Below are 72,089 nucleotides of genomic sequence, written 5' to 3' on the forward strand. Positions count from 1 at the left end.
ACGATATAAGATCTTGTGACATTTATCATAAATGACACTATAAACTATAATTACAATTACATATAAAGGCCAAATAAACTGTCACTAAATCGCTTTATAGTAAAATTTAAAATAATGACCAATAATTATTATACTAAAGATATAAATCAATAGCATTTTCTAATGCCACTAAGTCTAATATCGTAAAAAATTAAATTTTTTATAGAGATATAATCACTAATAATTGCATAAAAATTTCATAATCATCTATAATCAAATAGTTTGTATCAATGATACTTTAAAAACTTGTTAGATTTCTCTATTTTACATCATTGCTCAACACACATTATGCTTGCTTGCTTACATACTTCTTTTGTTCCAATTTACTTGTAATATTGGAAATACTTATACTATTAACTTATCTCCTTTAATTTATAATCAGTTTTTAATCTATAAGTTAAAACATAGTTAAGTGTAATCTTTTTTTATTCGTCTCGATGTAAAGATTATTAATATCAAATTTTTATAATTTTTTATCATACATAATTATAGATATTAAGAATTAAATTAGTGTATTAAAACGCTTAAAATAGCAAATTTTACAAGTATTTTGAAACGGAAAAAGTAGTATTCTATGCCTTTATTCTCTCAGCGCTATCCCAATGTCGACAAAATTTTATTTGAGGGGAAATTTTTTTTAGTGGGCTCCACCACTAATTAAAAAAAATACTCATTTTTCTATTTTTGACCCACAATTTATGAATTTTATAGATTAAAAAAAAATAAAAATATACCAACATTCATAAAAAAAATTCTCATTAAATAGACACCTATTTTTCTAGTTTTTGATACACTTTAAAAATTCTCTTTTCTCTCTAATTTCATAAAATTAGTATTCAAGTAGTTTAATGTTTATATTATTAGTTTAATTTTTTATTTCTAATTTTTTTTGTTGTATTGGTAATTTCTCTTAATAATATTTTATGAATTATTTTTTTGTCTTATTAATATTTTTAAATAAAGAGAGAAAATGAAATGGAATAAAATATAAAATAAGAGAGAGCAGTGAGGAAACTTTTTTTTTCCTCATAAATGGGATAAAGTTCAATAGCAAAAATTTCCACATAAAATAATGATGTGGATGAAAGGAAAAGTATAGAGAGAAATTGGTAAAGAAATTTTTTTTTTTTACATCATTGAGAATGCTCTCATCTTTCTTTTTGTCACTAGCAATTGCTTGGTTTCACACCAATTTGATTTTCAAATTAATGAAGTAAATGTACTATGTTTGTTTCAAATAGACTGTTTTTAAGTATAAATGAGATAAAAAAAAATTAATATATGAAAAAGTAGTTAAAAAGTACTTCTATTTAATAGAAAAGTGGAATAAATGTGTAAAAATAAGTTTAATATATGAATAAGAATCAAAGAAATTACAATGTAATTCATGTCTAAAAATAAAATTAAGAAAAACTTCAATGAGATGCAATAAAAAGGAAAATAAGACTAATACATTTGGCACGAAGGAGTAATTAATAAATTAATAAGCTTTGTTATTTCTCCGGCCTACATTCCCAATATGTTATTTTGTTGAATGATATAGTTAATAGAGAAAAAAATGTTTAGATTAATTTAGTGAAAACATGTGAAAACCATATTCAATATAAAAATGGTAAAATAAAATTGGGAAAAATATACGAGGACAATACGCATTAACAAATATTAAAATTAGAATGACAAAAATTAATTATGCCTAAAAATTTAATATAAATTATTATCATACCCAATGTATCCCGCTCATTAAAAACTATGGTCAGGGTCTGAGGAGGGAAGGACGGCGGCAACTCATATTCATAAAGGAGAGCACGGCCAAAATAGTCCCCCAACTCGAAAAAGATTAAGAGAATTTTTTGCAACGAGAAAGATAAATAGAATGCATATAGATAAAATAAATAAGTAAAAATAATAATAATAATAATAATAATAATAATAATAATAATAATAATAATAATATAATAATAATAATAATAATAATAATAATAATAAAAACGAGAAAAAGCAAAAGAACAAAAACGCCAACAAATAAACAAAGAAAAAAATCAGTAATCTAAAACATAGAGAAAGGCGCCTTTAAAATTTCTAATATAAATAAATTATTTTTCCGATCTATTAATGGCACAAGACCGGGCTAGGCTAGCAATGTGGAGAACAATAATAACTTTACACGTAGTTGCACATGATAAGCTTTTATGCTCTCTATCTCTCTCCCACCTTAAAACTGTAATGATTACCTTTGAATGGCATCTCAAGAATGGAAACTCCAATGATTCTACCAAAGATTATTCTTTTAGTAAAATTGATTGCATTCTCCTATTATTCAAATCTTCATTATCCTATACTTAAACTACAACTATATATCTCATCTTTTGTTTTTTGTTTTTTTTTTTTTGTTTTTTTTTTTTTTTTTTTTTTTTTTGTTTTTGTGTGCTAGTGGTTAACAACTTAATTTCCAAGGAATTTTGATTCATAATTTAATTATGACCTTAATTAGTGGTTAGTATAAATAAGTATATATACATTGGATACTTATGTTGATAATTACACTTACTTTTTTTGGTAAATCATATAGTCGAAAACAGCGAGAATCGAACTCAGGTTTGATACATACTTCAACTTAATTACACTTACATTGATTTGGCTCAAAAATGGATGTTTAATTTGCTTGACAAATAAGCCTTTTAAAATGATTCAACATGTTAATTACTTGAGGAATAGATTTGATGGTAAAAAATAAATTAAATAATTCAAGTATTATGTTTCATAAAGTCTTAGGTGTTGTCCACATTACCATAAAAAAACATATTAAATAAAAAACAATTTTAATTCAATAAAAAATCAGTAATTACAAAGATTAAAAATAAAAGCATACAATTACTAGACAATGACCAAATTTTAGTATTGAGAGAGCTTAGCTATATCTACTCACCAGGTAATTTACCCGTTTAAAATTATATAAAAATTGATGATTAGTTTAATATATAATTAAATATATTTTTGATATGTAGTTGGTGAATTAATGATAAATGTATCTAATACTCCAGTATAATCTTTATATCCTCAGTATTAGATAAGTAGTTTATTTGATTCGATACTAATAATTCTTGCATTGATAAGAATAAATCAAGATTTTATTTGATTATGTTTTAACTTATATATCAAGAAAAAAAGACAAACTAAAATAGATTATTGAGACAAATAAAATAAAATTTCTCTTATTTATATTTTAACTTATACATTAAAATGAAAATATAAATTAAAATGGATTGATGACAAGTGCCGAAAAACAACAATAAAAATTATAATGTTAGGGAAAGAGGGAGAATCATATGAAAATAAATTTTAAGAAGCTACTACTCTTAGAATTAAGAAGCAGAAGGACACAAGGAATTAACCTTTTTAAGTAACATATCTTGGAACTTTGAAAGAAGGAAATATTAACCACTATGTTCTGTTTACCATATTTGAAATACTTGATTTGAAACTAATTCATACATCCCGTATTTTTCCTACTGTCTCATTTATTTTATGGACTATTTTTAATATACTTATTTAATCCTTAATATATTTAATTATGTATTATTAAAAATTATATAAAGTTGATATTAATAAATTTAATTACGTTAATACAAATCAAATAAGATTTCGGATTATAAATTAAAAATAAAATACAATTTAAGAGTGATTGATAAATAGTGTTCCAAAAGTAAATGAGACACCTAAGGTGAATAGGAGGAAGTATTATACTTGTCACATTTGGCTTTTTTACGAATTACAATATGTTATTTTAATAATATATATATTAAACTATGCACATAAAAAAATTATAAAAAGTTAATATTATGAAAATATACGATTAGACAATTTATGCAAAATCCCACTTGATTATATTTTTTCTAACATATTAGCCACAAAATATAAAATAATGTTGAATGATAAATGATGCTAATAATCATAATGTAGCAAGTCTTTTAAAACATAAAAAATATGTCTATCTCTTTTCTTTAATTTGTTTCACTTCCCCGACTTTTTCTTCACTTTCATTTTCAAAGAAATACGTATTATTTGTAGCAAAGCATCTTCCATTCTAAAATACTCAGTCATATTTTAAATATTAGTACTATTTATTATTCAAACTTGTTTTATATATTATGATTATTAAAAGTCAAATGTAACAAGTATAATGAAACAGAGAAATTAAATAAATAAATACATAGTCATCCAAAATCATGAGGGTAATAATGATGTGGGGGGTTTTACTATATTTTTTTATTTAGAATACTACCTGCATTCTAAAATACTTATAATTGAATGTGACATATTTTACGAAAAAGTATCTATATCAGTGGTAAGTATAATATAATGAATGAAGTAGTATTGAAAGTTACAAGTAGAGGCAGCTAGAGGACAGATTAGGGAAAACAGGACAAAATAATTTTCATACACTACCCTCCAAAAACCAAACCACATTTCAAAATGAAAATCTAAAAATTTATATCCTCAAAAACAAATCCAAATCAACTTTAATTATTTAATTACAACAACCAAAAAGCAAGTTTCATCATCATGTTCATGTATATATCTATGTCCAACTAAAGCTTCTCCCACTTGCTCTTTTATCTTCTCCCTTCCCTCCATCTTTCCTTTTCCAACTCACAAACAAACTCAAATCCACTCAAATTCAATACTTGTATAAATCCAACCTTTCTCCTTCCTTACTTTCTTCTTCTCATTCTTAAAAACACAAAGAAACAAAACTTGATCATCATCTTACTTTTACTTTTCCACTTTCCTTACTTGATCTCCAAAAAAAATCTCAAAAAACCCTTCTTATTCCTTCTTTTTAACACTAAATTTAAGGGCAAAAAGGAGTTAAAAAAAATGATCCAAGAATTATTAGGAGGTAGTGTTCCTAATGGGCTTTTAAGTGAAAGAAAAAATTCTATTCCTTTCACTTCTTCAACTCCAATTCTTACTACTAGTATTACAACCTCTCCATCAACAGCTAACTTGACGAATGCATCACATTCGTCAAATAGTAATAATAATAATAATAATAATAATAATAATAATAATAATAATAATAATAATAATAATTCAGAGGTTAACCCTAGCCAACAAAATTTAAGGTGTCCAAGATGTGACTCTACAAACACCAAATTTTGTTATTACAACAACTACAACCTTACTCAACCTCGCCACTTTTGTAAGACTTGTCGGAGGTATTGGACCAAAGGTGGGACCCTCCGTAACGTTCCCATCGGTGGCGGCTGCCGGAAAAACAAGACTATAACGGCAAACAACTCTTCTTCTTCCTCGGGATTTGTAAAACCATCTCCAAATGCCATGGCTAAAGCTAAAGCTACTTTATCTTCTGAGTTGGCGCTTCTTAATGGAAACCCGGGTAATTTCCTCGGATCCGGGTTATTAGATCCGGAGCTCCATTCAAACTACCCAAACCCAATCTTTTGGTCTTCACTTCCTCAAAACTCTCACATCTTGTCTTTACTCAGAGGATCAAATTCAACCCAATTTCATAACCCTAACCCTAACCCTGACCCTAATCCCATATTTGGTATAAAAACTGAAAGTGGACTCGGGTTAGATTCATATGGTAATGGAGCTCCATCTAACTTACACGGGTCATTTTCACGGGCCAACCAACACCATATAAACGGGTTATTCTCATCTGGAGTACAAGATTTTATTCAAAATAATGGGAATAATAATAATAATAATAATAACAGTAATATATTAGAACTGTATCAAAGGTTAAAATCATCATCAAATTACAGTTATTGTAGTAACGATAATCCGGGTAATACAGTTATTTTAGGTAATATGGTTGGATCATCATCAGCATTATCTTCTCCAATGCATTCAACAATTCTGGATTCAGCACCAATTGGAGGAGGAGATAATAATCATATTGGAGGATATGGATTAATGAATTCTCCTGCTTTAATTTCTGGTTGGTCTGATTTTCCAACAGTACCTATTAATATTAATGGTGCATATCCTTGATTAGTTTTAAAGTTTTAATTTTAAATTGTATACATTATATGTAGTATAATATAATATGTTAGTTTAATCTTTTATTTGCTTTTATGTTGTTTTTGGGGGGTGTTTTTGTCATTTTACTGTTAATTTTTCTTTTAAGATCTACTTTTTTTCATTGGTTCTTTTTATTGTAGTTAGTTTGGGGTTTGCGGTATATGAATCAATTAAATATGGATAATTACTTAATTGTTCTCTTAATCCTTGTAACGTGTTGATCTTCTTTTATGCTTTTGAGTGATTAAGCTTTGTCTTGTATGTTATTTAATGGTGGTTTGGGCTACGATGTCAAACCATCTTGCCTTGAAATATGCTTAATTAAGTATTATTGCATCAGATGAAGCATGTACTATTTTTTATTTATGTTTTTAGGTTTTGATTATCGTTTCACTTCGATCGTCTTTATTTTGCTCAGTCTACCTTGTACTAAAAAAAATATATTTGAGATCCATCTAGTGAAATTCAAACTTTGAATGTATACAATTTTATTTTTGTTATAACAAATTTAAAACTTTAATGGTAGTAAATATTTGATGATAATTCATGAATCAATTTATGAACTTTGATCCTTAGGGTTTTCCTAAGCATATGCATCACCAATAGTTTATTTGAACAATTGAACCTATTAAAGTGATTTTCGTTTCTTTAGTTTTTGTTGTTTGACGATAATATATATTTGCATATGCACGAGCTACAATGATGTTAAGTTGATTGAATTAATTTGCCCTAATTTGTTACTTTTGCTCGAAATAAAATAACGTTAGGAATCTATTGCCAAATTAAGTTTCAATTAACTTAATTACTATTAAGAAAATAATGCAAATTTTCTATTGAATCAAATTTGAGGGAGAAATAAATAACATAAATAAAATGACTATTTATACCAAACTGCAATAATAAATCGCAACCCACACATTCCAATTTCACCTGAAAATTTTTCTCTCTAAACAATAATTCTCTCAAAGAACTCCTTTTCTTTTCTAAAGATTCTTACTTTGGGATACAATTGAAATGACAATTAAAACACAATTTATAGGAATATTTACCACCTAAGTTTAGCCTATAAAAACTTACCACTACCTTTTAATAGCAAAGTATAATTTTAGTTTCACCATTAACTTTGCATAATTTGTTTTTCACCAAAAATTAAATTGGTAATGTGATTTTCATCCAAAAATTACTTTAGTAACCAATTTTTATCTTTTAATGTATTGTAATTATTAGGGCTAAAAATAATACTTCAATTTTTATACATCTAAGCATAATGCAACTTAAGTTATTATAATAATTAAACTACTGTATTAATTAATTATCTTTTTCTTCTTTTTAGATTTTCATAAAATTTAAATATATAAGAGATTTTAAGTCTTATGGTACAAACTCGAAAAAAAAAGAGATAGAATTAAACTACATGTTGCGCAGTAGATTAAGAAGAGTCGATGAATAATTCAAGATGTACTGTAATTTAAGATTGTGATGTCATGTATAGACTTTGAAAAAGCAATTTAGGGTTCTGTTAGAACATGTGTGAATTGCATTGATTTTCTCCTTAGATTCTCCGAGGCATTGTAACTAATGCAAATAAACTGTCTCCCATTTACAAAGTTAAATAAGGTAGAGTAATATTTAAAAGTCAACTAAAATGTGTCATCTAATTTGATCTTTTATGTCTTCATAGCTCATATATTTGAAAAGAATGATAGATCAATAGTTCTTGCATCTAAATATTGTCCGTGAGCTAGCTCTTGAATCATGTTTGGTACAGTTACTCTAGTTCTTGAGTTGGTAGTTGATTATACAAGCATTTAGTTAAATCAGTTGAAATCAGAAAGGAAAGGAAAGCAAATGAATTTTAATACCCAAGTTGAGACCGAAAATGAACAAAATTAAATACTGCCCGTCTTGTATGAGATCGTCTCATGGTGAAACGACCTTAAAAATAAGAAGTCCCTAAGCTAGCTAAAAGTTTCTATAATTAGGCCATTTAACCTAAGTATAAGGCTTGTCTCAGTACAACGAAACTGTTTCATACAAAAAACTGTGAATCAAATAAGCTTTAAAATGATTGATAATACTATCAATGTTAACAAGATGAATATTCTATGTTCTATGAAGTTTATCTATAGAATACTCCACTGTTAAGATTGCTAGATGTGAAGTAGTCTTAGAATGGGTGATCTTCTGAAAAGAAATTCAATATAAGGTATGCCCAAAAATGAAGACATAGGGAATCGAAAATGGCTTGGTTTGTTGGGTCAGTCTACTATCACATGGGCAGGGCTGAACAAATTAAAGTTTGGTCTTAACCACAAACCAAATCGTACCAAACTGTAGTTTTAGTATTTAATTTTAAAAAAAGTAGCATGATGTAGTTTTTTTTTTATAGTAACATATCTTGAATTATATTGATTTATCAACTAATTACGAATTATTATAATTGGTGATTATAGGGACAAATTGCATAAATAAATACTCCTATAATTTTGAAAATAGTCAAAACGAAAAAATCGTATAACAGACCGGACCGTTGAAGAATGGTCTTGTTTGATTCGATCTTAAGGTTTAAACAGTCTGGTCTGGTCTAAGTTTTACTGTCAAACCAGATCAAGTCAGATCATGTGCACCCCTATTCATGGGTAGTGTCTTCAACTCGGATGTAGTCGCGGAGTTACATATGGTATTTGAGCAAAACTGCGATTGTAAAGCCAAATAGAGATTCACCTATAGGGTGCAAAGGGGCAATGTGATGCTAAATGGGTGAATGTAATTGGTGTACATAGAGTAATCGTAGGATGAGTGACTTCTCAAAATTTTGTCTCGTACACATGATTAAAGACTACGTATAAAATGCACCGGAAAAAACTTGTATTGTTTACGGGATCAGTTCCCAACCGTCATAGCTAGTGCTGCAACCTGAATATAGTTTATTTGAACTTGTATGCTTTTATTGAAACTTAAGGTCTTTTAAAAAATAGACCTTAACTATATTCAATTTTATACCAGAACTTATTCAAACAAGTTAGTATGTGATAAAGATTCATTTAATAATATAAGACTTTATATGGACTTATTGATATTTAACTAAAGTTACATGTTATTTTACATAATATATCCATACGTGAAAAATTAACCCATGCGGATATATAGTAGTTATACTTTGGAAGGAAGTTGAATAGAGTACGAAAGTTTTTTGTAAGTAGAGGTGTTCATTTGAATTGTAGAATTGATACCACGTAAAGTGTTTTGGATCGGTTTAAAGTCTGGTCTTGTGTCTGTTGCTTTTTACATAAGACAAATTTTGTATTAGGACCGTCTCGTTGTAAATTGTCTTAATATGGGTTGACCCAAATATCTTTTTTTTTTTATAAAAAAAATACTGAAAAAACAATTTTACATTTACTTAATTAATTTTTTTTAAAAATAAATTGATTGTTTGTATGGACCCGTCTCAATGGTGAGACAGGCTCATGCAAGACTTGCTATTTATATAATTATAAATCAAATCGAATTCATTTTGTTACAACCACCATTATTAGCCATGAAAACAAACCTTCAACATGTATCAATGAATATAGAAAGAAGAAACAAGAAAGTTAGAGAGAGAAGCAAATGTTCTTTATTTTGGATTCTTGCTATATTGTACTACTATACAAGTGACCTCACCTTTATTATATAGTAAGGAGTAAAACAAAAGCAACAGTAGTAAAAGTTTGTTACAAAGTTGTTATTTTATCGTTACACAAAATGTTATATTAAAATGCTAAGAGGAAATAATAAAACTGGACTGAATAATATTGACATCCCCCTCAAGCTTGGGGTGGATGCATACTAAGCTTTGATAATAATGTTTGGAATTGTGTGGAAGGAATTATCTTGGTAAACACATCAGCTAACTAGTTGGAAGTCGGAAGATAAGTAACTTGCCATAAGCCTTCCAAGACCTTTTTTCGAGTAAAGTGGTAGTCGATTTCAATGTGTTTGGTGCAGTCGTGAAAAACAGGGTTGTGAGCAATATTGAGATCTAATTGGTTGTCAATGGAGAGTGACCGGTTTGAGATTACTGACCCCCAATTCCTCAAGAAGACGAATTGTCCATGTAACTTCGAAGGCAGCAGAGGCCATAGCACGATACTCAGCTTCAGAAGAGGACCGAGAAATAGTCGTTTGCTTCTTTGACTTTCAGCTGATGGGAGATTGACCAAAGAGAAGTAGATAGTCTGTAACGAATCGACGAGTGTCAACACAAGAACCCCAATCCGAATAAGAAAAAGCCTAAAGAGAAGTAGATAGTTAGTAACTGCGAACAGCTATTTTGTCTTTTTTGACCTGTTCGCAGTTACTAACTGCGAACAGCCCCAAACCTTAGGTCTGGGAGTGTCACGCTCAGTTTTGAAATAATTTGGTTTTTCAATTATTGAATTCATTTTTTTTTTTCGCTCAACTTTTTCAAAAATTCGTAAGACTACACATCCTATCAACAAGTATTGTTAATAACATAGTTGACATCAAGGTATCAAAAAATTTGAATTATGAATGATGAATCGAAAAGATTATAAAATTGTACTAATAAGATTGATAATGGTTTATTGCTTAATAATTCCTATTTCTTTTTAATTTTTTTCATAAAACTCATAAAACTCTTACATATTTGAGTTTTATGATTCAAACACAAAGAGACAGAGAGTAATCTTAATGATAACTAATAACAAGCCGAATTGAACTAAATTGAAGTGCTTTAACAATTAATTGAATAGTTAATGAGAATGTAAAAACCTATCCTTGGACGACAGTCACACCCTCGTAACTGATTTTACATTAAGCAAAAAACAATACCACGTATGTTAGGTTTGATTCTCGCTAGCCCTTTTTCTTTTTTTTTTTTCGGCCTATTTTATAATCTACAAAATTAATAATAACAATAATCAAAGATTAACGGCCTTTCCACACTTGAGAGCTTCAGGAGGGATGTCGTTCTCAGTTTTTAGGCTATTTTCATTGTTCCATACTCTGAAATAGACTTCTTGGCCCAAGTATCGCCTGTGCCATATTGCTGATCTCAAATTCCACATTCCTTTATTATCTAGTGAAACTAATACTGCTGTCCATGAATTTCTATAAACCTGCACACCATTTTTATGTCAAAAATGTTTTAAGAATTTACTTTTTAATTCAAAGAGTGAGATAGAGTATCCTATGACATTAGTTATAAAGGTGAGATTCAAACACGTGATTGGGCATCTAATTATAAAGATGAGTGGGCAAGCGTTAGTTTATTGCTAGATATGAGTCGTTGAGTTGAGTTGTTTGACTAGCTAGTTGAAATTGACCGTTTAATTTTGTGTGTTGTTAAGCTAACACTAAATTGAAATGTTTCTTAAATTAAGTAAACATTGTTATATATATGTTTGTTAGACAAAGAGTGGGTCAACAAGCAAAAAATTAATAAAAAAGTAGTTAGGTATAGGGCAAAATTTTCATTTCAGTTAATAACTAGCTTTTTAAGAGTTGGTCTTGTTTGAATTTAGTGTATATTAAAATAACGTGCACAAACTTAAAATTTAAGAAGTACCGGATAAAGTGCGATTAAATAGAGTAGAGAATGCAGTTAAAAGTGCCTAAAAACACACTATATATTGAATCACAATATCAACAATTACAAACATTCAGCTTATTAATTAAGAGTTTACCTGGACAGTGCTTCTCCAAACAGCATCCACCAAATTGTATTTTCTTCTCATATCCGGACTCCATACAGAATTGGCACCAAATCTGAAAAGTTTCATTTCGTAAACTCAACAAATCAAACAAAGCAAATAACATATCTCTTCCTCCCACTCATTTTATTTGTATAATTCTTTTTAATACAAGAGTAGGGATGAAAAAAATGGGCGTGTGGATGCGGTATGCCCTTTCTCATACCCATAGCCACCTAAAATTTCCATACCTATTATTTACGGTCTACCCACCTCCCATGGCCGGTAAAATTTTCAAACTCACTCCTACTCAATTGGGTATACATTCAAATCCATCACCACCCGCTATGGCCAATTGGATATACCTATCATGAGTGTTACCCACTTTAGATTCGTCTCACATTCACTTTAAGTTGCATTATATACTTTATGAATCCTTACAAATTTAATTGTACACCTAATTTTGTTTAGATCATATAATGTATTGAATAAAATTAATTTCTTTATTTATTGTCAATAATTTTTAATTAAAATATATAAATATGATATAAATTAGTACATTATAGATATAGGGTGGCGGATATGGGGTGGGATGAGCGGTTATGGGGTTGGGCGGGACTTTATACCCAATACCTACCCACTATCCATGTTGGGTAAGAGTTTTCATACTCATCCATTCATTATCCACCAAAATCATACCCATATCCGTTCTAATTGGACGGATGCAATACGAAACCCGTATAATTTTACCCGCTTGCCATCCCGATGCTAGAGTTTTATATTCAAGATATAGCAAAATAAATAAGACAAAGAGAATATTGATAGAGTATATATAATATATCATGGGACTTCAACCAAATTCAGCTTAAATTTGTAGTTGAATTGGTTCTTAACATGATATCAAAGCCAGTGTAGCAAGAGTTCGTTGGTTCAAATATTTACCAGCACTTATTTATAAAGTGGAATATTAAGTATCAGGTATGATAAGGATTTGTGTTGGATCCACACTTCTAGCCCAAAGGGCTCTCGTGTGAAAGAACATGTCCTGAAATCTCAGCCATCATCTTAAGCTTTTGTTTGAATTGGTTTATTAATTGATTCCTAAACAATTATGTAGAAAAGGAACAAGAAACATACGCGACAACAAAGAAGTTGTGGCCGTCAAGATGCCAAGACTGGGTGGTAGTCTCATTGTTTTGAAAGATAAGTTCAACATAATTATGAAGAGCCACACCATAAACGGAGGTTCCATTAACCATAGGGCCTGGTGATGGTTGATCTCTGCTGGTGTTAAGGTCGAAAACACCAGGAATGTTGTAATAATCTGCAAGTTTTAAGGGTGTATCTGGGTTTATATATGAAACATTGTTCACTCCATAACGTTGCTTCCCATCGATTTCTCCGACTGACTGTTGTATGATTATTGTTCTTGTGATTTGTATTCCTCCATAACGGTATGATCCTTGAGGGTTTGGCCTTGCAGCATTTGCAGTCAAATTCCATCTACATTTACCAAAATTATTAATTGAGGGACTCAGTGGTCGATTTAGATATTATATTATTTCATGTTTGGAAACGATGATTTCATTTTAAAATCTAGATTTGACTCAATTTATTATTTGGCAAATTAAAAATTTTCAATTTTGAATCTCGATGAATTCCAACATTGTTTACAAAGTACTTAAAGTTGAGAATTTGGAAATGACATCCGAATCTTGTCATTTTCAAATTCTTCATTTATGATTTCATATTTGAAATCTGTAATTTGAAATGAATTATTTATTTCTAAACACAACCTTAAGTGAATTTAAAAAGTCAGAATCAAAATTAAAAACAAAGTCAATGTCATATAAATGAAAATTTTACAAATAGTAATGCGCAGTATTTAATATGTAAATTAATGTATAGTTACCATAATAAATATGATGCATATATGAAACTTAAAAGTATTAAATAGTTATTATTTGACTAAAACCTTTAAATTTTAGCCAATTTATTTTTTAGAAAAGTAGCATTTGTATTTGCCCACAAATCTTAATCTATGCAATACAAAAAAGTTATAGCTTATGATATATTAATACTCGTTTAAATTAATTGATAAGTAACATTATAATTATATACTACTTTCAATTTTAGATACTTTTTTAGTTATTTATATGTCAAATTAGTACAATATAACTTTTTTATAGTACTTTAATAAATATACCTAAATTTTTAAGGGTCGAATTAATCAAGTGGGCTCAAATGACCTCGTAACCTACTATATAATTTATTTTAGGGATCGAAACCTCTTAACATCAATTATTAAACTTCTAATTATGATGGTCAGTAAACTTGCTACTAGAAGTCAATGTTAAGTCATAGTTAATCTCATTGACGTTTCATTTCAAATGAAATTTAGATTCAAGCATGAAAATTCTTGAGTTGCATTCACATTTATCACCTAACGGGCTTTCGTGTGAGAAAACGTGACAGAATATCTTTGAGACATTTTGGGTGTCGACAATCAATTTAAGCTTAAATATACTCACTTAACAAAAAAAATAAATATACCTAAAAGTTCTTGCTTGCTTCATAGACCAATGAACTTCATAAGTGGGCCCAATAGGTAGAGGAAGAGATGGGCCCACAACGGATCCATTGTAACGAAGAATTGCAGTGGCCTGAATTGCCGTCCTTGCGAAACGAGTAGACGCAACAATGTAGTAACCCTTGACAGTACCATTAAGCTTAACTAAGAAAGCTAAGGATTGGCCTGGATGAACATCAAGTGAGTCATATTCTTCTTGTAGGACATGAGAACCTTCAACTTCAACTAGTTTTAGACCATGTTCCTGAATCCTTATGTTGAAGGAAGTCATTGTGCCTACATTTGATACACGTACTAAGTATGTTTTTCCTGCTTCACCGGTTATGATTGTGTTTTTTGGATCACCATTGATGAGTAAACCATCTGGTTGGGGCATACCATTGCCATTGTCTAGCCTATTTTGGAGATCCTGTGTAACATTAAAAGAGTCAAATTACATAGGAGGTTCTGAGTATGTTTCGACTGCACAAGTCTTCGAAAAATTAGGGGTCTTAATATTAAATTACTTAGTACTTATATGTTATAGGTGTTTAATAATATAAAATTTTTAGAAAAATATCATAAGTTTTAAAGTTGCATAGGCCTTTTATAGAATTTTTCAATTTTTAATCTGTCCTGGTGAAATTTACATACCATAGCTACCCATTGTGCACCTCAAATTTAATCCTTTATGATATGGGCTTTTAACATATTGATTGGACTTTAAATAAGGTGGGTTCATAATAGATTTTTTTTTATTTACATTAGTCGATCCAACCCAGATTATATAGGGTTGTATCTACCTAGTTTACATTTTATGGGCCTTAGACAAATTATGAAAAGGGATCATCTCTATAGAGGATCAACTTAGGTCTTTTATTTAATGAATGTTTGACAATATAATAGTAATGGACCCCTATAGATTATACTATTTATAATATTATTATAAATTATGTAACACAAATTCTTGTATGAGACGATTTTACTGTGAGATATGTCTCATAGTTGGATTAAATTGCCCAACAATAAAAACTTTTTGCTTAGACTTCTTGTTGTAAAGTCATCTCACCATGATACAGTCTTATATTAAACGGGCTAATTATGTAAACATTCTATATTTAATTCTTAATTGACAAAGAATAAACTATAAATTGAAATTAGAATATTAAACACTTTTTTAACTCTTGGCCCAAGAGAAATGCTACCTTGCCAAGGGTCAAAAACGGTCCAACCCCACAATCCTATTCATGACCCATCAGCAATGACATATCTATATAAGGTTTGAAGTGAGCCTCACCATAAACTACAAATCATTCTAATATCACAAAATATGTTGAATATTAACGTGCAAAAGTCATGACCCTTCCATTTTCTTTTTTGTATGATTATCAACGTTAATTTTGAAAGTCTCTATGGTTAAAATTTTGGGTTTGTCACTGCTATAACGATATAATTTTTATGTTACAGGGTAGGTTGAGGGTTGAAAACTATTAGATTAGAATCGAATTGAAAAACTTACTTAGTCTATAATAGTAGATGCTCATCATAAGCCTACCTATTTTCTTTAATACTTATTAACACACCTTAATTTGATTTGTAACATACCTTATAGTCAGTGTTATACCAGTCTCCTACTAGAAGGGTATGTTCTCCGGCTGGTTCAGGATAAGGGATGGCAATGACAGATCTTCGAATAATATTAAACGCGCCAAAAGCTCCGGCAAGTCGCTGCATCCCCGTGGAAGGGAAGTACATGTAGCTACCAATTTGATCCTTGGCTTGCATCTTGAAGGTCCAATTTGTGTTTGGAGGAATAGGACAATTTGTTCCAAGTACACCATCTTGCCAAGACATCTTCCTTTGCCAAATCCCATTCCTACATGATTAAAGTTGATTAGCAAGCGAAAAAAATGTAGCAATTTTATTGGGATAGAAAAAAAAATTGTCATATAAAACAGATATGTTCTTACCATGTCATAAGCAAAGGTTCATCCAATTTGTTGTAAATTGTGACATAAACATTGTCATTGGTGTTGCACTCAATTTTTGGACCGGGAAATTGCCCATTTATAAGAATTCCCTGAATGAAAAAAACTTATTAGGATGATAAATTTGTTATTTATTAATTAGTTCAAAATGAAATCAAATGTGTGAAAATAATTAACTAACCCTTTGAGGAACTCCAAGAGGGGATATCATTCCATGGGTTATTTCCCAATCATAATATCTATAAGGACTTTCGGCATTAACTCCAAATATGCATGCCAAAGCTAAAACTTTAAGGAGGAAAGACAACCTTGTTATCTTTCCCATATTTTGATGATTAATTTATTGCTTAAGTCAACCTAATAAGAAAATAGGGAAGTAAGTATAATAAAAAGCCTATAGTAATTAATTAATTCATTTACTAATTAATTTCATGATTATATACAAAATAAATGCCTAAGAGTAAGACTATTAATTTAGCTCTCCAAGCAAAAATTTCTTGGGGAAACTCAAAAATTCTAACATTGATTGAACACATATTTATCACATCTCATGCAAATTTCAAAATATATACATATCAATCGGAAGTTCAAAGAAATCTAACTAAAAACAACTTCATTCAAAAACTAGTTGATTTAAAATAGTGAATTAAAAACGACTTGACTTAAGATCAGCCAGAACAATCATTTTGACATGTATATTCAAATCTTTTATGTCAATATGAAGTTTAATACAAACCCAACATAAAACTAATTTCATGTACTCATTACATCATACATTGAGCCCTTGAAGATTGAACATTACCTTAGTGATAGGAGTATAATCAAAATCTCCTATTATATATAGAAAAGAGAAAAGTGGTGCAAGGGAAGAGATTTTAATTATGGAATGAAAAGAATGTGTCTTTCAACACCATTTATATAAATAGAAACTCTTCTAAACTACAATATTTTTTATGCCAAGCTGGTTCGAATTATAGGTTTTAGAGATCTAATTTGGCAATTGGCATACTTAATTACCGCTATTGATTAAAGTCTTTTACTATGAAGTCAGTCATATGCTGCATTAGCCAATACTTGCTTGGAATGTTCCTCTTCTCATTCCTAAGAGTATTATTTGCTAATTTCTTTAATATAGTGTTATTACAAAGGTATTTTAGTCTCTTAACTTTAGACAAAACTACATAAATTTCCATGCTAAATACGATTTATAAATTATTTAAATACAAAATTACTAATCATATATATACAATTAAGTTATTATATGACTTCTTAATCATATTGATACTATAAATTGATTTGTTTTAAAACTATAAAGTTATTAATATGACTCAAATTACTATTAGATTGAGATACATATTACTAATTAATGTGTAATCTATTTAAATTACTATAAAAGTATTAAAAGCATTAATAAGACTTCTTTTATCGATATCTTATTCTAATTATTTACTTGAATAATTAATGTGTAATCTATTTAATTTGTGTAGTTTTTTGCATATAGACATGTAAGTAATATATAGGATTTTCTATGAAAAAATATTTTAAAATTATATTCTTTTCTTTAATTTATTACAAAAATATTTTAATGAAAATAAATTTTTTACATAAATATTAGTATGTTATTCGATGATTATCCCATGTAATTAAAAGATAATACACATCTTATTAATCGTTTGTATATGGTAAAATATTAGTCAATAAGGTATTGTTTTAAAATCTTTTATGACTAATCAATCAATTAAATAAATCTAATCAAAAAGATATTACATGAATTGGTAAAAAAATATTTGTCTAATTAGAGCATGAAAAGAGGGAGAAAATTTTTATTGTAAAATCAACATATATCCTAATTGTTTCTTCATTAGTATATTATATAAAATATAGATATAGATATAGATAGATGGATAGATAGCACATATTAATGTTAAAATGTTCATAAATATCCCTATGTCCCATACAATTTGCTATAAATACAATTCTCTTCATTTTGTAATCTATCTTCAATTCATTCTATATAGATGAATAATTCTATGAAATGAAAAGAGAAGTAAGGAGTGTGGATGATAAAATTTTTTTAATCATATAATAGGCTAAGGAAGGAGAATATTAATTGAGAATCAAACTCAAAATCTTAATAAAAATATAATACTTACTTAAATTAAGATAAGAAAACTAAGATAAAATTTAAATTTCGTGGATAAGAATTGAAAAGAGAATATGAGACAAACTTGTGAATTTAGTGGAATAGAAAAAAAAAGTAAAACTCATAGAAGTAATACAAATTCAATAAGATTGAAAAAAAGCTATCAAGTATTTCTTTTTTGAAAGAAAATTAGTTGTATTCCTTTTGCTTTAAATTTTTGCTTACCTTTCTAAAAATAAATAGTTTCAAAATGTTTGCCACTTCAAAATAATTTCAAATTTCCGTTTTTATTTAGGTGCAACATTATCTTTTGGCACAAGTATTAAAAAAATGTCATTGTCAAATTCATTATGTCTATAATACCCTCGATAATTGTAGGTAAAAAGTTAATAATATATAAAGTGAGAATAAAGTAGAGGTAAAATAAAAACTTTTTAGTTACTTTTATCCAAAAAGATAATATTGCAAGTACTGTAAAATATCCAAAAAAAAAAGTATTACAAGTAAATTAAAACGGACAAAGTATTTAATAACATTTCTTCGAGGCAATATTTACTTGAATTAGAATGTTACCATATAAATTAAGGTATGACTATAATTTAGACACTCAATTTCCACTTTGTGTCTATTGATAACTCTTGTTGCCCTCCTCATTGTTTGAAGGTTGATGAGACTAATGTTTGTAACTTTGATGTACCTTGATCTTATTGTTTACATTATATGCTTCTATTTCTAAAAAAGACAATAATTATTCCATTTTATTTTCAATTAAAATTTTTGATTTGTTTCCCACCCACTCAAAGCTTTCACTTCTATTATTTCATAGTTGTTTTAAAGTTCATAATTTTTAAAAATAGAGAGTAATATATTTTTATTAAAAAGAGAGTAATATGCTTTTTTCGTGAAAAAGACCATAAATTTCTAACTATTACAAAAGATCTTGATTCAAGTCTACACTTATGATTTTAGATTGTTCCTCATTTGTTTACGCGGCTAATAAATACTTATGCTTAATTTAATCCCTTGGTCAAAAGGTATTACTCGCTTCATTTTTTTATATATTCTTATCTAATAGATTCTTTAAATTAACTTTGACTATTAATTCTCTTTAATTTGTATAAAAGAATTATTCATGATAGATATTTATAAGTTAGTCTTAATAAATATTTTTAAAGACTCTAACCTATTTACTCGTTAGTCCTATTTATTTTTTGTCGCTATTCACTTATCACTCTTAATTTTTATTTTATTCTTAATCTATAAGTTAAAATACAGTAATGTGAAATCTTATTTGATTCGTCTCAATAGAAGGATTATTAATGTCAACTTTTATAATTTTTAATTATGAACAATTAGAGATAAAGGGGTTAAACTGTTACCTTGGCAAGTGCAAAAAAATTAATGGGATGAATTGGTTAAATAGGAGGTAGTATTAATTTTTAAAATTATTAGAATCTTACAATTTAATTTATTTGACTTAAAAATTTATATTAAGACCCAAAAAGAATTAAATGAAAAAAACAAAAGAAAACAAATACAAAGTATTTGGAGTAGTTTGTATTGCATCAAACACATGCTTGAATCCCATAAACTCAATAGTCATTCATAGTTGATCGTTCGAAAATTGCTAAATTTGAAATATAATAATACGTTACATATGCAAGTAATTAAATGAAATGCAAGAAAAAAGTAAGTAGAGCGAAAATAACGGATCTAAGAACGGATCTTTAAATTTTATTAGGGACTCTACATCACATCGAATTTTCTTTGTTATTAAAATTATTACTTCATTTATTTAATTAAATTAGGAGCAGCATAAATGTCACATGCAAGTACAGATACATCAAATCAGAAGATGTGTATGAAAAGAAGGAAGAAAAAATTTACCCTACAAAGATTTTATAAATAGAATTTATGAATTTTAGTATTAAATTTTAATTATATTTTATCTTTGTTGTATATGAAAAAATATAATCATGAAATATAATTTATGAATTTTAGTATTAAATTTTAATTATATTTTCTCTTTGTTGTATATGAAAAAATATAATCATGTGAGATTTTGATAATTTCGTCTTAATATATTTCTCAAAATATTAACATTTTTGAATTTTTCAAAAATTCATAATTAAAATTATTTAACTACTTAAACTATTTATCTTATTTTACAATACTTTTCTTAAAATAAATAAAGTAGAGTAAATTTAATGACACAATAGAGTATTACTTTTGTAGTTTGACTTTGGAAGCTTTGTTGCTCTTCCCATGTGGCACGTGAATAGTAACAATAGGGACAAAAGTAGGGTCGACAAAAGTTGATCCGACCTAAACCTAATTCGAAATAAGTTGATTTGGATTCAGAATATTAATTAAATGGGTCGACCCGATCTGATCTGTTTATTAAATAGGTTAGGTTCAGGTCAAAATTTTAAACATGAAAAAAACCTGTATAACTCATTTAACTAAATGTGCTAATTTCGAGTTAAATCAATAAATATAAGCTAAACTTAGTTCTTTTAATATTTTCTTATTTTTCATAGTAAATACAAAATAAACAACAAAAAAACACAAAGTTAAAATTAAAGCCTAAAAATTCAGATTTACTCAAAAACGACAAAAAAAAATTATAAACGGATTAAGTGGGTCGAAATCAGGTCAACTTGATCTGTTGCAGGTCAGGTCAAGGTTGTGATTTTTGACCCAATTAACTAAATAGGTTGGGTTTGGGTCAAGGGTTTTCTGACTTGTTTATATATGACCCGAACCCGAACCCGGTACAACCCAACCTAATCTATTTAACAGGCCCAGGCAAAAGGCAAATTAAAATCCTCTATTTGACCATCTCAATTCTCATGTGCAAAAAAATTATGTAAAGTCAACTCAAAATAGATCTAATCAATCATTCCAATGAAGCCTATTTAAGATTTGGCAAATCAACATGACTAACATTTTGGTACAGCATCCGATATACTAATGTATTGTTAATATCTCTAATCATACATGATAAAAATTATAAAAGTTTGATATCAATAATTCTTGTATTGAAACAAAGCAAACAATAAACACTCCCATTTGATTTTTCAACGCTATTCATCAATCCCTCTTATTATGTACTTTGTTTTTAATCTAAAAGTTATAAAATAGTCAAGTGAGATCTTTTTTGATTCGTATTATTGTAATTTTATTAATATCAACCTTTTATAATTTTTACTCATGCACAATTAGAGATATTTGATAAGTGCAATTATTTACTCTTATGTATATCATTTTATACTCCTTAATGATGGTTATTGTTAGTAATTTTATGCTTATTTTGAAGATTTATACTCCCTCCACACCAATATAAATGTCTCATTTGCTTGGGCACGGATATTAAGAGCGGTGTGGGGTCCATTAAAAATGTGGTAGTTGGGTAAGTAGTGAAGGGTAATTAGTGAAGAGTAAGTAGTGAAGGATAGTTGGGTAAGTAAGGTATATGGGGGTATATTCGTAATTACTTGTGTGAACTAAGGATATTTAGGTAAAAAAAAAGGATTGACAAAAATAGAAATGTGACAATTGATATGGTTTTGCCAAATAAAGAAATGTGACGATTATATTGGTGTGGGGGAGTACTATTTTAGACATTTTTGTTATTTTTCATGTTAATTTTGAGTGGTTTTGATTGTTGTAAGCATAATTCTTTTGGTTTTAATGATGACGGAGTTTACTAAGGGGATTTTAGCTCGGGTGAAGATGTTTTTCTATAAAGAAAATGAGCAAAAGAGTGAAAGAGTGTTTATGGTGCAAAAGTTGTAAGGTGAAATTTGATACATGTCTACTCTTTTGGTCATAACTTTTGATAGAAAGATCTTATTAATACAAGGTTTGCTGCATTGGAAACAAAACTTCAAGAGCGTTCCAACGATACTTATATATTCAATTCCGATAACCGAAAAAGAAATGACGATCGTTCGAAGTTTTCTGAAATTGTCAGCATGAAACACCGACTCAGCTTCCTGGTCGTGGAAGTGGCCACCGAGTCGGCTCTAGCTTCTGGATTTCCATGCAACCTTTTCCAATTACTCTACTTTTGTATTATTTTATTTTATCTTTATATTAATTAACTTTTTAGGGTTTATTTAGTGAATAATAAGGGACAATTAGGTTAAGCCTCAATTAGGGAGCATAAGGGGGGAGATTGAAAAACCCCTTCTTCCTCCTTCCTGCTTCATCTTCCTCCATAGAACTCCTTTTTTAATACTTGTAAGCTTTTAATTTGTTGTCTTTAATTTACTTTCTTATTAGTAGTTTAATCTCTCTTTATCAAATTTGTATTAGTTTAATCTTTTCTTGTCAAACTTTAATTGTTGTTCCTAGAAATTGTCATTTATTAAAACTAGTTGTTGTTCTTCATTTATTGGTCTTTGATTAATTGTTGTGTTCTTGATATTTAATTATTGCTTCTCTTGAATTTGTCATTAATTTTATTTTTATCCATGTCTAGGTATCATCTTAGGGTTTGTGTTTATTGCTTTTACCATGATTAGTGAGTAGATCAAGGGTAAGGGTTTGAACCTATAAGTTAAGTATGATTTGATTATTAAAAGTGTCTATGAAATTAGGATTAAAGTGGTTAAACTGTGCTAATAACCCTAAATTAATACACTTTGTCGGACTAGTAATAGAACTAGCGTATGAGATTGGGATCGACTTTGCTTTAGGGTAAATTTTAGTTAAATTCTAGTTAAATTCTTATTAATTCGTTCAATAAAAATAGCGTGTGAGAATTGAATTAGTAGGGTCTAAATCTAATAGTTAATCAATAGAGCGAGAATTTGAGATTAATAAGATCATGTTTAACCATGTAATTTATCCGACATCTCATAGACACTAATGATAATTTGATCATAAAAGACTTTAAGGGATTCCTGACACCCTAGAGCTCTTCATCATATAGTTTAATACATATTTCTTATTGCATTTGTAGTTTGTTAGTTAAACAACCAACCAAATATTTTTCTCTTTGAGCAATATAACTAATCGAAATTAGCAAGTTTCTTGTCCTAACTTCCTTGTGTTCAACCCGCGACTACACGTACACCGTGCACTTGCGGTTAAATAAAATTTGCACATCAATATTTAATATCAAATTTTTATAATTTGAAATAGTGCATTAAAAATGTGCCAAAACCAAATAAGACATTTAAAAGGAATATGAGGGAGTATAAACTAAGACCAATTAATGAACAACAACAAAAAAAATAATTTTTGCACAATATTTGTGTTAGTGCAAGTGCCAAATCAACCAAGTGTGAAGGTGATGGCTTGATCACTCAAGCTAATGCACATGGTGTCACAAGAGAGTCTTCGGTGTGTCATAATGATGGTGCAATGAAGAACAAGAGTATGATGCATAAGGGTTTCATTGGGCAGGGTAGGGGAGGACTTGATCAATGCAAGAGAGTACACCAAAATAGCATTAGGGTGTTCCTTGAACAAGACAAGGCTCATGAAGGTAGGTGCTCGATCACAGCAGCAAGGCAGCACAGTGTCTGACCAACCACTCGTCAAGTGAGGCTAATACAAGAGGGTTTTTGGTGTGTCATGGTGATGTTGCAACGAAAAACAAGAGTATTGGCACTGGGCAAAGCAAGGGAGGAATTGATCAATGCAAGATATTGCAACAAAAGTGCCTTTGTGTGTTCCTTAAACGAGCAAGGCACAAGAAGGTGAGTGCTTGATTGAGGCGTGAAGCAGTAGTATGGCAGAATAGTGTATGACCAGCCGCTCATTTGGGAGGTATGTATGCTCGTCCGAGCAAGTCGGTCAATGGCCATTCTGTGTGTTTTATTAGTGGGTCGTTTGTTTGGGGATTACGTAGTAACTTGTCCTAGGGTTATTTTAGACATATGGGGAACTATATATAGTCCAAAATCAGGTTTAGAATAGGATTAAGTGAGGCTAATATAAGAGGGAAACTAGGGTTTGTATAAACCATTAGAGTTATCTTCTTCTATGTATTAGATTATGGGTAAAATCCATTAATGGAATCACTATCTTGAGAGCTTATTCTCATTCTCAAGAAAGTGAGGTTTATCATTAGTGTATTGTTGAATATATTAATGAAAGTAAACTTGATTCGAGAGGGAGGTATCAAAGATACCTCATAAACACTTGTGTTTGTTATTCTTTTGTTTTTGCATTGTTTTTCGTTACTTTCTACATTCTCTTTTGTCATTTTTGGGGTCCAAGCTATTCTCTTTCGGTTAGAAAGAGGGGGAACATCACTTTTCATGATTCATATAATTCAATTTACAAATAAATATGCTTTTCAAAAATTTTCTTTTCAATTCTTGAACTAATTGCACAACTTTGTAGAGAGCATCATTTATGTGTAACCCTAACAAACAAGTATTATTGTAATTGACATGTATGATGAGAGATTTGTATTACATCTATATTTAAGTCCACCTCGTAACCGGATAACTCAAGTAACAAAGGATTAAATACAATAATATAAGTCTCTCATCAAACAATTTTATGTGAACTAACATATTATACTCCTATTAATCTCTTTGTTTAAAATAAAACATTTTTGTTAAGCTTATTTAAATAACTTAATTTTGTAAATTTATCTTAGAAATTAGCAGCCTTTCCACATTTAAGAACATTTGGAGGGATAGGATTCTCTGTAGTGAAGCTGGTTTCATTGTTCCACACTCTGAGATAAACTTGTTGCCCCAAGTATTGTCTATGCCAAATTGCTGATCTTAAATTCCACATTCCCTTGTTATCCAGAGAAACTAATACTGCCGTCCATGAGTTTCTAAACACCTGCCCAAAAATTAGCAAGAAAAAGCACGAGTAACATAGAATGACTTTAGTTCCTTATATTGAATTTAAGAAGTGTCTGGACAAACCAAATAAGAATAAAAAAAAAGTTGACCAATTTACAAGCCACAAAAGGCTCACTATTCTAACTTATTGATAATAATACGTGTAGCTCGTTAAGTTTATATAGTGACATATTTTTTTTTTTCTCACTTATTTATGGTAGATTTAGGTCGGATTAGTAGATTGAGTCAGCTTTTATCATACCTAATTTAATACGTGAAAATTAAAGTTTAAGTAACAGATTATAAGTGAATAACATATTTCCATCATGTCAATTTCTTAAGCTAAGAGATAAAAGTGTACTCTTTTAATTTGTCCTTTTGAGTTTATTACTAAAAGTGACATTTCCCCTAATAATTTGTTACTCTTAATAGCAAATTCAAATGGTTAGATGAGTTTCAAAAGATTAAAGATAATAGGGTGTTGATTGGTTAGCTAACCTGAACGGTACTTCTTGATACAGCATCCACCAAATTATACGTCTTCCTCGATTTAAGACTCCATTCAAATGCACCGTATCTGAAATGTTTACCTCCTTTTAGAATTGTGAAAACCATATTTCTTACCCTCTTTGTCTCATGTCATATTCCACAATTTACGCTATTATTCTTTATAACAATTTCATAATCATAAATTGTTACCTGAAGCTGTTTCAATATAAAATAAACTTCATATATGATTTAAACAATACAACTAATACAATTTATTAGAATATAATTATTGCTTGTTTTAATTTAACATTATTTCATTGAAAAACGTTCTCTTGATCAGAGGAGTAGACGTTTCGCAATTAATACATTAGTTTCATGACACTCTAGTTATAATAACTCCTTATATCAAAAATTTTGACTCCTAATTATATTGGTCCTTAAACGGTGACTTTTTTTGTCTACCTTCAGTATCAACCTTGATAATTAATTACGAGTAGAAAAAATAGTAGCTTACCCGACGACGAAAAAATTGTAGCCATCAAGATGCCAAGATTGGGTGGTGGGTTCGTTATTTTGGAAGATAATTTCAAGAAAATCATGAAGAGCCAAGCCATAAACAGGGGTGTCTTGAACCATAGGGCCAGGTGTGGGCTTATCCCGGGCCGTACTAAGATCAAATACACCAGGAATATTGTAATAGTCAGCAAGCTTGAGTGGTGTGTCTGGATTCACATACGAAATATTGTTGACTCCATAATACAATTTACCATTAATTTTCTCGGCTGAATTGCCTAAAATGATTGTTTTTGTGATATTTATTTGCCCGTAATGGAATGATCCTTGTGGGTTAGGCCTTGCTGCATTTGCGGTAAGATTTCTCCTGAATAAGTTCCAAATAACATTATCACGATTAATTAAATAAAAATATATTTTGTCAATTGTCACATTTTTTTTTTTTAAAAAAAGTCAATTATCACATTAATGTCAAGTAAACAGGTAATAATGAGAACTTCAATAGGTAAATATAGTCATAGACAAATAGGTAGACAACCCACTTTTCCTTCTAGGAATATGTTTATCATATCCAAGACTTCTATTAGAAAAAGAACTTTGGATACCAAAAAAATTTTATCGCCCATGCTAAAAAAATTACTAGGTTACAAAACAAAAGATGATGAAAATGATAATGCCTAGCTAATAGGCTACCCGTCACTCAAAAATGGACGATAAACCGGCAATTATAATTTTAGTAGCTAAAGCGACGACATTTTAAGGCACATTTTTTAAAATGATTCCCAAAACATATGTAAGTTATAGGCGTCAAAGTAATCTATATAATATTCATCTTATCCACAAACTATCCATTTACTTTAGCCATTAAAATTATTTTTTACCCTATTATGATCATAATTAAATTATATCATGTGTTCCATTCTCCAATTGATTAAAAAAGTACAAGATGCGTGTACTTCCTAACAAATTAAAATTTACTTAACCTAAATTAATATGAATTTTAAAATCGTGCAATTCAAAATTATATGCAAGTAATTATAGGGCCCATCACATACACGTACATGAAAAATCAATATTGCTAGGTCCGTTTTTGGACACCTTTCCAAAAAAAAAAACTCATACTACTATAAATTTGGAGTTAAATCACTTAACTTACTAACCCTGTCTTATTTTTTCAATGTGGAACTTAAGATGTTCGTTTAATCGTTTGAGTGTAATTAATCTCATACAACTCATTTCCCACATATTGTTACGTGTATTAATTACTAATCATCTGATTAAATTTGCTATATTTCATCACACTATAACAAATCTAATCTTTTACGATATTAGATTTAGTGGCATTAAGAAAATGCCACTAATTTATATTTTTAATATAATAATTATTAGTGTTTATTTAAAATTCCACCATAAATTGATTTAGCGACACTCTATTTGGTGTTTAGTGGCATATATAATTGTTATTATATTTTATAGTAACATTTGTGAGAAATGTCACTAGATCCTATGTCGTAAAAAGTTTTAGTGTGATTTTTTTAATATGTTGCAAAAGGATCTAACAAATGTCACTAAATCCCCTATATATAATATAAACAATTTGAAATAACGACATTTAAATTAAATGTCGCTAAATATATCCCACTAAAAGCAAATTATGTTGAAATGTCACAAATTCAAAAAAAAAAGAAAAAAAAGATTATATCGAACAGAAAGTAAACCATTAGAGAGAAAAATGTACGTACCTGAAAGTTCTAGCTTGCTTCATAGACCAATGAACCTCATAAGTAGGGGCAAGAGGCAAAGGAGGCGAAGCACTAATATTAGACCCTTCATAACGCAGGATTGCAGTTGTATTAAGAATGGGTTTGGTAAAACGAGTGGAAGCAACAATGTAATAGTCTTTAATTGTGCCATTTAGAGTAACCAAAAAAGCCAAAGATTGGCCTGGATGAATGTCAATTGACTCATAATTTTGTTGAAGGACATGAGAACCTTCAACTTCAACCAACTTCATTTCATGTTGTTGAATCCTTATGTTAATGGAAGTCATTATTCCTACATTTGCCACACGAAACAAGTAGGTTTTTCCTTTTTGACCCGTATAAGCTCTATCGGTACTAAATGTTTGAAGCCCGTTTATAAGTATGCCATCGGGCATGGGCATACCATATCCATTGTCTAGCCTTTTTTGAAGAACCTGCAATGTGTTGGTATCAGTAAAATTCAGTTTCAATCGGTTAATAGTTTACTTATGTTAGTTTGTTGTGAAATTTTATTTTGAGAACTTCATCGTGATCGTTTAATCAATCTAATAACATGTAAAACTAGAACGGTCAAATTTTAATCCGACTAGATTGAGACCAAACGGATCCAACTCGTATTTCTAAAATTTTATTGATTTTTTGAGTTCATACAAGAATATTTACAACTAATTTTTAATTGTAACCTACGATTTTTTCGTAGTTGTTATTAATTCAGTTACTATTTATCATGAGACATGTCCATTTAATTAATCAATTTTCATAATTGATCACTTTAAAATTATAGATGATCACCTAACACATTAGATATACATGGAACAGCCTAATAGAAATAGTCCACCATAATACCATTTCATTTAAAAATTTGTATAAGTAATAGGAGATATAAATATATGAACCGATGGGTCAAACCCGATCGATCCACATCCAACACGATCCACTAATTTAATAGGTTTATGTATAATTTTCATTACTAGTAGATTTTTTGTAGAATAAGTTCCTTAATTATCATTAACCATCGATCGCTCTACTTTAGTGAGATAATATTTTCAATGTGAGCTTTTAAAGGAGAATGTGGGGGAATGAGCGAGACAGAGGTAAGGTAAGTACCTTATGGTCAGTTTTGTACCAATCTCCGATGAGGAGGGAGAATTCATCGGTAGGTTGAAGGTAAGGGAGAGGAATAACGGATCTTCTATGAATATTGATAGCACCAAAACCACCCGAAGCACGATGCATCAAAGTAGAAGGGAAATACATGTAGCTACCAATTTGATCCTTGCATTGCATTGTGTAAGTCCAGTTTCTATGTGTTGGAATAGGGCAGTTGGTTCCTAATACACCATCTTGCCAAGATGATTTTCTCTGCCAAAGTCCGTTCCTACATATACAGTAAGTGGGTTCAAAAAGTTTAAATCAAAATCCATAATAAAGTCAATGTTATAAAATTGATAATTTTATAATTAGTAATGCACACAATTTGTCAATTTGTGTACAGGTACCATAAATAAATATAATGCATATATAAAACTTAACAAAGAAGTCATTTATATTTTGGCTGATTTTTTTTTCAAAAAAGTAGTCATTTGTATTTAGGCACAGACCATCATGTAACTAATACAAAAAAAATTATAGTTTATTATATATAATACTCGTTCAAATTAAGTAATAATGTCGTTATAGCTATATACTACTTTAATTTTAGATACTTTTTTCGCTTATTTATATGTCACACTAGCACAATACAATAATTTTATCTTATTGTTTTATCAATTCATACCTTCACAAATATACGAAATTTTCAAGTTAGAAGAGTCAAGTGGAGTCGGATAACCCTTAGCCTACTATGTGAAGTGATGCACTAAATTTTTTTTTCAAACTATATAAGAATTAATTCACACGGAAATTTAAGTTAATGTTTGTGATTGAAAAATATATTATATATTTTATCATTTCTCTAACCTGGCTTATATCTTTTGACTATTTGGCGAGGTTTGAAGTTATGTTTGTTCTATTCTAATATATATTATCCTTCTAGGAATATGTTCTCCAATTCTGCTCTTGCTATTTAGGAAAGTAGTATTAGGTCAATGTCAAATGAAAAATTATAAATAAAAAAATATATAAGGATAAAATTTTAAATTACCATGAAAATAACATAATATCTTTCAATAAAATTTAAACTAATCAAATAAAACTATTTAATTATCATTAACCAAATGGGTACTCCTACTATCCCTCATAGCACCAATAGTCTTAAATTTGTGAGAGTTTTATGAGTTAAATGATCCAATTTCAGACAGACATGGGAGTATTGAAATTGTTTTGCTTAATCATGTGCTTGAATAGGAGTAGTCAATATATCCCTAAGTAATCTATTCTAATAGAATAACAAGTAACAAACCATAAAAAGAATTGAGTAATTGGATACTAACCATGTCATGAGGAATGGATCATCCAAATGATTAATAATAGTGATAATGAGATTATCATTGGTATTACAATCAATTGTTGGACCAGGGAATTGGCCATTTATAAGAATACCCTGCAATTTATTGAAGACAAATTAGAGAAGGTAATTATATAATTAGTGGTTAAATACAGAAAATAATAATGATAGCATAGTTGAAAATGGTAATTTTTTCATAAGTAATTGAAATTAACAGAAAATTTAACCAACCCTTTGAGGAGGAAAATTCCCAGGATAAATTGTTGCATATGATATCCTCCAAGTGTAATATTTATAAGGACTTTCTGCTTGAATTCTGAAAATACTTGATAAAGCTAAAATTCCAAAAATGGAAGACAGGAATGTAATATGCCCCATTTTAATTAATGATATTTAATTATAATATATCTGCAAAATGAAAATGAAGCAACATATCAAAAAATCAGACCCAACTTTGGTGATAAATATAAGAACTATATGAATTATGATATTTACTTGGGTACATAATATATTTCTTAAGTTTTTGATTGAGTTCGTTTTATATCACAAAATAACATGACATAAGGATCATGCTCAAATTTTATTTATCTCTCATTTCAAGAGAATTCTATCCACTCTTTTAGTGTAGCAATGAAGAAACGAAAAAGTCTTGTACGGACTTGTGTTGGTGTGGAACAACCTTAAAGGCTCGTTTGTATTGAGTGTAAATATTTAAGGAGGTAAAAAAGTCAAACTAATGGAATAAAGATAAGTAGAAGTGCAAAGAAGTAATTGAAATAATTGTAAAAAAATAGAATGAAAATAAACTAAAAAAAATGAATTAAAAATGATATTGATTTCCCTTGTTGGTAGGAAAGTATTCCTCTATCCTCCCCTAGGCTAAATTTATACCCTAATATGAGGAAAGTAATTGTTATTTTATCCATTTTCATTACTTTCTATCCCAATTCTTCCTTCTCTCTAACAATCAAATTTCTTTAATCTTCTATGATTCTATCTGACTAACTTTTTTTTTCTTTCTATTTTGACTTTTATTTACCCCTTAAATATTTACACAGAATCCAAGTAAGTCCTAAAAGGTATTAAAATAGTATATTTTTTTACTTAACAAGTATTATCAAATACAATCATTAAGAAATACTTTTATTTGTAGATTGGTTCACAATAAAATAGCATAGACCAAGTATACACAAAATTTTTACAATAATAAAAAGATTCGTATATGCACATTTTAGAGCTTTAACATGATCTTTCACAATTTTTTACGACTTAAATAAATCAAACAAAAACGTATATATTTATTATATATACGTCTTTACAATTGTAGGATTCTACAAATGAACATAAAAACATAATAACAATGAAGATTATACATAAACAAAGTGGTTAATAGCATACATTACCTTGTATAAGAAGAGGGGCACAATCCAATCTCCTTTTTGTAAAAAATGAAGAAGAGATGCAAAAAAAGGAGTTTATAAAGGTTGGCCAAGTTGCAACGAAAGCTCCTATTTTCTTTTATGCAAACTTTTGAGTCCATTGGATTCAGCGTGTTAAAGATCTTGCTATAACGCACTTCATAATGGCTCTCTAAAATTGCGGCTTTCTTGCTTTTTGAGTATTAATTACTCTATCATATCAATATTATTTAATATTATAATTTTATTCCTATATGGATGATTTCATTTTTTTAGTTAATTCATATATGAGGAAATTATTTATATATACTATATCCGATCCTATCATAAAATGATATTCTTGATTTTTTTAAATTTGTTTTTTTTTTTAAGTTTTATCAAGTTATAGTCATTAATTTTAACATAGAATTTTAGAAATTCTGTTCACTATGACTAATTCACTTAAAATAATTTCTTATATTGATTAACTCAAAATAATTCATATTATTATAGTAATATTCTCATAACAATGCAAAGTATCGAACAAACAAATTGACTATTTAGTGAAAATGAGTAAAATTTCTGATTACTATGAAAAGGTAATTTCAAAAGTATGGAATATTCTAGTTTAACAAAATATTATGAAATATTTTGAGTTTATCAATACTAAAGATATTTGAGTTGATAAGTCATAATCGAGATAATTAATTTAAATTAATTTTTCTAAAATTAAATTATTAATATGTACAATTACCCATTTATATATATATATATATATATATATATATATATATATATATATATATATATATATATATATATATATATAAAGTTGGGACAAAAAGAGTAGATATATTTATATTGCAAAAAGTTAATGAAAATGCAGAATGAATGAACAAAATCGATCATGATAAATACTTATATATATAGAAAGTAAAATTTTCAATGGGATTTCATAGGCATGAGTAATGTCAGCAGAATTATAAGGGCTTGTGATTATATACATTTTGCTATATTTTGATAGTAATTGTGTTCATAATGAAAAAACTTAAAAACATATTATTAAAATAAGTTAATTAATTTTCAATTTTTTATTAAAAAATAAAGAAATTATTGATAGTATAAGATTATTAATTTGTTTTGCAACTTCATAATACTCATATTTAATAGTTCTATATTATACGTAGAACTTCATAAATATTGAAGATCATTCATAGAACTTTGTTATCAAATTTACCATGTCCTTTTGTTTTATTTTGTTGGACCCGTATGTTTCATGTAAGTAAAGGGAGATTTAAACATCAATTTGATAGACATATAATAATTAAAATATATCTTTTTACGATTTTATTAAAAAAATTTTCAATTATAGAAATGAATTTTCATAATTATTTACAAAATGTATTTATTAATTGCTAAAAAGCAAATCTAATGAAAAAATTAGAAAGGGATAGACTGGAAGAAAGTCAAATGTTACAAGAACGAGATGGTATAGTTCAAGTTCCAACTCCCAATGCTGGTTGTTTGAACTATAAAAATTTTTAATTAATAACTGTGATATATAAATTACTATAAAAATATAAAAAAATAATATTAAAATAAATAAAATTAAAGAAAATCTAAACTCTAAGTCTTTTACATCGTACCACATAAGAATAATTTATCAACCTCACAAATAACTATTATTTACTAAGATCTTCTCTTTCTAAGTAGGACCAAATTGGCAATTTAATGTAAGTTGTCATCCGAGGAATTAAAAAATAGGAGTAGCCGATGTATAATGTGTCGGTGGTGCCAAGAAAATCATGTATAAAGCGGCAGTAACGGAGCTGAGGACGGATCTTTGAATATAAAAAATTTATTTTGTTTGCTCCACTTAATTTGTATCAATTTTTATGTTAAATTGTCTAGTTATTTTGTATTATTTTTTTATTTAGAATTAGATTCTGTCACCTTCTATTAATATTAACTACATATTTAAATTTTCTATAAATAATATATTTATAATTCATTCTCTCTTTATTTAACAGAATATCTGCATGTAGATCAGAAGGTTTGGGGTTCGATTCCTATTGGATTCAGGTATCAGCTGGGATTTTCTTAACTGTGCGCATCTCTCTTTACTTCCTCCTTGAGAATACCGATATGATATGTTAGCCTCTTTTAAGGAAAAGTAAAAACCCCCATCTAAACTCTGAGGTATTCTGGAATGATCATGTATCTTAACCTTTTATTTTCTCTTTATTTAATGTTATATTATATTCTCAGTTTTTTATATTTTTTTAAAAATTATCTTTTTGTCATTAATTCATTATGACTGGGACGGAAAGTGTTCATACTTTATTATAGGTCAGTTTGTTATTTTATTTTCCATATATCAAGACAGATAATTATTGAAATTATTAGAGAGAAAAGAAGACAGATAAAACGCGGCAAAATGCGGTAGGAAGTACTAAGTAAGAACTGCCCCTCTGTGCATTAATGAAATTCAGGGATTTTGATTTTGGGATCTAAATTTAACTACCCAATGCCATCTCAAAACAACCGTACCCGAACGAATTATTCACGTATCAAAATTCAAATTTGATAGATGCTTCATTCGAACTTCAATCGACATTAAATATGTAACTCGAATAATTTATCGTAAACTGATTATAGCAACTCACATGACTTGAGCGTGAACGGCCACAACACATATCCGTAAAATAACCAATTTGAAATCCAATCAAACTACATAATATCGAAAACTGACCGAATAAGTCACACCTTAACCAGTGACGGATTTAGGATCTAAAAACACTGGTAGCACCAATAAATAAAGTATTAACAAGCATTATACAAAAAAAAACCTCTAAATTCATTAATTTATTTAAAAATTTGAGCAAAAACCATTTTATTAGTAAGCAAGATCCATTAGTAGGATTAAAGCAAGACACAAAAATAAATAAATTTTACAGTTTCACTATAAATTTAATAACATTGAACTCAATTTTACTTAGGCATATTTGATTAGTACAGGTTGCGTTAAAGTCATAACATTTTCCTAATTTTTGATCTTAAGTTCTGGAACAAGTACACCTTCTGCATATAATCAGCACACTGGGAACGATGAAGACTTAAGCATTGAGGAACAGCATACTGAACCCAGACCAGATCAAGCAAATAAAGATGAGGAACAGTTACTCAACACTATGAACATACATGGTCCAGCCTTGAGAAAAGCGTACATTGTCCTGTATATAAAAGAGGAAGGATAAGGAACAGCTGGATGTTCCCAAACTCAGGAAGAATAAAGAACATATAGGTGTTCCCAAGCACTCACAAAGAAGAACCAGCACATTCTGATTTAAGGCTTCGAATATAGCCATTAGATTTTTAGGTGCCCTTTTCTTGTAAAGTCGTTAAGAGGATGGAAGCCAAATCTATAAATAAGGCTCCCCTCCACATTGTAATAGATGGGTGTTTTCAGTTTTAATTCATCTACGATTCTAGTACTCATTCAGAGAATAAGGTGTTTGTTTCTGTTTTGCCATTTTCTGTTTAAGAGGTTGAGTGTATCAAGCCTTCACAGATTCATACTTCTCCAAGATCTCGTTGATCATTGAGAGAATTGTGAGGATTACGGTCTTGCGTTCCTTAGGGGAATCAGTGTCTTCTTCCAGGATAAGTAATCATTTAAGATTACTTAGAATTCATCTAAAACTCGGTCAATTTGACCGAGAGATCCTTTGTCATTGATTATCTGGTTATTGAGCGATTGAACAAGTTAATCATAATCGATCTTCCGCTGCAAACTTGTTCCAAGTTCTTAACTAACAAAGCTTATAAAACTACAAATATTCATATAATTTAACTAATTTTTTCAGTATGGTTCATGATTTGAATTGAATATGGATGAAATTTAGAAGTACTCCCTCCATCTATTCCTATTTAGTGTTCATATTTTTCATTTTAAACAATTTTATTTGTTGTTATAAATTAATTAAGATTAAATATCTACATATATTAATATAATTTAATTAGTTTTTTCAATATGGTTCTAAAAGACAATTAAAGACCATCTCTGTTTGAAAATAAGTTCTACATATAATAATTTAGATTATTTTAAATAAATGATACACGCTGCACATTAAGTTCAAATTTCACCTATGTACAGTTGTTTAGTAACTTTGTCCCATAAATTTTTTCCTCACTCTCCAATACATTTATTTAATGTTTAAGCTCTAATAATTTTTACATTATGATGAAAATTATGAAAAATAAAGATTAATAATTTTTAGTTTGAGACGAATTAAGCTTTGCTCTCAAGTTAATACCAGTTCTATTAATGGCAACTTCAAAATATTTCTAATTTGAGCCCATTTTATGAAGATAAGAAATAAGCTAGAAAATTTGTAAATATCAAGGGTAGCCTATGCTACCCTAGGTTATAGTGTACATCCGCCAATGAGTCCTTAACATAAAACAGCTAGTCTTATGAGAGACCGTTATTTTGAGATACGTTTCTTAGCCCCAACCCATTAAAACTTAATTAAAATAAATAATGATAATGAACTAACTATATTAAGAAAATTCTCTCAAAAAGACTGTCTTTCACAAGAATTTGTGAGCGAAGCAATTTGCTCCATTTCCTTTGAGTTTTTATTGGTGTCAATCATTAAATTGATAAGATTAATAATTAAAAAAAATAAAAAATAAGAGCAAAATCAACTTATTTTCAAATGTGAGCGCCTTTAGCCTCAAAGCTCAGGTTTGATGCTGTTCGCAGTTAGTAAGTGCGAACAGAGGCAAACTGGTCAAAAAAAGTCAACCAAGCTGTTTCCAGTTACTAAGTGCGAACAGAGGAAAACCTTGTCAAACAGGGTCAACCCCCTGTTCGAACAAGTGGTTGACCCTGTTTAACCAAACTCCTCTGTTCGCACTTAGTAAGTGGGAATAGCCTGTTTGACTTTTTAAATTTGGGGAAAATGAGGAAGAAGGGACTTGTTGTTGTATTTAGGCACGATGGTGTTTGCAGTTTCTAACTGCGAATAGGATATTTTGGCCAAAAAAAGTCAGCACCCCTATTCGCAGTTAGTAAGTGCGAACAACTTCTTTGGCTTTTTTAAAATCAAACCACTTGTTCGCAGTTATTAAGTGCGAACAAATTCATACCTCATGTTTGAAAATTAGGCGCTTACATTTGAAAATAAGTTAATTTTTCTCTTATATTGTGCTTTTTTCTTACAATTAATCTTATCTATTTTAAATTTTCTATCTTCAACGCCAATGTAAAGATTATTTCAAAAAATAAGCATTTTTTAATTTTAAAAAAATCCTAAACTAAGCGTGAGGATTAACTAATTCTCAAAAAAAGCGTCTTTGTGTCAGATCTTGAAAATAGAAGTTGTTCGCTATTAGTAATAGCTTAAAACAGAAAATATAGTCAAAAAATCAAGTAAAATTTTGTTCATTGTTTTTAACGGTAGACAAATATTCATTAGGAGTATAACTTTAAGAACAAGAAGAATATAATTATTTTTTTCATTTTATTTCTTTCTAAATTGTTACTTCTAATTTTTTTTTTCATATCAAAAAGTTCAATTACGAATATAATTCTCTTATTTATGTTCCGATAAATTTTATTTTTTTTTTGTAATATTAAGAAAATGTTTTTGTTTATTGGATATTAGTAGGAATTGATCTGTTTGGGCAAGATTGGAGAAGTCAATCTAAAATCCAAGTATTACAATGTGTTATTGAAGTGGAAACTTGCATTTTTGGTGGATCAATGAGATTTGACAATTAAGCGAAAATTTTGGTGAAATCAGTATAAATTAGGACATCAATTTAAGTTGATAGCTAAAGCGCGTGTTATGTTATATACTCTAACACGTTCTTTTACACGAGAACTCATTTTAAATAAGGGGTAGTTGAGATTTGAACCCATGACTTGTTATGCTGGCTTCTGATGTCATATCAATAAACCAACTTAACCAAAAGCTTAAACTGATAGATGAAACTCTAAGATATGTTATATACTCTAATAGGGATAAAAAAAAGTCAAAAAATAAAAAACATTTATAATTTTCCTTGTTCAAATCAAGAGAAGAAACAAGTTAAAATAAAAAACATTCATATTCTCATTTGTTCAGTGTTAGGATATATTTTTTTAAAAAAAATTAACTTTTTTAACATAAATTTATAATGAACAGCTTCCATTCATAAATAAATAAATAATATAAGAAAGAAATTAACCATTCAAATAAATAGATACAAATAAATAATAAGAGGGAAAAAGGATGTTAAAAAAATAAGAAAATTTCCCGCTTCAATCAAGCTCAAGGTCAAACACTGATGACCTAATAGTAAGAATCTATATATAAACGTATTAAGATGATAATTAACTAAACTTGATCCATAAGAAGGGTTGTTTAAGGATGTCTTCCGACAGCTTTTCCACAAAGAAGCAAATTAGTTGGAGGATTATACTCATTAGCAAGGCTCTTATCAGCGTTCCATACTCTGAGATAGAGTTGCTGTCCCAGATATTGTCGCGGCCAAATCGCAGACCTCAAGTTCCACATGCCTTGGTTGTCCAACGACACCAATACTGCTGTCCACGAGTTTGGATAAACCTATCGAATTCATCCAAAAAATAAAAATGAGATCCCAATTTGGTCGGATTTCTAATTTTCCTAAGGGAATATCATGCATAAATTGAGTGTATCTACAGAGGAAAGTAGGAGAGTGTGTTCAATCCGAGAGGCCAGCATGGTTAGAGTGCATTTGGGTGCTTTTTAGGTTCGGGTTAGAATTAGAGTACTAATTGGTTTTAGGATAGAATTTCATCGGGTTTGTATGTAATCAACTCTCCTCTTGTATGGGTCTTGTGTACTAGCTCAAATTTATCATAGTATCAGAGCTTATGGTTCGATCAAAAAGTTATCAGGAACATATTTGGTCAAGGTCGGGTCTTGTTTTACGCAGGTGTATTAGTATCACTATGATACCAAATTTGAAGTTGGAGTGACTCTATAAGGTCGATTTAAGACTATTCTGCACACCTCTACCGTTATGTAAAATTTAGGTTGGGGAAGCTAATGCCAGGGCAATTGTCAAAGGATGAATGAGACTAAATCATTATGATACCCGTGACTCTTATTGGTCACATTGGTTTCTGATACCATGTCAAGGAACTAAGTCAACCAAAAACTTAAGTTTATGGTTGTATAGTCAAGCAAGAGACCCGATGAGCCACAAATCGAGGTGGAAAATGAATCAAGAAGTGAGCTCGCTTCACATTTTGGAGTAAAACTGAACCTATAGAATGCAGCAAACAGTACTCTTAAGTATTACCTGAGTAGTATGTCTGGTAAGAGCGTCTTTCAGATTGTAACTGTTCCGACTGGCTTGACTCCACTTACCAGCACCAAATCTGCAAGAACATCAAATAATAACGTGAGACGCCATGCTTAGACTTATGAAATTGTGAATTGAGAAAAGATCGCAAGGTAACGAAACTAACCCGACAATCCAGAAATCATAGCCATCAAGATGCCAAGACTGCATGGAATTCTCATCATTTTGGAAGACGATCTCAATGAAATCGTGAAGAGAAGTACCCATAACAGAAGTGCCAAGCCTTGCAGACCCGCCAGACGGACTTCCTTGGATGGAATTTACACTGAAGACTCCAGGAATGTTGAAGTAATCAGCAAGCTTGAGAGGGGTATCGGGGTAGGTAAACGACACTTGGTTGACAGCGTAGCGTTGCTTTCCGTTGATAACAGGAGCCGAGTTGGCTAAAACAAAGGTTTTTGTGATTGGGATTGTTCCATAGTGGAATGATCCTTGAGGGTTTGGCCTTGCTGCATTTGCTGTAAGATTCCACCTAAACATCAAGATATTTGGCATAAAAGGTTAGTATTTACGTATTTCTAAGAATCCACCTACACTTATACTTGTACTGTTGTATTTTTAAATAACACTAAAATGATCGGATCAAACCAAACCAAATCAGAATTAATACATCAAAGGGCGTAATATCAACATGATGTCGGTGTAAAAGAAAGGGTATGATTCTATTTTACAAGTCATTCAGTATTAAGTGACAACGGCACCACTATCAAAGACAACGAAAAGTAACATAAATATTCAACATACTTGAAAGTTCTAGCTTGCTCCATGGACCAAGGGAGTTCCTCAGCAGGGGGAGGAGGCAAAGGTCCCGAGACTGGCGAGTTGGAGTTTGAGTAGTGAAGAACTCCATTAGCAGTAAGAACTGTACTTGTGAAACGTGTCGATGCAACAATGTAATAATCCTTGGGAGCCTGGTCTAAGGTCACAAGGATCGAGAGCGACTGACCAACGTGGACATCAATGGAATCATACAGATTTTGAATAACGTGTGATCCTTCGACTTCAACCACTTTCAATTTGTGACCTTGAATCCTGAAGTTGAACGAAGTCGACAATCCCACATTCGAAACTCTGAACTTGTATGTTTTTCCTGGAAGTTAGGAAAGTTTATTCAAAATTTGGTCTAACGGCTGTGAAAAAAACAATTAATAGAACGTTTTGATTTAGGAAGGTTACCTTGATCGCCAGTGAACGAACCCCCAGTTTGGCCATTGATAAGCAAACCGTCAGGGAATGGAAGATCTTTTCCTGCATCCAGAGCTCCCTGAAGGGTCTGCATACAGCCATACTCAATATTAAGATCGAACTTTAAGCATGAACTCCGGGTTTAACAAGAAACACAAGTTCTTTTATAGAGAATGTAAACCAATGTGGTAGATTGCTAACGGTGTTAGTTCCTCGCTGAACATGTTTATTCCAATGCTAATAAGTAGCTCTCACCCAGTGAAACATAATTCGTTAGTTAGTTCGCCTTTTTAAATTCGTGATTCGCTCAAAATGGTTCAATAATAGCCAAAAACTAACTTTAATTCGCTTTATTCGATTCGCGATTCACAAGGTGATTAGCGAATCATGTGACATTGCTTTCACCTAAGCAGGGATGAGGTCACAATGTACGCAAACTTTTTGTGATAATAAAGAGGTAGTCCAAATTGACCCTTGATAACAAAGCAATGATAATAAATCATTAAAATTTCAGCCGATACTCTAATGATAGATGAAAAAAAACCTTGTAGTTGGTCTTGTACCAATCACCAATAAGCAAAGTGAAGTCACCAGAAGGGTCAGGGTAAGGAATAGGAATTCGAGGCCTGGAGTAGACATTGAGAGCTCCAAAACCACCAGCAGCGCGGTGCAAACCAGTCGATGGGAAGTAAGTGTAAGAACCGATCTGATCTTTAGGCTGAAAGATGTATGTGAAGTTTTGGTTTGGAGGGATTGGGCAGTTAGTCCCTAGAACACCATCTTGCCATGAGTTCTTCCTTTGCTTGATTCCATTCCTGCAGTTTAAGAAGGTCAAAGTAAGCAAGTCTTTCAACTATAATCTAAAAAGAAAATGTTCAATAACACTATATTGTAAGCATTAGAATTGAAGGGCATCTAGCCATCATCATCATCATCATCAATACATATCCAGCAAGAAAACAAGGTTTGGGATGAGAGAAGGTAACGGACAATTCATACCCGTACCCTTCTAAAGAAAGTACCAGAGGAATGTGGTCAAATTTACCCCAAAAAGTGTGAGCCCATTTTCAATGAGAGTGCCTAAGCAATTACAATTTCAATTCTAATATCGACCACTACAAACAGAACCATATATCGGATCATATCTTTGTTTCCTTTAGAATAACAGAACCAGCAATCTTCCTTGTGACACATACCAAACTGTCAGTTAATGATTCGATTCTCTATTTAAAGTGATCTTCTACTTGTTACCATATATTAGATTTGCAAAGAAAATGAACTTGTGCTTTGAATCATTATCGACAGTTTGCACTTATCAGAGTTCATCAGCTAATTCAACTAGAAAAGACAATTGGATGCTATTCAACTGACCCTTCACTTTTTAAACCAAATACTTCAATAATAGTGCTGAAATAAAATAGCACCAATGCGAAAACTCATATAATGGTTATGATCCAAGCTAGTGCAAAGTACAAACTCATTTAAATCGACAAACATAGTTAAAGGAGGTTATAGCGTAGTGCAAAATCTCGAAAGCAGTTGTGTTCGCGTAACAGTCACGAAACCACCCTCTCTGACAATGCAACGCAGATAGTTTTGCGATTGTAGTGGCCTATATTATGATTAAGGGTGTTCAATGGGCCGAATACAGGCGGAGATGGGCTTAAGCAAATATGGGTTGAGCTGGATAAGGGTCTTTAAATTTAATATGGGCTTTACATGGATCAGGCGTGAAAGTCTATTTAATGTTCATGTATAGCTCTTAAACCTGTAAATCATACTCTCGCCGTCCTTCTGAATTGGCTATCTTTGCCCTATGTATCCTCTCTTTGAATTAGCTAAATTTTCCATTTAGATCCGTCTCACTGTATTCGCTACATTTTCTTTCTTCGTCTTATCCACGAATTCTTTATCATATTTTCCTCCAAGTTCGACCATAAATTAAAAAAAAATAAGAGTTTACATTTGTAGCCAACTCAGAAATAGAGAAGTATTTATTTATAGTGTTAAACAATCCTAAATCCTAATATAAAAGAGCAGTGAGCAAAATATACTTCTGGCTAAGCAAAAGTGATAGTCTATTCACTATATACTTCTATAAGTTTCATTAATGCTACCTAGGATAGGAAAAAACTCAAGATACAGCCTCATTAAGACATTACATCCCACAAAAAGATCACAATAGACAACTAATATAATGCTACTTCTCAAATTCAGTCTACTAGTCTCATTTACCCTTTTTCACGCTGTTTGAGGCAACATTTTTACAATTGATCTCTGAATGTGCATAATTAAAATTTATAAAAAAAAATTGATTTAATAATTATTGCGTTAAAACGAATTAAACAGATCTCACCTGAACATGTTTTAACTAATAGATTAAGAATAAAATACAAATTAAAAGCAATAACTAAATAGTTACTAAAATGGAAGTATATAACTACTTAACATCAAGATTAAATTAATAATAATAACTTAAGAAACTAAAGCAATTAAAAAATAGAGTACTTAGGAGAGGGAGAAATGGAAACATACCAAGTGAGAAGGAATGGTTCATTCAATTTATTGATGACATTGAGAACAATGTTGTCATTGGTCACACAATCAAGTTTTGGTCCAGGAAATTGGCCATTGATGAGGATTACCTTACAATAATAAGAATACAATGAATTAGATTTACCATTAAATCTATAAACAAACAACTTTAAAAATAGGAATTACTTATTTAATTCTACTTTAAAAAACATTAATACCCAAATATACAAACCTGTTGTGGAACACCCAAAGGAGCAATATTTCCATAAGTGACAGTCCAAGTGAAAAACTTATATGGGTCATCAGCATTTACAACAGATATAGATACATTCAATAATACAACTATTTCCAATATTATGTATTTCAAATTTCTTTCCTCCATCTTCTTTATGTTTCTTCTTCCTGTAAAAACCCAACAATTGACAAAAAAGATTGACACTTTTTAATTGGATTTTGTTGAAATCAAAACTGAAATAACTAATGAAGATCAATATTCAATAAACACAACCCATTATCAATTTCTAAAAATGTGGATTTATGAATGCAACACACACCCTCGTTATGTCTGACGTTAAATATTTTAGTTCAAATGAGGGGTCATGGGTGTTTGACGTTTGAACACGCGACCTCTTGACATACTAGCTCTGATATCGTATTTAAAAATAACTTAACCAAAAAATTAATCTAATAGTCGAGAGTCGTGGACATTTCTTCATGTATTATACTACCCATTATACATTTTTCAGGAAAAACAAAACTAGGACATTACCAGATGTAAAGGGCATGTGATAAAAGATAGAAAACCATACCTAAAATTTGAATGGAGGCTAATAGAGTAGAGAGGGAGTGTGAAGTGGATGAAAGCAAGGGATACATATAATATAAATAAAACACGGAAAATTGGGCATATATTTAAATAATTTGCGCTTGAAACTATAAAGGGTCGTTTCCGGTTGTTGATAACTTTAATAATTTCAATCTTTTTGGTTGTTTCTTCGTTTTTTTTTCTGCGTACAAAACTATTCATATTCAAAGGAAAAGGTTGCCGAAAATAGCAAGCTGGCAATCGGTGGAAACGCGGATTCAGTTTAGTCAAGTACTCTACTCACCCTCTTCTCTAATATATTAATCCGTCCGTTTCATAATATCAGTTATATTTTCTATTTTTAGAAATTTCATATTACTTATTATATTTTTATTTTTAGAAATAAAATAATCATTTAAAATTTTACCTATCTCTATTTTTATCATACTCTATATCTCATTAACTTTTATACCTACCACTATTTAATCTTTATCTATTATCAACTAAAATTAATATTCCCTCCATATTTATTTTTCCCATTAAAAATCCACCTAATTTCTCATTAAACCCACCATCCCAATTCACACATTCTCCCATTTAAACCCACCTTCCCAACTCCCTCACATAAATAGTGAGATTGTTTTGAGCCGTCAGATGCAAAATGTGTTGATCCCCACTGTTCATTTTGATACCCTAATTTAGCAGCCCTTATATAAACTTACTCCCCTACCCCAATCCAAACCGTAATTAGCCATCCAATCCCCATCTCTCTCTCTCTCTCTCACACAATTCTCTGAAGAAACCTGTAGAAATGGTGATTTTGGTTTTTATTCTTTACTTCCAATCGTTCACGAGGATTTGATTTTCATTGGTTTTATATTTGATTTTCCATTAGATTTGGGTTTTTCGAGTTGATCCTGTTGGTTCTAGTATAGTCTTTATACTCTTTCTTTGATCTATTTCGGTTTAATCATCATCTGGTATGGTCTTTTTACTCTTGGTTCCGATTTAGTTTGAGTTCCTCTTCATAGGATCTGGGTTTTATTTTGTAAGATTATCATGTTTTCTGTTTTCCATTTACGTGCATGTTGTTTTGATTTTTATTATGTTCTTATTTTGTTTTCTGATCTAGGTTTTATTTTGTAAGATTATCATGATTATCATGAATTTTTTTTTCTGATATGTTTTCCTTATACTTGCATGTTGTTATGAGTTCCTCTACATGGGATTTGGGTTATATTTAGTAAGATCTTTATAACATTACATGTTGTTTTGATGTTGATTATGTTCTGATTCGGATCTATTCTATTGTAGTTTTATGTTAAGTTATTTTAATCTGATTTTGATTTTGATTATGTTTTTATTTTGATTATCCCTTTGATTTGGTTTTAATCCGATAATCATGATCTGATTTTACTACTTCCTCTGATCTGTTTTCCATTTATGATAATCTTGCATGTTGTTTTGATGTTGATTATTTTCTGATTTTGATCTGCTCTGTTGTAGTTTTATGTTATGTTGTTTTGATCTGATTTTGATTTTGATTATGTTCTTATTTTGATTATCATTCTGATCTTCCATTAATCCGATTATCATGATCTTATTTTGATTATTTTCTGACCTATTTTCCATTTATGATAATCTTGCATGTTATTTTGTTTATTGATTATGTTCGGATTTTACTATCCTTTTGAGGCTTGCATGTTGTTTGTTTTGTTTATTGATTTTGATATGTTGTTGTGATTTTATGTTATTTCATACTCATGTAAATAGTTCAGTTTGGATCTGATTTTGATTTCGTTTATTAATATTGTTCTGTTTTTAATTTTGTTTATTGATTATGTTTTGATTTTTACTATCCTTTTGAGGCTTGTGTGTTGTTTGTTTTGTTTATTAATTTTGATCTGTTGTTGTGGTTGTATGTTATGTCATACTCATGTAAATGGTTCTGTTTGGTTCTGATTTTTATTATGTTTATTAATATTGATCTGTTTTTGATTTTGTTTATTAATTTTGATCTGATTTTTACTATCCTTTCAAGGCTTGCATGTTGTTTATTTTGTTTATTGATTTTGATCTGTTGTTGTAGTTTTATGTTATGTCCTACTCATGTAAATGGTTCTATTTTGATCTGATTTTGATTATCTTACACTCATGTAAATGGTTCCGTTTTTAGTACTGATTTTGGTTCTATGTACTTCTGATTTTGGTATTTACTTCCTCTGTTCTGTTTTTGTTGCTACATAAGATTACGTTGCTTGGTTGCCTTTGGAGATGGAAACAAAGGAAAAATCGCTCGACTCATTAACTGTTGTCCAAAGAGAATGCATCAAATATGACAATATCTTTGGTTCGTGGTAAGATTATTATTATCTGAATTGTGGGGAATTAACTTCTCTTGATGATCCTGAACAAGAAACCCCACCTTGGTACTACGGTTTACCAGATGAGGAGGATTATACATTATTTGAGAAGGTGGAACCTAAACCAAAGCGGCCACGCAAGACGACAATCTGTGGTCTTCACACATGAGCATTCTAACTTTTATTTAATTTTTTATGATGATGTTTATGCTAATGAAAAATGTTGTCTTGTTGGCTATGCTATGTATTATGTCCCATACTTATCTGCTTTCTCAATTATGATTGTTATTTGTCTGATGAAATGTGTATATTGTAATGTGTTTTATTGCCGCCTTAGATTGCTTGACATGAGTATGAGATATTAACATATTTATAGCTTGCTATCTGATGTTGTTTTATTGCCACACCAATTTCTTGGTATGAGGCTGAAACTTAATAAAGTTACTGATTTGGCAATGGTTAATGTGTTTTGTCTCAATGTCGTTTCAAGTACTAAGATGAGATACTTACATTTGTACAATTTCAATTGATGTCAAATATTAATTCTGAGAGTTAAATAAACGTACACAAGTGAAACTTGGTATGATGAATGATATTTAACTTGATTAGATTTTTGTGTCTAATAACCACCTCAATGACTAAATAGAGAGGTGTGCATAAGTTCATAGTTACAAAATGTTTTCTTAAATGTTCTTTTCTTTACAAAATGTTGATCCATGTCTACATGATATTGTAATGATTTACAAAATTTCTACTTAACTAAAGTTAGACAACCCTTGTGATCCAAAAATATAAGGGTGTTAATCCATTTCTATATATTGATAATTAATTTCAATCTTCTTGTGGAAGATCATTAAGATTAATTATACCATGAGATAAAAATTGACGTGCTGCATTTGTAAGTTCTGGAGGGACTTCTAATTGTCTTGGCAACATACTGTCCAATCTTTTTTTTCTAATGTGTGGATTCTTGTAATTATTACCACTTCTAGCTTTCAACACCTCTAACATGCATAGTTGATATTGTATCCACGTGTAGTTCAAAAGTTTTGGTTCAAAAGTGTCGTATGCATCATTGACCGCCTTGATCAAATCTTTGAGGTCTTTCGGGACTGACTTGAATTGAATTGATTGTAGAGCACTAAACAAACCCAAATCTAAGATGTTCATATCTGGACTGGATGCCGGTTGACAAACTAGTCTTATTTTAAATCCATCTTTGTTAGCTTCTTCATTGAATGCTTGATCATTTTTTAAAATATGTGGCTTGGCATTATCTTGTTGAATCCAAATATCTTTGACTCCATTTGCTGGCCATTTCAATCTGATTGCTGGTAGAACTTCATTGATTAGTTTATCTCGACTAACATCTCGTGTAACTTTTGTTATTGCTCTTAGCTGTGGTGTACATGCTGGTCTGTTTTTTGACCTTCTTATTACATAATAAGTCTCTGTGAATAGAAAAATTCATATTTTTCCATCCCACAACACTTCTCCATTAGTACTAATTTGAGGTCTTGCAAGAGCTACTATAAACATTACTTTACCTATGAAATTTTGCCTTTGCACACACCTGTATGGTTCTTCCTCATCCCCAGGGAATAAATAGTACCTTTGTGTTTCCCTACTCATGTAGAACCATTTTTCATCGATGTGTACAACATAATACATCAAACTGAACTTTGATAGGTTGTCTACAGTAGGTGGTATTATTTGGGATAGAATAAAGTTGAGTCTTTTTATTTTGTGGTCATGAGAAAGTTTTGGTTTAATTGAATTTGTATGTGCATTGAGCATTGGGCATTCACAAGTTTATAGAATGATGAAATCTAGTAATATTTTTGGATCACAAGGGTAACTTTAGTTAAGTAGAAATTTTGTAAATCATTACAATATCATATAGACATGGATCAACATTTTGTAAAGGAAAGAACATTTAAGACAACATTTTGTAACTATGAACTTATGCACACCTCTCCATTTAGTCATTGAGGTGGTTATTAGACACAAAAATCTAATCAAGTTAAATATCATTCATCAATCCAAGTTTCACTTGTGTACGTTTATTTAACTCTCAGAATTAATGTTTGACATCATTTGAAATTGTACAAATGTAAGTATCTCATCTTAGTACTTGAAACGACATTGAGACAAAACACATTAACCATTGCCAAATCGGTAACTTTATTAAGTTTCAGCCTCATACCAAGAAATTGGTGTGGCAATAAAACAACATCAGATAGCAAGCTATAAATATGTTAATATCTCATACTCATGTCAAGTAATCTAAGGTGGCAATAAAAACACATTACAATATACACATTTCATCAGACAAATAACAATCATCATTGAGAAAGCAGATAAGTATACTAGTTTTGCCGATACTCCTCATTCCTCATATCCTCAAATATATAAGAAGATTATAATTAATAATAATTGAAATATGTTAGAATGGAAATTGAAAATAATAATAGAATATCACAATTTTGGTAAATGACTTTTAAATAAGCTAAAAAATTAATTTTTAAGACAAAATCTAAAAATTAATCTTTATAGTTTTTTCATTGTCTTTTGATTTTTTATTTTTAGCCTACTTTTTCCCATATACACTACCAAAAGCTAACAAATATTTCTATTTTTTTTTTACCATATATCCATAGCAGTTGGCTTAAAATATCTTATTATTAGCCAATAAATTCCTACCATTGGTCAAAGCTTAGCCTAAACAGCATTAATTATACTTCTTCATCCTCGTTATTTAATTTCATTAGCTTTTGACAGATATACTAAGAAATTAGATATTCGTAGGTTAAAATAGTGAAATGTTTTATTTTCATGTAAGTAGTGAAATATGTTTAAGAAAAAGATATAGAGAATAAAAGTAGTAAAATCATATATAAACATAAAAATGAAATAAATTAAATAGTATAGGGGAGTATTTAGGGGCGAACATAGGTTAGAATCTTCGGGGACACGTGCTTTTAGGCATTTTTTTTTTAAATTTCAAAATAAACTTTTCTATTGGTAAGAGTAAAAGTGTAAAATTAATATTGAAGTCTTTTGATGATAAATACTCTCTCATTTTAGTAATTTTGTCTTATTTATTTATTTTGTTCTACTTTTTTATTAGGTCAGTTGATTTATTTTGTTACATTTCCTTTTATGATATATCGTATTTAAAATTTTAGCAAGTCTTGTATGAGACTGTCTCACCGTGAGACGTATCAAGAAACCAACTCAACCAAAAGTTTAAGCTGATGGTTGAGGCCCCAAGATATGTTATATACTCTAACACGCTCCCTCACACGAGGGCCCTTTAGGCTAGAAGTATGGATGCAACACAGGCCCTCTTCATACCTGGTGTATTTCACTTAAATGAGGGGTGGTTGAGATTCGAACTCATGACCTCTTGTCACTTTAGTTTCTGATACCATGTTAAGAAACCAACCTAACCAAAAGCTTAAGCTAATGGTTGAAACCCCAGGATATGTTATATATTCAAACAAGACGAGCCCATACAAACAGTGCATTGGTGAAAAACATTAAAAAAAACAATGAAACTAAATTCATATTTATACAAGAACTGTATTTTTAAAATAGTTTAGGGTGAACGATTGAGGGCGTCTCACGGTGAGACGACCTCAATAAAGAACGTGCACTATAATAGATCAATCCACAATTTATTTACAGCATACAAATTATTTTTAAAGTATATTTAACTTTTTCTCTAGTTACATTATTTTGAATAAAGGGGAATAAATTTAATAAATATGTTCAAATTGTTATTAATTCAAGTAATGCATATGATTAAGATAGATCTTAATTACTAACATTCTTTTATTCGAAAACACTACTTAATTACGTGAAATTCTATCAAGAATAAATACATAATTTTGATAAATTTATTGTGCTTCTATTTGTTATTTTACAGAATTAAAAAATTAGTTGTTAATTTTACAAACAAAACGCTATCGAATTTTCGTCTATTAATTAATACCTCTGAGACTTCAAATCCTGAATCAGCCACTGGGAGTATTCTTGGGCGGTATTCATTAAACATGTAATATTATTGACAAAACACAATCTTTAGCTTAAATCTTTGTTAAATTTTAAAAAAATTAGTAGGAGAGATTACGGCAAATGATTAAGCCTGTAGTTAACAATTATAATGTATGTTTAACAAGTGATGGAAGCTCACATGTGCTGTCTCCTGATTCTGTATTTTCTGAAGGCGTTTAAATATGGTAGGGTCACGCGTTTTGACTCACTAGTACAAATTTTAGAGGAGTAATTAATAGAAGTATTGGAGGAGTAATAAATACAAAAATCCTAATCAATAACTGTGATTTACATATTACCACAAAAAAATAAAAGACACAATAATAAAATATATAAAATAAAAAAAATAAAACACTAAAAATTCCCCCTATAATATTAGGTCACATAGTGGTGATTTACCACTCTCTTAAATAACCGTAATTTACCTAGACTTTCTCGTATTAAATAATTTTTTTTCTTTTTATTTTTTTTTAAATTGGAGTAATAAAGACTATAGTTAAAAACCATTGTATATGGCCCAAGAATATTTTTATCTCAAAAAAAAAAAAAAAAATGGCCAAAGAATATTTCAAAGGTTTGGTTCCCCGACGCAAAGAGACCTACACTAAATTATTCAAAGGTGTGGTTCACCGACGTAAAGAGACCTACACTAAATCTAAATGGAATCCGCACTAAAGTGTCCATTCGGATACTCAAGTCAAAGAGATTTTGGATTTAATATCTTAGACAAGTTCCACGGATCAAGTCATATTCGATTTTAATTAATCGAATCGATTTTAGATATTTATATGCATCTTTTTCTTAGATTTATTGATTTTATATTTTTTTCAGGCTAAGCTAAATAACAACGAAAAATTCTCAGCCACTGAATTAATCCATAATTTCTTAGAATTATTAATAACTATAATATTTTTTATTTTAAATTATTAAGTTATAATTCTAAAATTTTAAATTATATCAATGTTTTTGTCCATGACATTAATCATGTAAGGGACAAAATGTTGCTTAGCCTTTGACGAGCACCTTTTCTTTGTTAGATATGTTGTTTATTCCTTCCCTTAAGAGGAATTTGATTAGTGGATATCTTATGAACAATTGTTATGTTTGGAAGTTGAGAGTTTCTCAATCATATGCAATTCTTAATGATTAAGCGATTTATTAGAAAAGACATGTGGCTTACTTTTTTCTGTACAAAACTCATTATTGGAGTATTATTCTTATTCTACTTACCTTCAATCCTAACATGTCGTATTGGTTTTCCTATTGATTTCCTAAAATTAATCGCCTTAATTAGCTTTAATTTCTAGTTCGGTTATCGATTAAAATTGTGATTATTGAGTATAAAGCTTCCTTGCTCATTTTGATTTTACTTCTACATTATGATTACATCTCTTTCTTATTCTCTTATTCAACTATTACTTCAACTTTTTGTATCTACTTGATTTATTTATTCCAATTCTTAAATTTCGTAACTCTTTTTATTTTATCGCCACCCATTTTTAAATGAATTTACTAAAATGCCTTTGAACTTAAATTTTTATAAAACATTCAAATCTCACTCAATAACACTTTCATCACTCTAAAAACAATTAATTTAAACTTAAAATTTGTAGAGCAAAAGCTAAGGAAATTCAAAACGCAAACAACAATTTGAGGTATTTTCTAATTTAATCTCATTTAAAATTAAAAAAAAAAGAAGGAAAAGACGAGTTGCGCGCAACCCAAGCACGAGGGAGTCGCACAAAATGCGCGACTGAACCGCAGCTCAGTTGCGTGAAAGTACATTAATATGGTATGGACATGTGTTAAAGAAGCCCATTAATGCGCCTATAAGTAGGGTGAAAAACACTATAGTTAATAGAAGAAGCTGTGGTAAGCCTAAGAAATCGTAGGAGGAGCTAATTAGGTTTGAGATAAGAGACTTGCACATCTTTGAAGACTTGACTAGGGAGAAAACTAGTTGCAGACATCGTATTTGTATCCTATATCTTAAATAGTCATAAGAGAGTTGCACGTCTATGAAGACTTGACTAGGGAGAAAACTAGTTGGAGACATCATATTTGTGTCCTATATCTTAAATAGTTACCTACGCCTATACCTATGTCTGGCCTTTATGATTGGTTTTATATTCCTTTGGTCATTTTTTGTCATGTCTTATCTTACTTTGCTTTCTTTTGCTAGTCTTTCTCGAGCCATAGGACTCTTTGGCCGTGGTAATAAGTTTATTTATTTACACTTATTTATGAAAATTTATACTCCTTTTTGGTTCTATAGTTTGTTTATCTAGCATAATTTTGGTTGTTTTTATGTATTTTCACCTTTATTGATGCTTTACATGATTATATGTTGTTTTAAGGTGAAATGGAGACTTAGTAAGATCATAAAGTGATAAGAGAGTAAAAGGCTAGGAGAAAGAGCCTAAGACACCTCAACATGATGAAGAGCCAAGGAACGAGCCAAGAATAGTAAGCGACAAGTCGTCATTCAAAAGCCAGGGGACAATGTTGAAGCACTAGGGGAAAGCTACAAGTCAAAAGAAAGCGACGATTCGTCGTTTTGGCTGATCAAAAAGCGGCGAGTTATTACTAGTTTTTAAAACTCTTACTTGTTTAGCAAAAAGTGGCGACACGTTGTCGCTTCTCAACCAGCGAGTCGCAGCTTTCCCCAACGATGTTTTTTGGGATTCTTTTTTCTTACACCAAATACTTTTTTCGCAATCTAATGCATTTGTCGGATTATTAATATCAAGAGTTATACATAGCTTAAAATTATAAAAATTTGATATTGTGAAAATATATGGTTTGCAACGAGGCGAATAACAAAAACTTTCTCATAACTATTTTTTCTCTTAAGTTGTAAAATCTCATCTGCAAAAGGACATTAGGAAAAAAGGGAGAAAAATGAACAAAGTTGCAACGAGGATTGGGCTATTCGAGCAGCTGTGTTGAAGCTACGTTTTACACGCAATTTATAGGCTAGTTCGAGCACATTTAGTGCTTGTTCGAGCGGTTGTTTGGACGAGGGTTCTTGCTCATGTGTTGCTTCTCATTCCATAGCCTAAATGCACTAATGCTCAACAGTCAACACTACTCCAAGATGAATTATAAGCATCTTTTACGCCTTTCCAAGTTTGACAACTCTTCAATGATTGAACAACTGAACAACAAGCTCCATGCTTCATCAAATGTGATATAACCCATTTAAGCCATATTCTGTTGAACATTTAGAGTATATAGACTTAGATTTGTATATACTACATACTTAGTATAGTAGTGGGACTAAATAAATATATTATAAGTCTAATTAAGTGCCTAAACGAATTTGATGAATCATTACTTTGATTCATAAGTTTTGTTTGATGAATCATGACTTTGATTCATAAGTTTTTGCTTGGTGAAACATTACTTTGGTTCGTAAGCTTTGCTTGGTGAAATATTACTTTGATTCATAAGCTTTGCTTGGTGAAATACTTTTGTTTCAAAAGGAGGTATTGTTTGATGCATAGCTCTATAAATAGAGGTTGCATGCCAAGGGACATTCCATCCCAATTTCACATCATTTATGAATTCTATCTTAAGAATACTCTTATCCTTGTTCTTCCTTTCATGAGATAATATTGAGAGAGTAATTAACTCTTAATATCATCAAAGTTCATAATTCACTACAACACTTGTATTTAGTATTGCAATTTCCTTGTGCTAGGATTTTGTTGTGTAGATTGTATCTCATAGTGAATTTCATTTTATCATCCCAAGCACCTTTTGTGGGAGAAATATCACAATGGGAAAGTGCATGAACGCCTTCTACTCATATAAAGTTTCCGAGAGACTTCTCTGATTGTCACAACCTTATCTTCATGGTGTCCATTTGGTGATTTACAAAGTAAGGAGTTTCATTGCCATCCATACAAGGGAAATACAAATCGGTTTATTTATTTTGTATTGCATTATATTTCCAATATATTCAAACTATATTTCTTCATAATAACAAGTACTTCTGATTTATCCTTAGAAGTTAGAAGCACATCCTACATCATAACAATTCATATGGTTAGTGAAAGACTAGATGGTATACCTCCTTGCATACAACACGCCATCGGCCATTACCACAATTCCAAGTGGTTCCTGTCTGGGGGGGCTTTAGGGTTCGATATAAGCGACCTTTTTCCTCGCGTGCATAACGTGTAAAATTAGTAGCTGATTGTTCTTGCAGCCCCTGAACTGAAGTGTATGACAATCTGGCTAATGGATTATACAACTTGTGGCTGAGACGAGCGAAAACCATCACAAAAATTTCACCAATAGTCATTACAAGAGCACTTCCCATCCTCAAAGAAGTGAAATCGGTATGAATCCCTCACAATAATTTTCCTTTTAGTGATTTGGGAAATAAATTTGATTGCATTATGACAATCTACACAGGTTCTTAAATTCTTATAGACCTTGAATGGTGTCCCAGGTGACGTCGAAATAACTCCAAATGCAACAGCAAGTTTTTCACTGTGGTAGGACAAATTCTCCTCTTTCTGTTCATCTTCCACGTCATGAAGTACAAAATTAGTGTCTGGTACATAACCCTCTTGCTTCATCCTTTTCGAGATCTCTACCAAGAATGTATGAATTTCATCGTAATTGGGATGAGAAGTATCACCCAAAAGAAACCGATGAACCTGTCTTTTGATCTCGATCCAACTTAGACCCGGTTTCTTAACCACCCCTCGACTGTCCATCATCTTTCTGACTTTTGCCACTTCCTCCCACCTACCAGCTGTAGCATATATGTTAGCCAAAGTTGTATAAGTAGCAGCATTCTCTGGCTCTATTTCAAACAAGGCGTTTGCTGCACGTTCTGCTAGTTTGACATTTTTATGAGTTCGACAACCACCAAGAACAGAAGCCCACAAAAATCTGTCGGGTTTCATGGGCATTTTACTAATATACTCTTCTACTTCCTTGAAGCGGCCAGCTCTGCTTAGTAGGTCTATCAGACAAGAGTAGTGCTCAGCAATCGGCATTAGTCCATGACAATCTTTTATTGAATTGAAATATTGAATACCCTTTTCGACCATACCTGCATGAGTACAAGCAGAAAGAACTCCAACAAAGGTAACATGATCAGGCCGAGTATTCGATTTAAGCATCAACTCAAAGAGCTCCAAAGATTCCTTAGCCTGACCATTCTGTGCATATCCAACAATAAGTGAAGTCCAGGATACTAAATCAGGTCTAGATAGCCCTTCGAAAGCTATTCGTGCAGCAATAACATTCCCACATTTTGAATACATATGAACAAGTGCACTAGCAGAAAATGAATCCAGATCAACCCCAATCCTGATCATATGTCCATGGACCTGCTTCCCTATATGCTCCAAAGCTTGATCAGCACAAGCTTTTAAAACGCCACAAAACGTAAACTCGTTTAATTTAACGTTAGACCTCAACATATCTGAAAGCAACTTAAACCCATCTTCCCATTCCCCTTCCTCAAAATACCCATCAATCATTGCTGTCCAAGATATAACATCTCTATCCAAAGTTTTATCAAATATACACCTAGCTTCTCTAATACTACCACATTTTGCATACATATCAGACAATGCACTCCACACTGCAGAATCCGATTCCAAACACATCCGGACTATACGCCCATGAATTTCCTTCCCAGAAATCAAACTTGGTATTGCAGCAGAAGCAGCTAATGCACTCGAAACAGTAAACTTATTAAAATCCACAGCCCCTAAACTCTGCATTTTCCTAATCAAATCCAAACCCTCCTTAGGCCTTCCATGTTGAACATAATTTGATATCATTGCAGTCCAAGAAAACTCATCTCTCTGAGGCATTCCATCGAACAATTTACGTGCAAAATCCAACTTCCCCATTTTGGCATACCCTTTGATTATAGTATTCCAAGAACACAAATCCCTTTCAAGCATTTCATCAAACACTTTCTGGGCATCTTCCAAACTCCCACATTTTGTATACATATCAATTAAACGATTAGATATAAAAATCCCAGGTTTAAAGTTCAAAGATTTCATATGATCATGAACTTTCCTTCCATCAAAAAGTGATCTTTGCCGAAGACAGGACAACAAAATAGAAGAATAAATTGAAACAGAGGGAAAACTAATATGACCTAATAAATTAACAGCTTCTTTTAGACGTTTTTGATCACATAAGATATCAATAGCTTCTTTAAATCTTCTGTCTTTACATAATTGGTTTATATGTTTGTCATTTTGGAATAAAATAGCTTTCTTTTGTAAAAATGGCTGTTGGGTGTGTTGTAAGTGCAAAGGAGCAGAAGAAGATTGCAAAAGTGATAAGAGTCTTCTTTGAGAATTGAAGCTGAAAATGGAGAAAAGACATAGAACAGACCTTCGGATATGATTAACGTTGCTTGTTCTTACCTCCATCGTTAGTTGGTTCGATCGATAGAAATGAGTTTCATTAATCACGTAATTGATAATAGTCGATAGAAATCTTCGATGTAAATGAAATACGAATGAATTTCCGTATATATTCGGTTATTAAAAAATGTTATAAATTTTAAAGCAGCTCTAGTAAGATACGGTGTCTTTGTGACATGTTTGTCACAAGTTTATTTCATTTTAACATAAAAAAGAAAAATTTGTTTTTCCATTTATTGTAAAAAAAACTCTCTTTAATATCTCTAAATTGGAAAACCAAAAAAAAAAATGAAAAATTTGATGGTTAAATTTGATAATTTTGAATTTCATAATTATTTTAAAAATAATACAAATGAAAATACAGATAAAATAATTTGATGATCAAATTTGACAATAATAATAGGATTGTCGAAAAAGATAATAATACAATTAGTTTAATATCTTACTTGCATAACAAAAAACTCTACTTGATATACCATAAACCTCTACGATATATCATAAACCCCTACTACATATACCCAAAACCACTACTACACATCCAAAACACCTATTTCAAATATCCTAAAAGCCTACTTCGTATTTCATTATAGCTACTTCTCATACCATAAATGCCTACTTTAGATATTAAAAATTCTTAATTCATATAGTAAAAATTCTTATTTACATATTATAATCACCTACTTCTCATATCATAAAAACCTACTTCTCATACCATAAACACCTACTTCATGCATTAAAAATTCGTACTTCACATAGCAAAAATTCCTATTTCACATATCATAAACATTTACTTTATATAAAAAAAATCATCTACTTTACATACTAAAAACCCCTACTTAACTTATTACAAACATTTATTATACAAGCTGAAAACCCCTATTTTATATATGTATTAAAAGGCTTCATAGTAAGTATATTACATATACAGGTAGGTAATATGATGGTTTATAGTACATGTTTTTATCAATAAAAGTGGGCATCTTAATGAGTCATAGTAATATTTTTGCCAGTAGAAAATAATATTTTTATGATTCATATGATAATAAAATACAATGCAACCTTATATCTTAAAACACCTACTTATTTATATTAAAATACCTGCTTTAAGTCATTAAACATCTATTTTTAGATCTTGAAACTCTTTCCTAAATACTATTAAACACCTACTATATGTAGTTAAAATGTCTAGCAAAATGAAGAAACAAATTACTCCTACTATAATATTATAAAATATCTAATATAAACACTTACTTCAAATATAAAAAATATATATACTTTACATACCACAAAACTCAAATTTCACATATTATAAACATCTACTACACATATTAAAAACTCATACTTGACACATCATTAACACCTACTTCACATACTATAACTCCTACTTTACATTAGATATATGCCTACTTCATATTTGTAAAACACCTACTTCACATATTAAATTACCTGCTATACATATGATAAACACTTCACCTATCACACACCTGCTAAACCTACCAATGCAAAACCAAAGAAATACCTACTTACAAAAATAAATGAATAAAACTAAATCAGACTGAATAGAAGAAAAAATCAAGAGCATAGGTGAAAACAATTTTAAACTTGGATAAAAAATTCTCTCACAATTGTAAATTTAATATTCAAATTGTTCTAAGTTGGACAATGAAAAAATACTTAGTCGTTCGTTTTGTATCACACAGTATAGTATGATACTATATGTTGCACTTAAATTTTGCATTTTCAGCAAGATTATATTATATAAATCTACAAATTAATAAGATTTTTATATCTCCAAATATAAATAGTTTTTTGTACACTTGTTACAAAAAAAAAGTTATTTATATACACACAAATTAATTATACAAATTTAGTATCTACCAGAATATAAATAATGATTTTAGAGAACAATTACCTCACAATTACAACATATCAATCTAATTATATTATTTTTTATAATTCTTACTTAAATTTAAAGACATTTTATGTAATTTTTAAATCATGTTGCCATTCTGACGAAATTGTGTAGTCATCAACTAATTTTCATTGTTGTCAAAAGCTTTAACCAAAATAATAGTCAAATATTTATTATACTTTTTCTAGAGTTAGACTATCAAATTACCAATTTCATCTATATAAATAGCACATATTTTCCATCTACATTAACACCTTTTGTGTTCTTTCTAATAAGAATTAATCTTTGTTGTCTAATCTGATCACATACAATCAAGTTTCTAATCTATCATTCATAAAAGTTATCATGGCTAACTTTTTAAATGAAATTATACAAGATAGTGGTATTGGAAAGTTCTAAGCCAAGTTTTACACAGGTTTGGAATTTCAGAGAATATAGTTTTTAACTTAAGTTATATATGTAAAATTGAATCAACGTTTACATTCAATGGTTTATTACCTAATTGTTATAATAATACAATTACTCTTGTGAGAGACCGTCTTTCAAAGAGACGATCCCAAAATAAGAAGCCCACATTCTTATTTTCTCTTTAATGTATCAATTGAGCTATTTAGCCTATATATCTAGTGTGTCTCTCGGAAAGACCGTCTCTCACAACAATTTGTAATAGTTATATTGTATCAATTATTACATTCTAATGACAAATTTTGAACTTGGAAACAATGGTATAGTTACATCTTTATTAAAAAATCAGATGCTAAAATATATTTATGTCAAAAATTTTATGAATTGTATGAGTTTTAATACTAATAAAATATAAAAGTAAACAAGTCTTGTATAAGTCTAAGTTAATAAATGTTTTAGGAAATTTGATATAACTAAGTCTAAAGATGGGGGTTTAAATTTGGAAATATTCCTGTCCTGTCCATTGTTATAGAATTGACTGAAATTCTACTTATGAGTATGACAACTTAATAGTATCCATTGTTATAGAAGAAACAAGAAGCTTCAACAATTTTGACAGTGCATAAACGATGAAACATACATATATTACAACCCTAAAAGGACGAGCGGAGAACTCGAAATCCTAACACTGTATATTGGGGTGCAATCCCCCAGCAACCTCGGCCTCGACTCTCCTCACCGGTGTCTTTTGTTTTAAAATTTTTCTTTTTCCCTATTACTAAATGTATGAACTACAACGAGAGATTGCTAAAACCATTTCAATAAGTTAACCGAGCAACCACCAAAACACCTGTAATGGTTAAAAGGATCGGATAACTTGAGAACTCCATCATACCGAGATGCAAACTGTAGAGAATCCATCACATTGCATAAACAATCTCGCCACTACTATCTATATCAATCTCGGAATCTGACAAGTCGTCAATATCTTCATCCATGTCGAGAGAATCAGAGAGGAAGTGATTCAGAGCTGCAGATCCAGCAGCAGGGATGGTGGCCTCTGAGATAATTTGCATTATGGTATCAATGCTTTGCATGGGTTGTTCTGGTTCTTGAAATTGGCTTCCCATTGTATTCTCATCCATTAGATCGGTGGGGAAGTTTTTGATGAACCACTCGTGCTTCTTGATCTCAGGAATCGTAATCCTCTGGATTCACATTTTTACAATTGTAATCCAGATGTAGGTAAAATTGATCATGAGTAAATTACATTTAAAAGAAAATAAATAACTAACCGATTCGGGGTCGGGAACAAAGATCCGGGAGATAAGGTGGCGGCACTCCGGTGATAAATTTATATTTTCAGGAATCGTATACTGAACACTCAATATCCTCTATAAGACAAAATAAAGAAAGATGAGAAAAATTATCGATCAAAAGGTTATCCGAGAAAATGTGTCAAAAGAATTAAGATCAGAATTACACACCTGAATCATCTTCCTGAAGTCTTTTGGCTCCTCAGGGTCCTCGAAAGGATATGAACCGATTAACATTACATACAATGTCACACCACATGACCACACATCTGCTATCTGCAATACACAAAAGACTTCACGAGACTAACAACCTCAAAAGAGTTCAAAATTAATGCAGCAAGGATCTAAGAAGTGTATATGCAAGCATGGATATAAGAAGTGCATATGCAGAATAAATAATATAATTATTAAGTAAAAACAACACAGCATTATGGTTATTCTCCGTGATTGTTGCAAAACTTATACAATCCTTTTGAGTACTCGCGCTCAACATCTCAAATGGTTAACATAATTACAAGGTTGATCAAACTGTTTACATATCTTCAACTGTGCCCTGAGGTATTGTAACAAGTTTTTCTAAGAAGCCATATACTTTTGGATGGACGTTAAAACAACAACAAAAAAAATAATAAAGCAATTCCCATGGATATTGGCATATTAATAGTTCCATGATGGCTTGTCAATAGTTCCATGATAGATTGTAAGAGGACTCGTTATACATTTGATCATGCCCAGACAACTATCACGGTAAAATGAAGCTATTAAGTAGCTGTGAAATTTACTAGTAGAATAAGTATGGTGCAGTATCATGGAATGGACATTAAGACTCTGTTTTCAAAGAGTCTCACTAGGTGCTACTGTTGAAGAGTGAACAGCTGCTTGACAGAACGAGAGATGAGCTACAACGGAATCAAAAAAGATACATAGCAGACTTCTTCCATTGATGAATAATACAAAATTCTTCAGAGGCTCCTTAGCCTTCCAGATTTATAAATACATAGCATCACAACTTTTTTTAATCTGTTCGAGTATGAGTACTGAATTTCTGACTCAAAAGAGTTGAGCTAATTTTTGCGTATCAGCCCATGACTCCATGAGTCACTGAGGGTAACTCAAAAGACTTCACTTAAACTCTTGAAACAACCATAAAGGAGGCTAAAAAAAATTTTTTTTTTAAACAAAAGAGTTCATTAAATCAAGTCAAACAGAGCTGGTTGAATACTCTTGCTTGTAACAGCCGGCTAACTCACATGGAGAAGCTCCCATTACATTGGAATTGAAACATGAGTTCTTAAAAAGGATAACAGAGTGTCTGAGAAAAAATAGTCTTATAAGTAAATTAGAACGGTGATACCGTCAAAAGACTGCACATGGCAAATGGCTTAAAGAGCTTTCAGAAGGTCAAATTATATCAGTAAAAATCCAGCTTTAGGCATGTTATTAAGCAACAAAATTATGAAAAAGAAGATGGGTTACCTTTCCATCATACTCTTTTCTTAGTAAGACTTCTGGAGCAATGTAAGCCGGGGTCCCCACTGTAGATTTGGGTTGTGAATGATACACAGACGACTGTAAGAAAGAAGTATATGGCAGATCATAAACAGTATACTACCATTCATATAATAAATGAAGCAAATAAAAGGTTATTTATGGAGCAGAGCAAGTATATAATTCTGTCAAGACAAATTTATAATAACCTAAATGTGAAAGAGTTAATAAGCTAATCATAGGATAGAAAAGAGGTACCTTTGAGTAGCCAAAATCACATATTTTCAGTCGGGGAGCTGGACTTCCATCCAGTAAAGTATTCTCCAACTTCAGGTCTCGATGACACACTTGCTTCATCATGAAATAAGATTTATAAGAAAGGGAGAGCCACCAAATTATTTAATTTGTGATTTTTTAAAAAAAATTAAAAAAGCAGATACAAAGTAAGGTAGTGTATACCATAGCATGACAATGGCTAACTCCTGAAATCAGTTGTTGAAAAAAGAAGCGAGCCTACAATCAAGCAGGTGTAAGTGGATATTATAGAAATAATAGTGCTGACAAGGAGGAAAGAGCAGTTCCAATGGAAAAACCTCATCCTCATTGAATCGGCCTGCATTACATATGCGCTCAAAGAGCTCTCCTCCAGATGCATACTCCATCACAATTGCCAGATGTGTAGGTGTTAAAATGACCTATTCAGAAATCAGATACATGGAAAGCACACTAAGAAACTCCTTATGCAAAAGTTAAGTGAATAGAGAAAGGGTTCTGCACAAACCTCTTTGAACCTAACAATATTTGGGTGCCTCAGTGATCTATGGTTGATGATCTCTCTTTGAACATTTTCATCAATCTGCAACAAGATATAGCCATAAGAGACAGCCGACAGACCCTCTGTCAAATACAAAACTACCTAAAATAACATTTACCATCCAAAGTTAATTTTGTGTAGAGACTTTGTTAGTTCAAAATCAAACCACTCAGCCTAGACGACTGACAACTATTTTCAAATGAAGGGGTTATGTGCCTACGTTGCTACATATCAAAAATATTACCTTAAGTAAACCATACACATCAAGATCCTTAAGACCAAGTCAACAAACTGAGTAAAATCAATTCATTTACGTGTTGGGTGTGTCTTCTTTAGCAACGTTAAAATGCAATTTGGAATCTCATAATCATCACCAATTGAATACATTTGCCATTATCCGCTACAAATTATCTCAAATCCATTTTTGATGGAAATGAAAGATTCAATTGTAATTTTATCAATCAAAATGGCCCATGAAAGTGATCAAAACGGCTTGTAATTGTATCTGCCATAAGATTCATCATTAGGTCAATGAGGTGTACAGAGAGCTAGTCCTAGATGAAAACCATCTAAAAAAGGATATTTTCCTCACAAAAATGTTGATGATAATGGATAGGACTAATTCACAATGGAAAGGTATAGCCATAGGATCCAACTCAAGACTAACAAGTCCTTAGGACTAACTTTTGAATCTAGGTTGCTTCCATTTGCATTTGTGCTTGCTCGTGATGAACTTAAAATTAGGTTACCATAGTCTCTTATAACAAGTTAAAATTTCCCGGATTCAAAAACTCTTAGTGGTGCGACTTCATTATGGTACTATTCATAAGAGATGGCAACAAAAAAGGTGAGAGATGAACCTTAAACATGTTAGTATTATTTATGAGCTATAATTAGGATCACAATACGAAATATCCTAGATCAAGTATTTGAAACATCAAGTAAAAGTAAATGCACAAAAGCCAGAAAGTATTGTCTTCATCCCTCTAACTCATTTGCTTACACAAACAATATATCATCCCTTATAGTACAAAAGATCTACAATGCTTAAGAAAGCGTATTATTAACATGAAATACATCAATGTACCAAATTTATCATGTTCACAATACCCACAATACAAACTCAACCGGGCCTAACTAGAAATTAACCCAGCATGTCCAATAAGATCCCCAATCCCCAATCCCCACCATAGTACACAAACACCTCAAGCACAATATAATGTATTCGCACACAAATACCAGACTCAAATACCCTTTTTCTTAAGCTCATCAGACCATCTAACCTTGAATCACATTGGGGGTGTTTGGGAATATAACTTATTGGGCAAATTTAGCTTATTTTAATATAAATACAGGATTGGATGATCAAACCAGCTAATGGCCCATAGACTCATATACTTATGCATCTCCTCTCTTATCCCATCCTTATGGCTTATCCAATCACAAACCAAATAGATCACTACAACTACACAAAATGGGTAAATCTCAAATCAATTAACATCATGTATGAAGCTACACGTATGAGTGATAAAAGAGGCATTAATAATCGCAGAAAGAAGAATTTTTCCGTGAAGGCACCAATAACTCTAGTTGGATAAGAGTACTACATATTCCAAAATAACCTTTCAATGGTAAACATCACCCAACACAACACAAAAAAAAATCCCGCAAAAAAAAAAAAAAAAAAAAAAATCATTCACGTGAAACGTACCAGGTAAAGTTTTTCCTAATCAATTCCAACAAAGCAAAAAGTCCTCTAATTCATTAACCCTTCTTCAATTTCTTTCCCAATTTAGAAACCCTCAAATATTACCAAATTTAGAAATTCTTTCCTCTCCAAATCCAAAAAAACCCAAAACACTTCCAATATAAAACCACCCAAAAAAAAGAATAATTTTTCACAAATCACAATCAATATCAACACGCATGAACAGTCGGAAAATCAAGGCTCGTGAGTCGTGCCAATGGCCCGAGTCATCTAATCAAAAACCATATTGAATTGGACTCACTTTATAGTAGTATCTGTATTTGTTACTATAACCAGTAAAACGCGAGTTTACCAAAAGGATTAAACCTAATAAAAATTCATAAATCCAATTTACACCGAAAAATATCAGAAGAACAAATTAATACAAAATCAAAACACTAGAATAAAAAGTTTTTGACCTTATCACCACGTTCAATATATTTAACAGCAACAAGTTCGCGGGTAACTTTATCGCGCATCAAACGAGCAACACCGAAGTTTCCAGAACCAATATCACGGACAAAATCATAACGATCACTATCGTGCATAATAGGCATATCCATAGCAGGATTTACCGACCCTTGAGCTCGATTAACGCCATCCATTTTTGTGAAATTTCAATAATCACGAATCACGATATCTTCTTCTTTTTCAAATTCAAACCACTACTATCAGATCTTCCGATGACATTTACAGAAAATGATGTTTACTGAATTGAGATTGGGGAAATCAAAAACGCTAGATCGTCGATTAATTGGTCAAAGGTTTTCCGATGAGTGAGAAAAGGAGTGATGGAGGAGATGGGTATTGGGTAAGGCAAGAGTGAGCCGAGCAAGATGGATATTTGTTGAAGGTGAAACGACAAATGAGGTAAACGGCGTCGTTTTTTATCTTTTGTTCCATTATTGGAGACAATATTCCATATGATTAGTAAGATTTGTAGTAGTATCAAAAACTAAGAAATTGAATTGAATTAAATTCATTTTCTAAAATAATTTGAAGCAACTTACACATAATATTTAATTTTAACAACATATATTTGAAATATAACTTAAATTCAATGTTCTGTTTGAAAATGATGATTTGATTTGCAAATCTAGTATTGCATCAAATTTAGTGTTTGACAAATAAAAAACTTCAAATTTGAATCTGAGTCGATTTTAATTTTTTTTTAAAATAGTTAAAGTTAAGAATTTGATCATTCTCAAATTCTTTATTTATGATTCCATAATTGACATTAAAAATTTGAAATGAATATTTCCAAATAGAACCTTAATTATTTCTTTTACTATCATATTTAACTATAAATATTTACATTAATTCAATTCATTTTAGGTAGTATTTGGGAACGAGTATTTCATTTAAAATTTTGGAATTTGTTGTTGAAAATTCAAAAACATGAATTTCAAATTCAAATTTAGCGTTTGAAAAATATTAAAATTTTCAAATTTAAAATTTTAAATTCCAAAGGTTGTTTGTCAATCTTTGTAATTACAAATCATTGATTTCAAATTCAAACACTGTTTGGTAAATACATACAATTACAATTACAAAATTCAGTCATCTTTGCAAAATCACCTAATATATGAAGTACATGACAAGGTAAAATATAATACTCCCTCCTATTCCTCCCATTAGTCCCATTTGAGTTTTCACCTCTTTTTAGATGGGTCAAATGGAACCACTTAAATAGGAGAGAGAAAGTGAATTACTGAATTATTAATGATTTTTTATTAGATTAATGATTCCCTCTAAAATTTTAATTTTGCCTCCCAATTTCTAAAAATGGATAAAAAAATTTGAAAATTCATGAATGAATTAAAAAATTTTGAAAATTAAACATAACATTGAAAATCTGATACAAGCCCTGACTAATATATTCATGAATTTATGCATTACTTAGTTCACCATTGATTAAAATTAACAGTTCCAACAACGAAAAATAAAATTACATAGATCGACTACTTAATTTCCCCAAGCTTTTTCAACTCTTCGACAACATCGGGATAGTTGTAGTCTTTACTGATTATGTGATTGCTTATTTTTTTTTCATCGACTTCAAAAAAAAATCAAAACATAAACTGATGCATTAAAACTAGGCCACATAATTAAACCAAACAACCACATTTGTCAAATCTTTTTGTTTCATCAAGTATCCAAATGTCCAAAATTTCCAAAACCTGAAAACAGAATTATGGAGACAATAACACAAAATATTCCAAAACACAATTTTAGAGGGAACAATTAAAAAAAAATTCCAGAATATCCAAAACTGAAAACAAAATTCTGAAGGGAACAAGCGAATATAAGCAAAACAGAATTTGGGAGGGAACAATCAAAAAATGAAATTCCAAAATATTCAAAACTGAAAACAAAATTCTGGAGGGAACAAGCAAAAATAAGCAAAACAAAATTTTGGAGGGAACAATCCAAAAATGAAATTCCAAAATATCCAAAAGTGAAAACAGAATTTGGGAAAGGAGCAAGCAAAAATTCTCTATATATGCTCTATTAATTGCACACCAAACAAACACAATAGGTAAAACAAAAGATGTTACTCGACATCAAAAAACCCAAATTATGCAAAAACTGTTATCATCCATGAACAAAAAAGGACGACCAGAGCTTGGCACAATCAACAAACTAGCTAATGAATTTCAACTTTGTAGGAAAACCATAACAAAGTTATGGAAGGAAGTTCAAAATCAAATCAACAAGAAGTCAACAACCAAACAGTATTCAACTTGGGAAGTAAGAGGATTGGAAGACAACCAAGTAACAAAATTCAATTCGATGATGAAAAATTCAAAGCAATCAAATGTGACCTCAAGACAACGCAACATTCAGTGGCAAAACAAATGGGGGTCTCACAATCAACTGTATTTAGATTGAAGAAGAAGAAAATCATAAGGAAGCACACAAATCCTCTAAAACTTGCCCTTACTGAAAAAAATTAATTGCACATGTTATTTTTTGCGCTTTCTAAGTCTTACTATGATGAACACATTGATGCATATAAATTCAAATCACAAGATAACATTATTCATATAGATGAAAAGCATTTTTATATAACCCATGAAACACAAACTTACTATCTTGCTCTGGGTGAAGTAGAGCCACATAGAGAAATTCAATCGAAAAGGTTTATTCCTAAAATCATGTTTATGTGTGCTGTAGCAAAACCAATATATGCATCTAATGGTGATGTGATTTTTGATGGAAAGATAGGTATATAGCCTTTTATAACCCGGGAAACTACGAAGAGGAGCTCAAAGAACAGGAGGAGGGGAGAATTAGAAACTAAACCAATTCAATCAATCACCAAAGAGCATGAGGGCAATGCTCATAACCAATGTAATACCAACAATTAGAGCTAAATGGCCTAGTATACTTTCAAAAGACATTATCATTCAACAAGATAATGCAAAGCCTCACATAGCACTCAATGACAAGGATTTTGTTGATGAAGCAATAAAAGATTGATTTAATATCCAACTTGTGCAACAACCACCAAATTCACCTGACATGAATGTCTTAAATCTTGGTTTCTTTAGATCTATTCAAGCATTATAATTTCAAAAGGCAACATACTATGTAAGACAATTATTAAGAGCTGTGAATTTGGCATTTGAGAATTTAAATCCTTAATCTTTGAGATTTGTGTTCATTACCTTACAAGCTTGCATGATTGAAGTCATAAAAAGAAAGGGTGGTTTTGAGTACCACATACCACACATGAACAAAACCAAACAAGCAAAAGAAGGAACATTGCTAGATTATTTGTCAGTGGATAAAGTCTTAGTTGTTAAATCACTTCCACACTTGCTAACTAAGGTGTGCTTTGAAACAATTAATGAATTAGTTCAAATGATTGGGTTTCAAAAGGATGTTTATGCGAGTAAACCACAAATTGAAGTCACACAAGGCAAAATCAACATGGACAACAAAAACCAAACAGCTAGTAGCACATAAAGCAACAAGGGAGGAATGCACATTTTGGACAGCAAGTAAGAGCCAACAACACAACAATCAACCACACTTTTGGACAGTTTTTGGACAGCTTTTAGATACATTTTGGGATGCATTTGTTTCAAATTCAAACAAGTATAAAAATTTATGTTGTTTATTGTGAAATAATTGTATTGAAATTATTGTAAAATTAAAACAATGGTTGTTTAGTAGTTACTCTCAGGTTTAATTTTCGTTCATCATTGAGTTAAAGCCTTATTTTCATGAACATTTGGTTTTGGTAGCAATTGGTAGCCTCCAAGATCAAATCTGGTGGCAATACCAAGCCTCCTAAAATCAACAAATGAATAGAATAATGCTATGAATGTGGCGCAGAAAATTTGCCCTCACGTAAGTTCATTATTGGGCATGTATTCATTAATGCATCAACTCAAAAAACAACCCAAAAATTCATTTCATCACTAGTCAAGAAAAATATGCAATCAATGACTATAAACATACTTGTAAATAGACCAAGGCTATCAATCCATTCTTCCTGCTCACAATCACTTTCAGCAAATAAAGCATCTATCGAGTTATACACATGGTTAGGATCGTCGGGTTCTGGAGTGTAGATGGGTTCACCCTCTAAATCCAGTTCTTGACTCCAACGTGGATTAGTCTCAAAAGATGATTCATAGTCATCATCAGATTCATCAGGATAATTAGGGTAATCATCATCAACCCTTTTAGGGTTATCAAGATCAACCCTTTTAGGGCTATCATCATCAAGAATCTTACCAGTGTTCATCAAACCCACAATATCATCAAGAACAAACCCAGATCCTGAAACGAAAAAAAAAACCATCAAGAACAAACCCAGATTTTGAACAAACAAAGAAAAAAAAAAGTAAAAAATCAACAACAAACCCAGATTTTGAAGAACAAACCCCCAGATTTTGAAAAACAACCCCACCAAAATCGAAGAACAAACGCACAAAATAATCAGGAACAAACCCAGACCTTGACACATAAAAAACAACCAAATCATCAACAACAAACCAAAAAATCGAAGAACATACGAACAAGAATATCAGAAATTACGTACCCACAAAATCGAAAATAAACACTCAGATCTACAAATACTCAGATTTCGAAGAACAAACTCAGATCTAGAAATAATCAAATGAATTACGTATCTAGATTTCAAAGAATGAACAAACCCACAAAATCGAAGAATAAACCCACAAAATCGAAGAACAAACGTACAAGAATATCAGGAATTAATGTGTTTGATGAACTTAAATGATGAAGATATAGAAGTGTAATGAACAGAAAGAAGATAATACAAGTGTAATCGAAGAACAAATGAACAGAAATGATGAAGATATAAAAGTGGGGCGTATGATTATAGGAGTAGAATCTAGGGTTAGGTTTACAAAAAGGGAGGGAAGGGTTACTTTTGGGTGGGTAGGTAAATGTAATTAATGTGTTTTACTAAGAATATGTAGGATTAATAGTGGTTAGCTGATAGAGTTTAATGAAGGTATAATTGTAAAAAAGTAATGCGCGAAAGGGTAAAAAAGTAAAAAATATACACTAAAAATGGAAATGGGACTGATAGGGTGACTTGACCCTATTTGAAAATGGGACTAATAGGGAGAATAAGAGGGAGTATTAGCACAACGATTGCACTCAAAATTTGAGTATGTGATCACCCTAATAGATTACCCATAATTGGCCCCACAAATTCATTCCTTTACAACTACTGTTGAACTTTAAAATCTAGCTAGAAAGACTAATAGACTATAGTACTACTAATGAACTAAAATTCCTAGAAAATCACTACAAGTGAAGACATAATATTACCCAATCCAACTTTTCATTTTCAGGTAAAGCCTAAAGCATTTCAAACTCTTCTATATTGTTCAAAAATCACTTCATTGCCTTCAACACTTCCTGTCGATAAAGTCCGACAACTCTAGAAACAACATCGTAGACCTCTTTAGAATTGGGCTTTTGGAGGGTTTCTTGATATCATTACTCCTTAAATGTTTCCACAAAGCTATAACAACATTATCAAGACAATCCCTCTTTAATTTCTTGCTTGAAGACTCTCCTAAAGTTGCATCTGAGATGTGGTGTAACACCCGAATTTCCTCACGTCCTTTAAGGTTTTGGTTTCGTACAAGGGGTCGGAAATTCAGAATTTTCGACCCCTTGTACGAAACCAAAACCGTAAAGGACGGGAGTAAATTCAAGGGTGTTACATGTAGGCAACTTAATTTTCAGTCTCCAAAGCAGCAACTGACTCTTCGTGTTGCTCAGCACCATCACCAATCGCTCTATCCACTGACACCAAAGCACAAATGTCATCCCAATTCTCAATCCTTTTGTTCATATATGCCGAGGCATTTGGATTATCCTGCATAACGTTGGAAAAGAAAGATGCAAACATTAATCATCAATAGTCAATCCATGTAACACAACATTATCATGATAATTCACAGTTAATCCATTAAAGGCAAGAGCACAAAGTGTCCAACATAAGGATATAATCTCATTGTGTTTGTTTGACAATCAGAAAAGCATACCTTACAATATTCGTTCCATTGGGCAAAATCATTCATACCAATCTCAAGCATCTTTTTCTCATCATTCCACGTAAACTTAGTGTAAGTTTGAATGTCGGTGATGATTGCATGATGTTTTTCCCATACCTTAATCCTATTTTTGGCATAATCCATCATAATAAATTTGCCCAACTCATTCCTCAACTTATCAACAGCAACTTTATAAGGTTGAGGCTTGAAATCACCTTCACCTTTATTCCCCTCATTTATTTGGTCAATTAATGTTGAAGCGATGCATCCATTTGGGGAGTCCAAGATACGTAACCTCTCTTTGATGTTGAGCTTGAACCCAACTGCCTTTTCATTTGTTTGTTCATTATGATAGAGAAACTACAAAATGAGTCAAAATGAGAATCGCATCCATTTGTTTGTTCCGTAACAGTATAGCAATATTTAATAATGAAGCAAGTTATCACAAGGTGATTGTTACATTGTTTTATTACTTGCTTGTATGTGTTGTCTATCAAATTCTAATTGAATGGAAGATGTCAGATTACAAAGTTTCTGATCAGATGAGTGCGTAAATGTAAAGCCTATAAAATCAGAAAAGAATTGAATAAAATTAACAGCAAAGACAGTTTAAATTTCAATAATCTGGAAAGTTCAAGCCACACCAGGGGACAACTAGCAAAATTGCAGAACATACAAATAAAGAAGCCTATAAAACTATTGTACTTAAGTACTACCATATTCAAAAATATTATGTAATGCCTACAAAACCATCCTAAGCTTCAATCATACACAACAATTCTTTGTATTATCTTCGATACCATACTGATGGCTCCTTAAGTGGTTTAATGCTTCTTCAATCTCTCCCACTTTAATTGTTACTAGGTTGTGCCCTTTGCCTTTGGTAATCCGCAAACATTTTTCTTGCAAGCTCATCTCTAAAATTATTCCACTCGGGTGATGAACGCACAAGTGAAATGTAAGCTTCTTCCTCTTCTTCATAAATTCCGATTACATTTGATAATTCATTATCTACCTCATGTAATAAATCCCCTTCTTCCAGTTTCTTTTCCCTCAAAAATTATGGAGAATAAAACAAGCATTTATAATTCTAACTTGAGTTATCTTTCCAAAAAAAAACTCGGATGTCTAAGAAACTCCAACGTTTCTTCAGTAACCCAAAGACTTTTTCAATTGTGTTTCG

The 72,089-nt window shown here is 30.6% G+C and overlaps 6 protein-coding genes across 6 annotated transcripts; 1 reads left to right on the forward strand and 5 right to left on the reverse strand.

Moving 5' to 3' along the window:
* Positions 1-4,440: 4,440 nt before the first annotated feature.
* On the forward strand, positions 4,441-6,795 carry LOC130820370 (dof zinc finger protein DOF2.1-like). The gene has a single exon (XM_057685720.1). The coding sequence runs from the start codon at positions 4,918-4,920 to the stop codon at positions 6,058-6,060; it is 1,143 nt and encodes a 380-aa protein (XP_057541703.1). The 5' UTR covers positions 4,441-4,917; the 3' UTR covers positions 6,061-6,795.
* A 3,879-nt stretch (positions 6,796-10,674) lies between these two features.
* Positions 10,675-17,220, reverse strand: LOC130820371 (L-ascorbate oxidase homolog). Its single transcript, XM_057685721.1, has 8 exons — positions 17,146-17,220; positions 16,525-16,700; positions 16,326-16,435; positions 15,961-16,231; positions 14,340-14,785; positions 12,924-13,289; positions 11,781-11,862; positions 10,675-11,213 (listed from the first exon to the last, which is right to left on the reverse strand). The coding sequence occupies exons 2-8, from the start codon at positions 16,666-16,668 to the stop codon at positions 11,016-11,018; spliced, it is 1,617 nt and encodes a 538-aa protein (XP_057541704.1). The 5' UTR covers positions 16,669-16,700; positions 17,146-17,220; the 3' UTR covers positions 10,675-11,015.
* Positions 17,221-24,660: 7,440 nt separating this feature from the next.
* Positions 24,661-32,019, reverse strand: LOC130820372 (L-ascorbate oxidase homolog). Its single transcript, XM_057685722.1, has 8 exons — positions 31,919-32,019; positions 30,747-30,923; positions 30,502-30,611; positions 29,177-29,447; positions 28,049-28,503; positions 26,308-26,673; positions 25,803-25,881; positions 24,661-25,302 (listed from the first exon to the last, which is right to left on the reverse strand). The coding sequence occupies exons 2-8, from the start codon at positions 30,891-30,893 to the stop codon at positions 25,105-25,107; spliced, it is 1,626 nt and encodes a 541-aa protein (XP_057541705.1). The 5' UTR covers positions 30,894-30,923; positions 31,919-32,019; the 3' UTR covers positions 24,661-25,104.
* Positions 32,020-38,128: 6,109 nt separating this feature from the next.
* On the reverse strand, positions 38,129-44,109 carry LOC130820373 (L-ascorbate oxidase homolog). The gene is made up of 9 exons (XM_057685723.1): positions 43,843-44,109; positions 43,266-43,435; positions 43,034-43,143; positions 41,043-41,313; positions 40,490-40,586; positions 40,058-40,403; positions 39,420-39,785; positions 39,251-39,329; positions 38,129-38,529 (listed from the first exon to the last, which is right to left on the reverse strand). Exons 1-9 carry the CDS (start codon positions 43,907-43,909, stop codon positions 38,326-38,328), a joined length of 1,710 nt encoding a protein of 569 aa, XP_057541706.1. The 5' UTR covers positions 43,910-44,109; the 3' UTR covers positions 38,129-38,325.
* Positions 44,110-53,653: 9,544 nt separating this feature from the next.
* LOC130820375 (pentatricopeptide repeat-containing protein At4g37170) lies at positions 53,654-56,808 on the reverse strand. The gene has a single exon (XM_057685724.1). It carries the CDS (start codon positions 56,677-56,679, stop codon positions 54,556-54,558), a length of 2,124 nt encoding a protein of 707 aa, XP_057541707.1. The 5' UTR covers positions 56,680-56,808; the 3' UTR covers positions 53,654-54,555.
* A 2,741-nt stretch (positions 56,809-59,549) lies between these two features.
* LOC130820376 (serine/threonine-protein kinase SRK2I-like) lies at positions 59,550-65,220 on the reverse strand. The gene is made up of 9 exons (XM_057685725.1): positions 64,775-65,220; positions 62,576-62,650; positions 62,388-62,489; positions 62,254-62,307; positions 62,053-62,145; positions 61,783-61,875; positions 60,478-60,582; positions 60,286-60,384; positions 59,550-60,198 (listed from the first exon to the last, which is right to left on the reverse strand). The coding sequence occupies exons 1-9, from the start codon at positions 64,958-64,960 to the stop codon at positions 59,911-59,913; spliced, it is 1,095 nt and encodes a 364-aa protein (XP_057541708.1). The 5' UTR covers positions 64,961-65,220; the 3' UTR covers positions 59,550-59,910.
* Positions 65,221-72,089: the final 6,869 nt, after the last annotated feature.

This window comes from Amaranthus tricolor, chromosome 8 (genome assembly GCF_026212465.1).
Source record: "Amaranthus tricolor cultivar Red isolate AtriRed21 chromosome 8, ASM2621246v1, whole genome shotgun sequence".
NCBI lineage: Eukaryota > Viridiplantae > Streptophyta > Magnoliopsida > Caryophyllales > Amaranthaceae > Amaranthus > Amaranthus tricolor.

What these genes read in the sequence shown, in the direction of transcription:
- LOC130820370 (XM_057685720.1), top strand. Translation starts at nt 4,918, where the DNA reads ATGATCCAAGAATTATTAGGAGGTAGTGTTCCTAATGGGCTTTTAAGT.
- LOC130820371 (XM_057685721.1), bottom strand. Translation starts at nt 16,668, where the DNA reads ATGGGAAAGATAACAAGGTTGTCTTTCCTCCTTAAAGTTTTAGCTTTG. An exon ending in GGTATAACACTGACTATAAG is followed by an intron (nt 14,786 to 15,960) that starts GTATGTTACAAA and finishes AATGTTACACAG; the next exon opens with GATCTCCAAAATAGGCTAGA. An exon ending in CACAACTTCTTTGTTGTCGC is followed by an intron (nt 11,863 to 12,923) that starts GTATGTTTCTTG and finishes GAAACTTTTCAG; the next exon opens with ATTTGGTGCCAATTCTGTAT.
- LOC130820372 (XM_057685722.1), bottom strand. Translation starts at nt 30,893, where the DNA reads ATGGGGCATATTACATTCCTGTCTTCCATTTTTGGAATTTTAGCTTTA. An exon ending in GGTACAAAACTGACCATAAG is followed by an intron (nt 28,504 to 29,176) that starts GTACTTACCTTA and finishes AACACATTGCAG; the next exon opens with GTTCTTCAAAAAAGGCTAGA. An exon ending in TACAATTTTTTCGTCGTCGG is followed by an intron (nt 25,882 to 26,307) that starts GTAAGCTACTAT and finishes TAAACATTTCAG; the next exon opens with ATACGGTGCATTTGAATGGA.
- LOC130820373 (XM_057685723.1), bottom strand. Translation starts at nt 43,909, where the DNA reads ATGTATCCCTTGCTTTCATCCACTTCACACTCCCTCTCTACTCTATTA. An exon ending in AGCCTCCATTCAAATTTTAG is followed by an intron (nt 43,436 to 43,842) that starts GTATGGTTTTCT and finishes GGGTTTTTACAG; the next exon opens with GAAGAAGAAACATAAAGAAG. An exon ending in GAGCAAGCTAGAACTTTCAA is followed by an intron (nt 39,786 to 40,057) that starts GTATGTTGAATA and finishes CTTGATGTTTAG; the next exon opens with GTGGAATCTTACAGCAAATG.
- LOC130820375 (XM_057685724.1), bottom strand. Translation starts at nt 56,679, where the DNA reads ATGGAGGTAAGAACAAGCAACGTTAATCATATCCGAAGGTCTGTTCTA.
- LOC130820376 (XM_057685725.1), bottom strand. Translation starts at nt 64,960, where the DNA reads ATGGATGGCGTTAATCGAGCTCAAGGGTCGGTAAATCCTGCTATGGAT. An exon ending in GCCGATTCAATGAGGATGAG is followed by an intron (nt 62,308 to 62,387) that starts GTTTTTCCATTG and finishes GCTTGATTGTAG; the next exon opens with GCTCGCTTCTTTTTTCAACA. An exon ending in TTAGCCATTGTCATGCTATG is followed by an intron (nt 62,146 to 62,253) that starts GTATACACTACC and finishes TTCATGATGAAG; the next exon opens with CAAGTGTGTCATCGAGACCT.